Source organism: Podarcis erhardii (assembly GCF_964252035.2).
Source record: "Podarcis erhardii genome assembly, chromosome: 3".
Classification (NCBI taxonomy): domain Eukaryota; kingdom Metazoa; phylum Chordata; class Lepidosauria; order Squamata; family Lacertidae; genus Podarcis; species Podarcis erhardii.
The window spans coordinates 109,258,707-109,330,795 of record NC_138507.1 but is presented as its reverse complement, the minus strand read 5'-3'; positions in this window follow the sequence as shown (position 1 = coordinate 109,330,795).

The window sequence follows — 72,089 nt, the reverse complement described above, 5'->3', positions numbered from 1 at the left end:
ATTTATACCCCCAAAGCACAAACATACATCCAGGACAAGAGCATTATGGCGAAACGTTCATTTGTGAGTAATAGGCAGGTTTATGTGACGTGCCGATAACACAAAGAGGAAGAAGAGCCTCTGATGAAAATTTAACAGCTACATATCTGCCAAAAGTGGATAATTTTAAAGCACCCAAGAGCACTTTGAGAGCATGCATTATTCAAGGAGCACACTCTTTTATTATCATCATATTCACACGGGGGTGGACTGCATGGCTGGGGTGCTCTGCATATAAACAGCATGTGCCCAAGTCCACCGGTCCGGCTAGCAATGCTAATATTGTGCAATAAAACCCCTGCTGTAATGGAGACGGATATACCTTCCTAATACCTTGCTGCTTTCAACCTGCCATTCGGAAGGAGTGACAGCTTCGGACAAGGGGGGCGTGTTGTGCAAATGGTAGTTGCATTTGTCAAAGCCCCTTTTTCAATTATTTTCTGATGGGAGGGGGAGTGCGGGGGGGGGGAAGGAAGAGAGCAGGTATCTTTATTTTTTTTATGCATCTCGCATTGCAGATTTCAATTGAATGTCGGAAGCACAAATTGACCAGGCAGACGTGTTGATCTATTGGAGGGGAGATTCAAAACCCACAGCAGGACAAGACCTTTACTTGGAACAACCATAAGACTTAGGGAAGAATTCGGACTTGTGTTCTTATTGTTCTATGAGTGTAAGCGTTTTTGTTTGCCAGATGGAATAAGCCACACACACATACTATTATGGGGTTTTTCCTGACATCCTGGGCAAATTTGGGGTAGGAGGGGGGGAGAAGGGGGGAAACCCATTGCACAAGTGGAAGGCCTTGCTCAAGGCTTCCGCTGATGACAACCCATCATATAATAATCCTACCCATGGTACCTCGCAGAGTTGTTGTTCGTTTCATTGAGCTACTATACTTGGATGCTGCTGCACAGACCCGTACAAATGGCAAGAATCGGTACTATATTTGGGGCTCCCTCTAAACATCTTCTCCAAAGCATAGTCAAACAGCACAGGGCATGTGGGCCCAAACCACTGTTTGCAAGCCACTAACAGCGACTTCACCTCATTGGATCACTGACGTGATGGCGAAGGAGCTTGAATAACTAAGAGAAGCTATGAGCTATGCTGTTCAGGGCCACCCAAGATGGACAGGTCATAGTGGAGAGTTTTGACGAAACATGATTCACCTGGAGCAGGAACCGGCAAGCCACTCCAGTATCCCTGCCAAGAAAACTCCATGATGGGCAAAGACATTTTTTGAATTATGGTGCTGGAGGAGACTCTTGAGAGTCCCATGGACTGCAAGTAGATCAAACCTCTTCATTCTTCAGGAAATCAGCCCTGAGTGCTCACTGGAAGGACAGATCCTGAAGCTGAGGCTCCAATACTTTGGCCACCTCATGAGAAGAGAAGTCTCCCTGGAAAAGACCCTGATTTTGGGGAAGATGGAGGGCACGAGGAGAAGGGGATGACAGAGGATGTGATGGCTGGAGAGTGCTCTCAAAGCTACCAACATGAGTTTGACAAACTGCGGGAGGCAGTGGAAGACAGGAGTGCCTGGAGTGCTCTGGTCCATGGGGTCACGAAGAGTTGGACACGACTAAACAACTAAACAACAACAGTGACTTTCCGCAGCTCCTTCTGCACTGTGAGAGCAAGTCCTTTGCTTAGACCTGTCCTGATCCCCACTTTGTGGGGTGTTTCATTCTGGTCTTTTTAATTCAGGGAGCTGTGATTCCTCCAAGTCACACAGCCTCCGCTTTCTGTCGCTGTCCTTGGAAAGAGAAAGAGAGGCTCATAATAAAACGAGTATTTTCCTATAGCTCACAATGAAGGCGGCGACTCTTCTTGGCAAAAATGTTCTGCCTTTGCAAGCATCACATAAAGGCTTGATTGCAAAGACACAGCTTGGCAGTTTTTTGGATTTTTTTTTTTTGTCAGCAAACATTTTTGCGAGACAGAATTAAGAAGCATGCATACTGGAGCCCAAACACTTTCCTACAGAGGTGAAACAGTCCCAAGTTGTTCAAGGGGGTGGAGGGAGAAAACAATCACAGATTTCTGCCTGAAGACAGAACAAGCTGGCCCTTGTTCATTTATTTAAACATTTGCCAACCAGCTTTACACACACACACAAGTCTCAAAGACAACTTACAGAAAGAGTTAAAATAATCTAATAATAATAATAATTTTATTATTTATACTCCACCCATTTGGCTGGATTGCCACAGCCAGTCTATTGTAACCCCTTACTCTATCAAGGAATAAAACAAAAGCGAGCAAAACCAATTGACAGTAAACAACAGCAAATAAACAGCCAAGCTAGATGCTAATGCTGTCAGAAGCCCAAGTGAGTAATAATGTTTTAATGGGTGCCTAAGTGAAGAGTTGTATTCAATTAACTTTTACGCAAAGTAGACCCAGTGAAATTAATGGATATAAGTTAGTCATCATGGCCATGAATTTCAATGGGTCCAAGTGTGACTAGCCTGGTCGGGACCCACTCTGAGATGTTTCAGCTGTGCACCTAAAAGACAACATGTTAATGTGGCAAACCCATGAACAGGAGCATTCAGGATCAGTTGTGCCTCCCTTTTGAAGGATCCTTGTGAAGAGATATTGATTCCACCCCTGGGAACACTGATCTCCTAACAACTCTCAGCGCCCTTAACAAACTACAGCTTCCAGATTCTTTGTGGGAAGCCATTACTGTTCAAAGAGCTGTAATAGTGCTTTAAATGTATGCTGTGAGACTTGGATATTTTTTGTCAGCAAATGTTTTTGGGATTTTTTGTGAGACAGAATTAAGAAGCATGTGAGACAGAATTAAGACCTCTGAGTATAGGGCAGTATATAAATTCGATAAATAGATAAATAATAAAATAAAATAAAATACTGGAGCCCAAACAACGGTCTCATGTGGAGAGACATACTTGGACATTGATCTGCATCCTGGTTGAGTCCGCAGTGGTGTCCAAACTTTTTCCAAAGAGGGCCAGATTTAATGAAGTGAAGGGCCGTGGGGGCCGACCCAAGTTGTTGACCTTTTTTTTTTTAAGGATTGAAGTTGTTGAGGATTGAAGTTGTTTATTTATGATTAAAGTTGTTAAGGTTTTTTTTTAGGATTTTACCCCAGGAAATAAACTTAGGCCCCAGAAACGGACTTTGGACGTGCTTTGGACTTTGCTCATTCCCATTGACTGCAACATCATTAGACCCTAGGGCCGGCACGCCTATGAGGTAGACTGAAGCAGCTGCCTCAGGCACCGTCACTACTTGTGCCCTGCCCACCACTGCCACTGGGGTCATGCTACGGCTTCCAGAGAGATCTTGCTAGAGTTCTGTGAGATCTCAAGATCATGCAAGATCTCCAGTAAGTGAGGCTTTGTTAGGATGGGGCAGCACCTTCTCGTTTCACCTCAGGCAGTGAAATGAGATGGGCCACCCCTGGGAGACCCCTTGTTCCTTCACAAAGTCGCGATACTCAAGAGTAGTTTAGCAACTAATCCCTCTTTCCTGAGGCAACGCTCTCACCGAATCCACAGGAAGCGCTGTAGTGACTGAGCTGATCTCCGATGCAGGATCTCCCCACCCCAGGGACGCATTATTGTTGCAACTTTGCTAACTTTCTCTTGAGGGAGAAACAACACCGAGATGATGAGCAGAGTTGTCGCCATGACAGCGAACACTCTCCATCAGAAATTGGAGCCAAGGAGAGAAAAACCCACTGAGTCGTACGGCACTCCGCACTGTAGCTCCTGCTGTGCCCCTGACACTTACGAGCCTATTTATAAAAAGAAATAACCATAGACAAAGCACAGACAGAGCATGCCATGTTTTAGAAAGAGAATGAGGTAACAGGGAACGATCCTCGTGGTTTCTTTCTCATAGGAGAAAGCAGAGATCCTGGCTGGAACTGCACTGAATATTCTCCTGATTCGTCCCTTGTTTTGATTTTTAGAGGGGTTGCAAAATCTGGCTTTTAAGGAGAAAATAAATATTTCTCCCAGAAACACCTTAATGGTGAAAATATTTCAATTTATTTTTTCTAGTCCTTTTTCCTACCTTTGTTTCTCCTAGTAGCTGCTCCCCAGAGTGGCTGTGGATGGGCAGGGTATAAATAATAAATTATTATTAATTTATTATTATTATTATTATTATTATTATTATTATTATTATTATTATTATGCTTCTACACAAAGGGGGCCATTGTGGTGATCTTCAAGTGTTCTGGACTACAGTTCCCATCAGCATTAGTCGTATGGCCAATTGTCAGGGGCAATGGGAGTTGTAGTCCACAACATCTGGAAGGCATTATGTTGGTTACCCGTGTACTAGATCTTCCTGGATTAGTTGCGGAAGCGATCTCTAACAATCAGGGATCATATAATGAATTGAACCACACAACACTATCAGATTTGGTTAAGAGAAGATGTCAGGAAGGACAAGCGATGCTTAGTGAAAATTAGAGCAATGCTTCCTCAGTCAGTCACATGAGTAATTCCAGCCAATTCTGAAAAATACGCCATTAAGGCGATAATTCCTGACACTAATAAGATGTAGGGTATATCCATGTTGATGGCAGAGCCATCTTTTGGCTCTGCCCTTCTCCAGCTTGAATAGTTAATTAAACATTCGGTCTGTGAGCACTTAGAAAAGGATGCTGTGATTCCCAAGACTCAACATGGGTTTCTCAAAAACAAGTCATGCCAGATGATTTTTTTCAGTAGAATCAGAAGCTTGGTGGATTGGGGGAATGCTGTGGACGTAGTGTATCTTGGTTTCAGTAAGGTTTCTGACAAAGTCCCTCATGGTATTCCCGCAAAGAAGCTGGTAAAATGTGAGTTGAAAAAGGTAACTGTTAGGTGGATTTGCAGCTGGTTAACTGACCAAGCCTAAAGGGGCTCACTAATGGTTCCTCGTCATCCTGGGGAAAAGCGACAAGTGGGGTTCTGTCCTGGGTCTGTTGTTGTTCCATGTCTTTATAAAGGACTTGTAGAAAGGAATTGAAGGGATGTTCATCACTGTGGCGACCACCCAGGCCCCCCGGACGTTTCACCGTCTATTGATCCCTGTGCCACCAATTTATTTCTCACTGCCACCCCCCAGGCCCTACCTGGTACAATACTGAGTCCAGTCAGGGTTAAATTGGAACATAAACTTCTGTTTATTTATTCCAGTTTAACAAGCGTATGGTTTCATAAACAGTATCGGTCAATTACATTCATGGGGTGCCTATCCAGACCTATAACTTTCGCTACCTGCTCTCACTCACTAAACCACCTCTCAGATATTTACTTGTCTGCCTGTCCCCTAACTGTTCCTGACTCAGCCTATTTCCCTAAACTAACTCAACCTACCCACAAACTCTATCCCAATTCACTCCCACTCCAACCAACCTCCCAACGAACTCCTCCCTTCGCCCCTCCCAGAGCTGGTTTTATAGTCCCACTGACTCCACCCCTGGGTTCTGATTGGGTAACCTGTTTAACTACTTCACCTCCAGCACTCTCTCATATGTTAACGTCACAATCACCTCCATGGGACTGCTACACCTGAGAAGACATGCACAGGCTCGCTTTGTAAAAGTGGGTCCTATGGTGCAAGTTGAAATTAGTGGGAGATGCCAGGTCTGGAAAAAACTGAGGACCTCCAGGCTTGTGCAAATTTGCCCCGCTATAGTCCACTTATTTTTAAGAACAGTCAGAGAGGCCTACATTGTGCGCAGGGCAGAAGGGGTGGCAGCCTCTGTGGTCTCTAATCCAGGCGCTGATTAATTGATCTAATTTCTACTACCCTGCCTCTCAAAGTGCTTGAGGTGGGTTCATAAAAACATAATCAAAGTACCACACCGTAAACATCTGAATGCAATCGCAATAAAAGCCAGCCTAATTCAATCTGGGAAGGGCAGCCGCAGCTATAGCCAATAAAGCCCCTGCAGCAACGTCGGCTCAGCCTGTATATTCTTGGAAATAAAAAGGTCTTCCATCGGCAGAGGGAGAACATAAACACATCGATCCAGGCCAACAGCAGCTTAACTTTGACAACGTTGCGGCATCAAATCCTCTCCAAGACCCATTCATGGGAGTGCTCAGAGACAGGAGCCTTTCAAGGATGGGAATGATTGGCCCCATCTGCACTATGGATTCAAAGCAGCATCAGGCCACTTTAAACAGTCATGACTTCCCCCAAAGCATCCTGGGAACTGTAGTTTGTTAAGGGTGCTCAGAGTAGTTAGAGGTAAAGGGACCCCTGACCATTAGGTCCAGTCATGGCCGACTCTGGGGTTGCGGTGCTCATCTCGCTTTATTGGCCGAGGGAGCCAGCGTACAGGGTCATGTGGCCAGCATGACTAAGCCACTTCTGGCGAACCAGAGCAGCGCACGGAAACGCCGTTTACCTTCCCGCCAGAGTATTTATCTACTTGCACTTTGACGTGTTTTCGAACTGCTAGGTTGGCAGGAGCAGGGACCGAGCAATGGGAGCTCACCCCGTCGCGGGGATTCGAACTGCCGACCTTCTGATCAGCAAGCCCTAGGCTCTGTGGTTTAACCCACAGCGCCACCTGCGTCCCATTGAGAGTAGTTAGGAGACAACTATTCCCCTCCCTTTGCAGTTGAACATGAGGAGACACTTCTTGTCACTATGAACAGCTTGAGAACAGAACCAATTACCTAGAGGTGGTTTCTCCCTTGCTAGAGGTCATGAAGGAGAAACTGGGCAGCCATCTCTTGAAGATAATAATAATAATTTTAATAATAATAATAATTTATTATTTATACCCCAGTCACTCTGAGCGGCTTCCAACAGACACTAAAATACAGTAACCTATTAAACATTAAAAGCTTCCCTAAACAGGGCTGCCTTTAGATGTCTTCTAAAAGTTTGACTTCCGGGTTGGCGCCTCCGGCAATGGCTGAGCTCCTCCGATCGGGAGGAACTTACTCCGTGAAAAACAGGGTCTGACCGCCACAGCGAAGGCGGAGACCCATTGAAATCACAAGCGGGAGAAGCTTGTGAACCTGGGATTCGGCTGGCACCTTTTGCGCCTCCCCTACTCGCGGGGAAACCCTGTTTTGGGGATCCGGAGTGACGTGGGGTGAGTGGCGCGGTGCTTTGAATCGACTGCTTCTTTCACGGAGTGAAGCCGCATTGCTGTTGCTGGAGAGCGCTGACTTTTTCCTGTGGATAATTGGATTTTAAACAACTACCCGTGAGTAGAACGGAAAATTGGATCTTTAAATACCTTAATTTGGTGCCGAAGCGGGAAGGTCATAAACAGGAAGTCCGCCATCCACTTTTGTAAATAGACTGAAGCAAAGACGTTACAAGCTAAAGTCTTTGAAAGCTTTTGACAAAGGATTAAATCTCCATCGGTTAAAAATACAAACCCCCCCTTGGAAGCAGGTGAAGAGGGGGGAAATTTTGAACTTAGTAAGCCTGCAGGAGTGAGGGGAAAATCAAATTACCACAGCTCCGAACCTGGGAACGGGCTGCCAGATGACGTTTGGGGAAAGTTTATTGACAGAACGAATTTGACAGCTAGCTAAAATAAGAGTAAGATACTGTTTCCATTGTCCTCTTCTGCATTTAAAATGGAGGGAAAAGTAACTGAAAATTGAAACTATGTTTATTGCTTGAGTTGTGCTTGAAAGAACTGATACAAGTGGAGACTGTTTCCCTCTAGAGGGAGCCTTTGAAATTGTTATAGGAGTGTAACTGGGAGGTCTCCAGCTGCAAGATAAGGATTCTGAGAACCAGAGATTGACCTTGGACCATTCAAAATGTTGATAGGAGAAGTTATTGTGACTGCATTATGTAAGATAAACTATTTGCTGGAAGAGCTTCATAAAAAGACGGATGACATGACTTTTAAAATTGATAATTTGGAACAGAAAGTGACTAATTTGAGACAAAAAGCGAGCACCAACACAGAAATAATTCAGGACCTGGCACAGGAACCTACTTTGGCAGAACAAATGGTGGAGGAAAAGGAGAAAGTCGTTGTTTTTGAACCTAAAATAACACAAGCGGGATCCTTAGTTTTACAGAAGCAAATTGAGGACTATAAATTGAGGCCTTTTATGATTGAATCTAGAAAAAGCCAGATTTTGAGGATTGGATCCCGGCTTGGACTGAAGAAGGAAAGTCGGAAAGATCCCCCTATCCAGGGATTAATTGACTTTTGGGACATGGACTTGGATTTGGAGGAGATTGAAGTTTTGGGGGCCTTTGGATTTGGAGGATTCTTGAAATATGTCCTGAAACACTGTATAGACCCTGAGGAGAGTCAGAACTTACAGGGTTAAGTAGTTCTGAGTGACGTCTCTCATTCTGAGGCGTGGCTATGTCCACATAGGGGAGTGTTTCTCTGTGTGTTCTTTCTTCTTTCGCTTTACCGAGGAAGCGGAGAGATGTCAGCCAGCTCACCGGGCTGATTTAATGATGTTATTCTATGCAATAAAGACTTTAGAGATAAGAGCAAAGCCTGCTTTCGCAGTCTGATTTATTCCCACACAAGCAGCAGCTTTCTTGCTGTGCAAGCTCTGCTACTGGTGCTCAGGCAGCTCGAAGAGGTTTTTACCGGCGCGGACAGCAGAGTGTCACAGCTAAGAAGAGTGCCGGGCGCCATCTTGGACAGCTTCAACTATGGAAATTTGGCTGAACTGTCCAGAAGGAATAAAAGTATTGTTAGGATGGAGTTCTCTCGAGATTTGCTCTCTAGCATTAAAGAATATGAAGAAGATCTGCAGAAGGGACCTGGAAAAGAGTTAAGAGCCTCGGACATAAGATCTCCAGGTTGATGGACTATATGGAATTGACGGAAAGGACTGGCAGAATCCGAAACCAGGGAGAGGAGTTGATGGAAGAAGATTGGAAAATTTAAAGTTTATATATAGAAATAATTAATGAGTGATAGAAAAATGCTGGATTGGTATTTTATGGATTTAGCAGAAATGTTATAAGGAGTTAAGCATATATAAGTATTTTAGTTTTAATGTTAAAATAAGGTTTAAAAAATGTTATTTATAATATGATAGAGAATAGAGAAAGATGGAAAGGATTTGCTGAAATAACTAGTAGAAGTGGAATACAAAAAGGGAGTTGAGAGGAGGTAGAGGAAACAAGGGAATGAAAGAAAGAGTATCGAAAAGGGGGGATGTATTGTTATTATTATTTTTTAAATAGTTTTTGTTTTGTTTTATTTAGGGTTAGGGTTAGGGAGTGGGTTTGGTTTAGTTTAGTTTAATGTGTTTAGTTTAATGGGTTTAGGTTGTGTTTTGTATTGTTTGTATATTGTATAGTATTGTCTTTTTTTCCTCTTTTGTTCTTTTCTTCTGTCTTTTTTCCTTTTAAAAGTAATAAATATTATTTTGGGGGGGGGAAATAGATGTCTTCTAAAAGTTTGGTAGTTCTTTTTCTCTTTGACATCTGGTGGGAGGGCATTCCACAGGGCGGGTGCCACCACCGAGAAGGCCCTCTGCCTGGTTCCCTGTAAGATGCCCCCCACTCTAGATTTCCATCAGGGATTGACCTCAAGACCTCCCTTCAACCCTGTGGTTCATTGATTCCATGATTTTTGAGGTGGGTGGGTGAAACCACATCTTTTTAATGACTTAAATGATCTCACTGAAATAACTCCACTGGAGGGGTTGTCATACACAGTATAAATAGTGAAAAAATTGTTTCGAAAGAGAGAGAGCTGCATTGTGTACTAATCAAAGGGGGAAATCACTGTGAAACACTTCATTGTCCTTAAATCCATGAACTAAACAAAATATATAAAAATGCAATGAGATGGTGGAGCTATGGTCACTATGAAGTTAATTTTAACCATCTGCTCCATGAAATCTGTGTAATTACATCTCGCCATATCCCGTCTAATCCTTTCGGTGTTTCATTTGGCTGTTGAAGTGATACTCTGAGCTATGTCAATTCTATTAATCTAGAATTTCCTAGCAGCAGCTAAATATCAGTTGCTAGCAGATGCCATTGTTCTAAGGCAGGGGTCAGCAAACTTTTTCAGCAGGGCGCCAGTCCACTGTCCCTCAGACCTTGTGGGAGGCCGGACTATTTTTTTTGGAGGGGGGGGGGAATGAACGAATTCCTATGCCCCACAAATAACCCAGAGATGCATTTTAAATAAAAGCACACATTCTACTCATGTAAAAACACGCTGATTCCCGGACCATCTGCGGGCCAGATTTAGAAGGCGATTGGGCTGGATCTGGCCCCTGGGCCTTAGTTTGCCTACTCATGTTCTAAAGCACCTGTAGCAAGACTGAAATTGAAAAATTCGCTGTGTGCGAGTAAGAGAGGGCAAGCAAAATGCGGAAATTGCTACTAGCTGTAGTGTCAGGCTGCAGAGGAACCAACCCCCACGGGCAGGTTGCCAGGAATGGATAAAGCAAGGAAAAGTCCTTACCATCTACTTTATATTCAATATTTACAGAGAGAGGCTTGGGAATGCAGCATCTTGGAATAATGGCGTCCCGATTAAATCTCCCTTCCCCTTCTTTCCCACTTCCTCATCCATCATCATCTGAGCCCTTTGGTCTCCTCCTTTTAAAGCTCGCCGGGTTCTGGGAGATGGTGGGTCTGGAATGCTTTCTAGTGATAACATTGTCTGCCAGCTGCTCCAGCACTGCCTTCTCCTCCTCTCCCATTATTTCCCAACTTCTCCCCTCATCGTCCTCTCGGCTGTGACCTCCCTCAAACCCCTGTTGTGATTCGGAACTGACATCTTCATCTCTGGAAGGGTCAGGCTGGGGAGGGAGTCTCCACCCTTCTGCCCACCCCCTGACATGTAGCTACTGACCCTGGTGCTATGTTCCATCTCCACTGCCAGAGGCAATATGCTTCTGAATACCAGCAGGCTCAGACAGAGGGGGAGGCCATATGGGTCACTTGGCCCGGGCCTACAATTCCAAAGGGGGCCTCGGTCAGCATATTGACAATCGCAGGGGATGCACAGTGGCCTCCAATGAGAGAAGTTTCAATAAGTTTCAAACGAATTAAGTCTTTCTTTCAATCAACAATGCCTCAAGAATGCCTAAATGGTTTAGCAATGATAAACATAACCACGATAAGGCGAAGTTGCTTGATTTTTCCTGCGTAATGCAGGAATTCGCAGAAAAGAAAGCTAGGAAAGCATTTTTAAATGTAAATACTTAAAATAATCCTTTTCACTGTGTATTTTTAAAAAGCACTATTGTATATCTTTATTTTCCATTTTGTCTTTATATGCAGATACGGTTCAAGCCTTGAAATAAAATTATTTGTCAGCATAACTTTTGTGAAAATTATTTATATACTTATTTATAAGACTTCAGTTATCCCCAGGGTAAAAAAAGGGGGGCACATTATCTCCCTAGCCCGGGCCTCTGCCTGACACTGCAAGGCCCTGAATACCAGCTCCTGGAAACTGCAGAAGGGGAGAGAGTCGTTGCGCTCAGGTCTTCCTTGCATCTTTTCCATAGGCATTTGGTTGGCCACTGTGAGAACAGCCTGCTGGACAAGCTGGGCCTGTTGCCTCACCCAGCAGACTCTTCTTAAGTTCTTATGTTAAAGCTCTGGCTGACTATGGAGTCTGATTAATTATGGCAGATCAAAAACTGAGTGGAAAAATGCACATTATTGCGGTTATTATAATACAGTGGTGCCCCGCAAGACAAACGCCTCGCAAGACGGAAAACCCGCTAGACGAAAGGGTTTTCCGTTTTGGAGGCGCTTCGCTAAACGAATTTCCCTATGGGCTTGCTTCGCAAGACGAAATGTCTTGCGAGTTCCTGCGGGTTTTGCCCCCTTTTCCTAAGCCGCTAAGCCGCTTATCAGCTGATCGCTAAAAGCCGCTAAACCGCTAATAGCGCTAATCCGCTAAGCTGTCAATGGGCTTGCTTTGCAAGACGAAAAAACCACTATACGAAGAGCCTCACGGAACGGATTAATTTCGTCTTGCGAGGCACCACTGTAAAGTATTTCACGTTTGAATTTGTTCTCATTTGACTTACAGAAATTAACTGGGGGAAAGATGAAAGCCGCAAAAAATCATTTACACAGGGGGTAAATCTGAGTGATTGAAATGGGAACGACTTCTAAGGACACAAAAGCAACCGGGCTGGATCAGGCCAAAGGCCTAAGTCATGCAGCTTCCTGTTTCCCAAGTGGTTAAATCTTGGCAGCACCGGATTTAGGGTGGCGAGGGCAGAATTCCGACACTGGGCTGAGGGGGTGCAAAATTGAGAAGATCCCAAAAAAAACCCTGTCTTTTCTGTTGGGGATAATTCAGATTGAAATCCCCAGGTGTCAGAAAAGGTTATTTATGTATGCAACAACTGCGCCTGTGTTTTATTAGCCCAAAAAATGGAAAACGAGAGAGGTCCCAACCAAAGAAGAATGGCAATTTAAGTTGACAGAATATGCACAACTCGCAGACTTAACATATAGAATAAGAGAACAAGAAGAACATACATTTAAAGAAGATTGGGAAATGTTTATTGAATATATGGGAAATAATTGTGTACAGCTGAAAACACTGGGAGCATTAAGATAAATTTCAACAGGGCAAGTGAGTTTTCATGGATGCAATAATGGAATACTGAATAGTATAGTTTCTGTAAAATATGCAGGGATTTATGATATGTAAAATGAACCATGGGAAGAGAAGAAGAGAAGGGAAGTCATTGATATCTTAAGGATGTAAAATGCGTATTTGAAATTGTAAAGCAGAAAAGTTAATAAAAAATTATATACAATAAATTAATAAAAAATTATATACAAAATTGAAAATAAAAAGTTATATACAAAATAATAATGCATTTTTAATCTTTTGTTGGAAGCCACCCAGAGTGGCTGGGGAAACCCAGCCAGATGGGCAGGGTGAAAATAAATTATTATTATTATTATTATTATTATTATTATTATTATTATTATTATGTGTATGGAGCTGATGGGGACAATTCTCCAATTTACATGTTCACAGTTGAGATAACATGGGAGGTGGAATCAGGACTGTACCTTCTGACTGCAAGCACAGACCTGATTCCACCCTCCAACCATCAATCCCACCCATATTCAGAATACATGAATAGGGCTCTAGTGGGAGAGAAGCTGCTCATTTTAAACCAGAGGGGCAAAAACATTTACCAAACTCAAATGCTGGATTTCGCAGAGCTGCTGGTGGAAAGACTTGCAAATATCTCCATCCGCAGCCGTCTCCTACAAAACCCCATATTTTAAACTGACATCTTCATTTTCTAGGAAAAGTTCCATGCAGGCTCCCCATGAGAGTTTTTAAACTGCAGAATTTTTTTTTATATAAAAAAACAACTTGTGAGATGAAGCTGCCCTTTGAAATGCTTCCTAGGCAGCGGCGCCTGTGCTGCTTCAGCGATAACATCTTTTTACACGCCTGCTGTGTTGGAGGGGAAATCGACCCCCCTCGAACAGAAAAAGACATTATCTTTGTGATTAGGTGCAAAGTGCTTACTGGAAGAGGAAACAATGTCTTGCCTTCAGTTGACGTCTTTTCCTAGGGGGACTTGTTTAGCTGGTTTAAGGCACATATCTTATTTGTCACTCAATTTTTAAAAAATTGCATTCGGAACGCTCATCCACCTAATGCGGATAAAGTCTTTAAAATGCAACTCCCTGCACAAGCTACAGTTTGTGAGTGTTGCAGGTATATCATTCCTGCATCAGAAGACACTACTGTAGGTGAAGGAAGAAACAAAACAAAGGCACCGGTCTCAAGGAATGACTTAAGGAGAACCTGACTCCAACTCCCATCAGCACCAGTCATCATGGCCAATAATCGGGGTGATGGGAGTTGTAGTTTAGCAACATCTGGAGGGTCACAGGTGCTTTGCAAAGACATTTTGCCTATTATAATGCATTTTGTATGCTATTTTCACCATTATATGCATTTCTATGCACGCTTTACCCCAGTATATGCATTTCTGTACATGTTACTTGGCAGCAGAACTGCAACGAAAAATTTGGAGAAGTGTGAGTTCCAAAGGACGGCTGTGTTTTGGTTTGCGTCTTGTTTTGGAACATGTGAATTGAGTAGATTCGCCTTTAAATGTGAATAAACTGAATGGAATTTGTAACCTAACCAGAGTTTCTACTCCTTGAAAGCTACTCATCTGGAGAATGTTGTGGCAATAATATGGCATTGCAAAGAGCAACACAGTATCTGACGCAGAATGGCCGGCGCAAAAGGGGTGGACATCCATCCCGAGAATATAAGCATCTATCAGAGCAAATTGCCAGGCACGTCAAGCTGTCACATGAGATCTCCGTGACTGGCCGGTGTGAAATACAAAGTGATGGTCAGCTATTGCCTTCCACTCTACTGCCAAATGGCTCAGAGTCTTGTACGTCGGACCTCCAGGCTTCTTCTGTAGCTTAATGTGACCTGACAGGCCAGCCCTACCACAGCATGCCCCATAAAACCCTGGAAGCTGCATCTCAGTTTTGGAAGCACTAATATCAATTATTATCCTTTCTTTTATGTAAGGCCCTTGAGTGCCTCACAGTCCTCACTGCACTTATAATGTTCCCGGGTCTGATTGAGGCATTCTGAAATCCTGGCTGAGATGAATAGATTTCCCATAAGCATTAGAGAACCCTTTCTCCCAAAAGAGTGAACATTGGTGAGTTGGAAAGCTCAAGAACTGAAGGCAAAAATGTGGACTTCTTTTTTTCCTATAGTTTTTATTAAATTTTCTGTTTTACATTTTAGAATATTCATTTAAACATCCTTAAAATATAAGTGACTTCTCTTCTTCGCTTTCCATAGTTCATTTTACAAAACATATATCCCTGCATATTTTATATGAACTAAACCATTCAGTATTCCATTATTACATCCATCGAAACTTATTTACACTCTTGACTTTATCTTAATGCTGTCAACATTTTCAAGTGTACACAATTTCGCCCCATATATTCAATAGACATTTTCCTATCCTCTCTAAACGTATGTTCTTCTTGTTCTCTTATTCGATATGTTAAGTCTACCCAGTTGTGATTCCCAGCAGCTGGCACTCAAAAGCATACTACCTTTAACAGTAGAAGGAAGAACATAGCCACCAGGGTTGGTTGCCAATGATAGCCTTCTCCTCCGCAAATTTGACTAATCCTCTCTTAAAACTACCAACATTGGGGGGGGGTCACCTCTGCCTCTCGCGGGAGAAAATTCCTTAGTTTATGGGGAAATGGGTGCAACTCAGATTGCAGAGGGACGTGAGTGACCCTCCTTGGGTCCTCTTGCCTGGCTTGTAATGTGTCCTCAAACTCTGGCTATGTCTCTTCCTTGCCTGGATGGAGGGTACAGAGGGTTCCGTGAGTGTGTTTGCAAAATAGCCTACTGTACAAAGGTTTCTCCACCCACTTTTGCAGCTGGGATGCAGGTGGCGCTGTGGGTTAAACCACAGAACCTAGGGCTTGCCGATCAGAAGGTCAGTGGTTCGAATCCCCGCGATGGGCTGAGCTCCCGTTGCTCGGTCCCAGCTCCTGCCAACCTAGCAGTTCGAAAGAACGTCAAAGTGCAAGTAGATAAATAGGTACCACTTCGGCGGGAAGGTAAACGGCGTTTCTGTGTGCTGCTCTGGTTCTCCAGAAGCGGCTTAGTCATGCTGGCCACATGACCCAGAAGCTGTACGCTGGCTCCCTCGGCCAATAAAGCGAGATGAGCGCCGCAACCCCAGAGTCGTCCGCGACTGGACCTAATGGTCAGGGGTCCCTTTACCTTTACAGCTTGCAGAAAGGTTTGTGCAGGGGGTTGAAGCAGATAAGGACCTCCAGATTCCCAGACTGCTGCCCCTGTACCTTTGACATCTGTGCTGACCTCCCTACCCTTTAAAGTTCATCCTGTTCACAAGCTGCTCCTCCTCCTCCTCAGTCTTCTCTCTCCGATCTCAAGATGGTCATATAAAATGACATTTGCCTGGCATATAATATAGGCAGCTGGCTATAAAACTATTTTGTTTTCTCATGTTTTAATCAGTGCATTACGGTTGGGTTTTTTTAGCTGCTTTGAAACTGTAATGGTTCTAGGGGTTGCTCGTGCGTAAGTCGTTGCCACACCTGGCTGAGTTACCTGGGTGAACCCTATTCTGTCCGGACAGCCACTTACCCGTGGCTGTCTCAATCGCTGGCAGAATCCGTCAGTGGGCGTTTCTTGAACTTCTTCCAGCAAAGAAGCTCTTTGACGCCTAGTCTCCGCCTACTCTCCCTGCGTGGAAGCCTTCTGCGCAGGGAGGGTGTGGGCAGCGGAGGACCCGTGCTCTCCCCGCTGGTCTCCAGCGAGGAGTCATGGAGCCACCTCGCCGATTCCCCCATCTGCCCCCCTTCTCCACTGGTGCTACGCTGATTTCCTTCCCCAAAAGATGGGCTGCTTCTCTCCCTCCCAGGACGCTCTCCGTAATCCCTCTGGAGCCCTCCCTCTCCCTCTGGCTCCGATGGCAGTTCCCTGACAGGAACTTCTATTATTACACTATATATTGCTTTGTGCTGTATTTTCTGTTCTATTGCATTTGCATGTAGCTATTTTACTGCATTTTAAATAAGGGTGCTAAATTAATTTTTTTGTTTTTTTAAAAAAAGATGGTCACCTTGGAGTTATCCTCTGCAAACAAAGGAGCAAGCATGGCTGCCTTTTGTCCTCTCTGGATTAGTTAGTTAGAACTAGAAACTTGCAAGTTGTGTACTCCATATAATAAACAACTTTTTTTTTTTTTTTTGGTCTACTAATATCACTGTGCATGCAATTGCAAGAGGTAAAGCCTGCTCTCTAACCAAATTCACAAGCCAATGTCCAGTGTTTTAGCTCTGCACTGTCTGCCCTGAGTTTCCCAATATTCAGCTACATTGGATTTGCAGTCGTGGGGCAGAGGGACGAGGACCCAGACCCTGCTTGTGGCAAGCGAGTGGGAAAGAAAGGGCATTCTTTATCCGAAGCTACAGGGAGCCGCCATAGGCAGAAATTAAAGAGCAACCAGTAGGCAATGGGGAATGGTGTTCACTGGCCCTGCGATGAGACAGATCATCCTGAATGGCTTGTGCTTGCTAATCCTGGCATTTTCATCCTGACAGCAAGAAAAATGACTCTCCTAAGGGGGCTGGAAGATTTCCCAAGTCTGAAAGACTTCTTAAAGATTTTAAAAAGTGCAAATTGCATCATCATGACACTCTCTTGCCCTCCCTGTCTGGCTACAAAAGGACCGTACCTTTTATTTTCTCCTTCACGCGAACACACACACTCAATGTTTGATTTTTTTTTCCTACACATCCACTTGAGTGAGCAAGGAAGGAGCCTCATTATATGAGCAGTGGGGGCTCCATTGCTATTATTGAGGGGCAAGGGGGATAAATACAGAATGAGCAAAACACATTAGAGCTGGGACAAAAGTAGGGGGCGGGAGAGACAGGGACTTCAGCACTCTTGTAAGGTATTTGCTATGCACTTTTATCTGACAGTTTTGCAGTTTCTTAAAGCGGCGCACCTTCCAGCGGAATGGGTTCAATTATTTCCATTTTGTGTTATGCTTGTCATTTATCTCGTTAGGTGGGGATGAAGGCTACAAGTTCAGCCCACATTTTCCAGAAAGAGGGGCAGAAGAAAGCGCTCGCCTGCCTTCTTCCAAACCCAAAGGATGGAAATTACTCGGATGGATTCTCTCCCTCCACTCTGAGGATGAGGAAGGCTCGGGAGAAGTGAGGGAAGGGACTCGGGGTGACCTTACAGGGACGAGGGAAGCACAGTTTGAAATCCAGCCCCCAACTAATTTCTTCATTTCCATTTATGAATCACTTCCTATAAAACATACTCAAAGTGACCCCATTAATGGTTCCTTTTCTTTTTTCCAATTTTTTTATTAGGTAATTCAACAAAACATATTATCTTAAAACATATCATCCTTAATTTTTTTCCTCATTTTCCCCCTCCCCCCCCATAAACAACAACCCCCCCCACCCCCAACTTCCCTCAGTTCCAGTCTCTGGTTTCTCCACAAATGCCATTCTCTGCATGTTATGGAATTGTAGAAGTCCTTAAATTATCTAACTAATTATTATCAATAAAAAAAATTGTGAGTGTTTATTCAAAGCCTGCCAAGGAGTCCATTTCACTTTTGTTGCGTCTTTAGGTACTTTGTAAAAGGTTCCCATTCCTCTTTAAAGTCACAGCTATCCTTGTCCCATAGTTTATGTGTCAATTTTGCCAGTTCTGCATAGTCCATCAGTTTCTCTTGCCATCAGTTTCTCTTGCCATACACTAATGGTTCCTTTTCATCCTAGAAAAAAAGTGACAAGTGCGGTGTTGCAGGGTTCTGTCCTGAGCCCGTTGCTGTTCAACATCTTAATAAATGACTTGCTAATAAAGAGTTAACTGTGATTTACTGCTAACACATATGCAAACCCCTAGCCCTCTCTATTTTGCCTCTTTTATTTGCCATACTTTTGACACAAGCCAGGGAACGGTTGATGTGAAAGAGAAGAAAATCCCAAGAAAGCAGGGAGGGAGGGAGACCTTAAGCCTACCTTTTTTCAAAAAAATTGTGACATCCTAGGTGACATCATGCTGGGTCATAAGGAAAGGGTTAAATGAGTGTGAAGTGATTGGCCAGTGGGAACCCAAGGGGAGGAGTTGGAGTTGTTGGGAAGTCAGTTGGGAGTTGGAGAAGAAAGAGGGAGGATAAGTCTGTGGGTTGGTCGAGTTTTGTTGTGAGAGAGAGAGAGAGAAACTGTTAGGAGGAGTCAGATAGACAGTTGGGATAATCAGTTAGAAGTTATTAGAAAGGTATGGGCCAGTATAGAAACTAAGGATAAGAAACTGACAAGAAAAATTATCTGAAACAATAAACTTGTTCATGCTTATAAAATAAACTTGATTATTTGTTTTTAATGTTAACAACTGTCTGGACTCAGTGTGTACCCGAGAGAAACGGGTTGGTGGCAGCGGGGAAGTGATCATAGTGGTGGCACAGGGATCAATAGACCGTCAAACGTCCGGGGACCCTGTGTGATCGCCACACCTACCTTTTTTAAAAAAAAAAATTGTTGGTGGGGAGAGGTAAACCAGAATCCATGGACTAGCTACATTTTTCACCAATGCTGCCATGGATGTATTTTTCTGTAACTTGGGATTCTCTGTGAACTGCAGCAAATTGCTCACGTGCAAGCCAAGGAAACATTTCCTTCCACTCCGGTAGTTTAGACCGGAAGGAGGCCACTTTCAAAAGGATTTCTCAACCTCTGTTCCCGCTGTGCTGCTTGGCTCACCGCAGCAACACTCCAGAGGAGAGCAGGTGAAAGATTCTGTGCCCTTTCCACAGTCTTCCTGCTTACAGCCCATATGTAATCTGCTCACACCTCTAGCAAACTGCAATAACTCTTTCTGTGCGCCACACGGCTGTCATCTCTTCCACCAACGAAGCTCGCTGTGTGGACATCAGAAATTCATGGTTCCCAAAGCATCTCTTTCTCTTCCCAATAGCCTCAAATGTGCTAGCCGCAACCTTCAGAGATCTTCACCATAAAGTGAAATATGCCTCTTGCATTGGGGGAGCTAAAGTGAAATTTTCACTTTCATCTCCCTTCCCAGTCCGATGACCATATAGGCCAGAGTTGGCCAAAGTAGTGCCCTTCCAAGGTGGTGGACTATGACTCCCTCATAACCCCTGACCTTTGGACATGTTGGATTGGGCTGATGGGGGTTGTAGTCCAAAAGAGCAGGAGGGAAACACAGATGACATGAGTCGAAATATTATATATATATATATATATATATATATGCAGGTTTTGGTGTCCTCGGGTGTCTTCCCGTGTAAAAGTTGGGGTGTCTAGGCGACGTTTCGACGAGGTCTCACTCGTCATCTTCAGGCTGGTGCTTTCGGCTTCTTGTGAAAGCACCAGCCTGAAGATGACGAGTGAGACCTCGTCGAAACGTCGCCTAGACACCCCAACTTTTACACGGGAAGACACCCGAGGACACCAAAACCTGCATTCCTGTACCCGTGAAAATCTACGAAAGCATATATATATATATATATATATATATATATATATATATATAATGTCTAGTAGCACCTTAGAGACCAACTAAGTTTGTTCTTGGTATAAGCTTTCATGCACACTTCTTTAGATACACAGCTACCTACCTGAATCTAGAACTGGTGACATGGTTAGGAAGCTGCTGAAGAACCAGGTCTGCCTCCTCAGAATTTTTTTATTATGGTCACAGACCAGTTTCGGGTCACTTACAATATGAGGAAAATCATAAAACACAACAGGGATACATTGAATTGCAATTGGGTATAAGAGAAACAATTCAGATATAGCGGCAGTTAAAAAAATATATTAAATCTTGGTCACTAAAATATAACCTAAAATTATCATTTAAAACCTTAATCATTTTGGTAGTACAGCTTGTTCCCTACGTTTTATGGCAGTCACACAGAATTTGCCCACGCTTAGCATAATCTCTAGATCCTTGTCCTCTACCAGGAGTTTTAGACATTAAAGTTCGGACCCATTTGGAGATTTTTGTATAACAAGAGTGATAAATACTGAGTGTATATCCCCGTAGAAATGGCAGCATAACAAGACATGAGAGACAGTTTCTACCTCCATCAAGCCACAGGGGCAGACTCGTTCCATGTATGATTTACCCTCAAATCTGCCCTTCAATAAAGGCAGATGGCAGCACGTTGAATCTAGCGAGGGTAAATGACCGTCTGTATTTGGGTATTTGTAATTTTGACAAATAATTTGCTGGGGTAAATGCTCTCCCAATATCTTTTATTGCTGGGTGTTTATTCATCTCACTCATGTGGCATTGCAGTTCCACATCCCAAATTCGTTGGCAGATTATTGTTCTAGCTTTCTCATAACTTACAGCTATCAGGGCCTGTGTGGAAAACTCCAAGCCTCTTAGCTTTTCATGCATTGTAGCTTTCCATTTGGATTAGTACCAGTAGGGTTAAGAGTTCTCTTCACTGTCTTCTTCTGCAGCTCAGGGTTCACAGTGGAAGTGGTAGCAATTACCAGAGCCCCTTCAAAGCCAGGTGGATCAGAACCATGGACAGCTCCCCATAGCCCAGATCAGAATCACGGTGCAGTGGAACCTTGGTTCTTGAACTTAATCTGTTCCCAGAGTCCGTTCGACTCCCCAAACCATTCAAAAACCAAGGTGCGGCTTCCGATTGGCTGCAGCAGCTTCCTGCAGTCAAGTGGAAGCCACATTGGACGTTTGCCTTCCAAAAAACATTCGAAAACCGAACACTTACTTCCGGGTTTTCAGTGTTTGGGAGCCAAAACGTACAAGTACTAAGGTGTTCAAGAACCAAGGTACGACTGTACTGTGGAAGGAGATTTAAACCTTCCCCAATTAAAACACATACACCTGCCATTTCCCCTGCCTGTTTAGACTAAATATTTGCAGGGGGGGGGGAGCTTTAATCAGGAATCTGACACAGAAGAAAGGGTTAGCCTCCCCTTTCTCCAGCACCATGGCCCCAATCAGAATTAGAGGGGCTCTGCGTGCTGCAATTCCTAGAGTTTCCTGGGAAGAGGTATTGATTGTTAAACCACTCTGGGAACTGTAGAAGAACAGAGGCTTCCTAGCAACTCTCAGCTCCATTTATAAACTACAGCTCCCAAAATTCTTGGGGAGGGGTGTCCATCTCAAGGGATGCCATAGTGCTTCAAAGGCATGGCGTGAATGTTTCCCAGTTGACTGGATGAATAAATATGAGAATGGAAAAGCAGGCTTGTTTACAAACATGGCACATTAAACCAAGAGAAATAGCCCCTTTTGGCCAGGCAACTTCCTTGTCAAGGTGTGTATATAGATATATAGATGGCTGGGATGTTATCCAAAGCGTCGTCCCCAGAAGGCAGAATATTGCTTGCTGCACAAACTTGGTGTTCAGTAATTGAAACCTCTGTTCCTGCTGACTGCGCCAAAACATAGCCCCGGCTGAAACCTTAAAAACCCTCGAATAGATTCTATCTGGAAAGAGCAGCTTTCATAACATCTCTCTGCGGCGAGCAGACGGCCAATTTCCTAAGGGTGCGTAATCCCTCACGACTGGTTCCTGAAGCGAGGGGATGTTTTCAGAATGTGGAGGTGCGTCTCAGTGTTCTTAATCTCCTAACCAAGCTGCACGACTTTTAACCCGCCGTGATAAAAATACACCCATTTAGATCTGGCTCTTTAAAAAGAAGAGGGGTGGGTGGGTTTTAATTGTGCAGGAGAACAGCAATTTTCTCAGTTTGCAGTTAATCAAAAAGGATCCTTTCCACAAAAAGGATCCTTTCCATAAAAAGGATCCTTTCCACAGGCTCTGTTTGTGATGCTTCACACATACCCAGACTGAGTTTTGTATAATTTAGCTTTCTTAATCTTTCACGCTGACATAGATTCCCCCCCCCCCAATGTTTTTAAGGCCTTCAAAGCTTCCTATAAGGTGACCTTGGAGTCCATGCTAGGTTTTTCAGCTGTGGAAATTGGCCTCCGGCCATCCTACGCCATCCTATGATTCGGTCAGATTTCACAAACTAAGTATGATCAGAGTGGGTCAGTACTTTGATGACAGGCATTGAAAAAGACGTAGACGCTGCCAGGAGATTTCAAGATGAGAGCCGCAATCATGAAACTCTTTCCTGCCTCACACACCCAAGCAGAACTTAATGTGATAATCTTCTATGTGAAATCATGAGCTGTGTAGGCATTATCTGTTAGGAAAATGCCTCTGAGCATCTGCAGAGGACAGCTTGCCTCTGTAATGAATTGCCACAGTCATTCCTCAGGAATAAGGATTGTTGCTTCCAGGCAGATTTAAGTTCAAGACCACCACCTTTCGTTTTATATATTACTGTATTTGCTGACTCTCCAAAGCTGTCTGCAAAACAGGGTCAGAGAATAGTCTAATCCTGCTGACTCGGGCTCTAGTACAAAACATCTGGAGGGCACCAGGTTGAGGAAGTCTGATCTAAATGCACATTGCACTGCTATGGCATTGTTAAAGCAAAGGCGGTTTCCGCTGTGCTGGTTCTCAGAGGTCTATATAAGCTGCTCAGAGATTTTCCAAGGAAGAACAATGTGCCAGGTAATAAACAGAGAGGTCAGCAAAGCTCCACTGAGCCAGGTTTGGATATGAGCTTCAGAAGCTTGTAAGAGCTCATCTCAGTTGGGAAGTGAGCTTTTAAAGCCCCCCAGTTCTTCCACAGCTCAGTTCAAAATCTAAGCCAGAGAAGAATTCCTGGCTTCCGTCGCACAAGCCCTTCCCTACCAGCCCTCAGCTTCACCCAAAGCCTCCTGGCTGGGGCCTAGTCCCTGAGTATGCAATATACAGAGATGGCCACTAACTTGGTTGGCTTTAAAAAATGATTAGCCAAATTCATGGTGGATACTGCTATCAGTAGTTACTATCCATGATGGCTATGTGCTACCTCTGAATATCAGTTTCTGGGAATCACAAGCGGGGAGAGTGCTATTGTACTCAAGTCCTGCTCATGGGCTTTCCATAAGCATCTGCTTGGGCACTAGACTAGACAAACCTTTGGCCTGATTCTATAGGACTCCTCTGATGTCCCTGCTTCCCCTTAGTTGTAAAATATTGTCAGCACAGCAGTGGTGCATGAAGGCAAGATGCAAGGAGTTTTTTCCCTTCCTTTGCACCCCCCACCCAGAGTGCTTCTGCATATTGCATCAGGGAAGGGACATGCCTTCCTGTCTTTTCCTCTTCTTCTCTTCCTGTGCGCTGCCACTATTCACATTCAAGGGGTAATTGAAGCGAAGTGGAGGGATGAGTGAGAGTGTTTTTCTGAGCCCTCGGATTGGCTCCAAAAATGATCTGAGCTCTCCCAGTTAGTCCAAGAAGAACTTGCCCATCTCTTTTAATAAAGAAGTATCCCATCAAAAACGCCACCAAGGTCATCCATTAATTGAATATAGACTTACTGGTGCTGCCTTAAAGCACAGGCTGCAGTTGGTTTTGCGCACAGCAATCAAGGCACAGAAGCACATTGCACACAAGTTCAAAACATTGTTGTTGTTATTGTTGTTGCTGTTAAATAAATAATTTTCTATACCATACTTCATCTAAAGGGTGGTTTAAAATATAAAACCACCAAAATACCATACCATAATAACTAACGAAAGCAATAACACACACACACAGGAAGGACAAGGGCAAGAAATTGTGGAGAGGCACCTTGTACAAAGCTGTTGATTTCAGCCCCAAAGCCAAGGACCAGATTGCACAAAATGCCTGGAGATCCTAGGTATGTTTGTTTTCCTTCATGCAACTGCAGTAGGGCAAGAACTAGGCAACATTAAAGGTAAAGGTAAAGGGACCCCTGACCATTAGGTCCAGTTGTGGCAGACTCTGGGGTTGCGCCGTTCATCTCACTTTATTGGCTGAGGGAGCCGGCGTACAGCTTCCGGGTCATATGGCCACCATGACTAAGCCGCTTCTGGCAAACCAAAGCAGCGCACGGAAACGCCATTTACCTTCCTGCCGGAGCGGTACCTATTTATGTACTTGCACTTTGACGTGCTTTCAAACTGCTAGGTTGGCAGGAGCAGGGACCGAACAACGGGAGCTCACCCCGTCACGGGGATTCCTCACCATAACTAACTTTAAGCTTTGAAAATGACATTAGAACCTCCGTTTGCAGATGCGCTCCTTCCCATTTAATATCCTTCAGCCCCACACTTGATAACCCAGCAGAAGATGGGCAACGGAGTTGTGTGTGGTTTGTTTTCCCTTCCCCGCTAATGCTGTCGCAGCTATGAAATGCAGAGCCTAGCAAATTTATGGCTAGCTTCCTCTTTTTATAATGGTAGTTACACAAGTTTCTAAAGAATGTTGCCGGAGTAATATGGATGAGTGGAGCATGGTGTCTCTCCTAAGATGTCCTGCTTGACTTTCAAATTGTGCCCAGCACCTATCTCTGTCTGTCAGCACTGAGCAACAAATGTCAACTGTATTTTTATGAGCTCAGCTATGCCTCTTCCCCCCCACTCCCCTGCCCAACACTTGCTGCTTCTCCTTCTGACAAAATGATTATATAGTTCTATTTTATGCACTTCAGCTGTGGGCTCAGCCACTCAAAAATAGCTACACATGTTTATTTGAAAGCAGACAGGGTAGATATTAAGAAAATAAAGTTTTACAACTCAGCTGGGCTAGATTCATGATAGATCATCGCATGATGTTGGCGTTGATGGCCAGGCTGAAAGAAATAAGTCATATTCCATAGGGTGTCAGGTTCAGGGCTCTTCAACATTCTCATGAATGAAGCAGTGGAAAATCACTCATCTATCTTATATATATTTAAACAAAAGAAAAAGAAATAAGTCAATAGAGAAATGGGCTCTCTTTGCAGAAAGACCAGCAGTACAGTTCTGGGATCTTACAGTTCAGTGCCCCTTCCAGAGCTGATTCTTAGAATAAATGGAAGCCCAGTCTGCTTAATGTTGAAGACAGATTTGTCGAGGTCCTTGCAAAGCTAATGTTGGAAGGACAGATCCTGAAGTAGTGGCTCCAATACTTTGGCCACCTCATGAGAAGAGAAGACTGCCTGGAAAAGACCCTGAATTTGGGAAAGATTGAGGGCACAAGAAGGGGACGACATAGGACGAGATTGTTGGACAGTGTTCTCGAAGCTACCAGCATGAGTTTGACCAAACTGTGTGAGACAGTGGAAGACAGGGGTGCCTGGCGTGCTCTGGTCCATGGGGTCATGAAGAGTCAGACATGACTAAACAACAACAACAACAGGGGTGGGCAAGGGTGCTCACATTTAAAGGGGAACCTGACTAACTTGCAGCTTCGAAAATAATTTGAGAACCAAAACACAGCAGAACTTCGAGATTTGCATTTCTCCATGCTTTGCAATGCACTTTCCCAGCTGAATAATGTGTACAAAAATGCATATGCATCAAGTGTGAATCCAAGTGTATTGCCACCATCCTGCCCTAGTCCAATCCAAGAGTGAAGCAGCAAAACAAGTGTCAAGAGGGCAGCTGCATGTCACCACACATGCTGCTATTGCTGAGGCACCAAACCAGCAGCCCTCCAGATGATGCTGAACTTGAATGCAGGACCTGAGCCCAAGAGCACTCTCCCCACTTGTGATCCCCACCCACAGGCGTTCAGATCCGCTGCTTTGTTAGGGTGAGCTGGTTTGGGGGTCCAGTCACCATTTAAGCTGCCTGCTAGTTTTCATCCCAATACTCAAAGCTAAGCAGAATCCTTGTTTAGTGCTCCTTCAAACAAAACACCCAGCGCAGGTGCTTTTGCAAACACATCCACTTAGAGAGCAGCCCATTGCTTTTGTTTTCCCATCACAGCACCCTTATATATTCAGCCTGGGCAGGATGCATCATAAAATGTGACATTTTACACCAGCAGTTAGTAAATTTTACAGAGGCTTACAGCCTATAAATTACCCCAGCTTGTTCCTTTGCTGATTTTATTACTGCAAACTCAACCACGGATAAACTCTGTGCCAATTTCCTGGGGATTTATCTTTTTTTAATACAAACTGAAGAAAATTCCTTCAAATATGCCCTCTCCTAACTAACAGCAATGCTAGTCTGGCAACTTTTAACTTTTGTTTGATGCTCCATGGGACTCTTCTTACCCCCATATTTGATTATTAGGGCACTTCCAGATGATTTGCTTGATGGGATGTTAGATGATGTTGCATCAAAGCAAGCTATCCCACTTTCCATTGCATTTTCCCCTTGCCTTATTGCAAAAAGTTAAATCTTCTAGGGAAGTGAGTTTGTTGTGCAAGTCTCCAAATCACCTATACTTGCACAACCTGGTATGTAACAAAATCTGATCCAAGAAGAGCAACGTTCTAGAAAACCTTCTAGGTTGTTTGCTGATTCTGTTAACTGCTAATCCCTAACCTATTTTTCTGTGCCCCTGTCTTCCACTTGCTTTGCCAGCATGGAAAGGGGACTGGTTTTTCACACAAGAAGCCTCGATCGCCAATATATGCAGCAATCCTTTGGACCTTTTTGTGGCAGTGGTTGTTAGCTAAAAGCTATTTGAATATTCAAATAGAAACGAATGCAATTTTAGTATCAACTCTGCATGGGAGAATATATTCCAAGCCACGCTGGCATGTACATAACCTACATAGGGGAAACCAACACACTTGTTCATACATTACACCAAACACTCCCCTTTGATGAAAGGTTGCAGACTTGGGGACTTTTTACTTTAGAGGAAAGGAGAGTAAGAGGTGTCATGATAGAAATCTTTAAAAATAATAATGCATTGCATGATGAAAGTGGACGGAGAAAAAGTTTTCTTCCTCTCTCACAAGGCCAGAACTCATGAGCATCCAATGAGGCTGACTGTTGGAAGATCTGGGACAGATAAAAGAAAGCGCTTCTTCCCACAGAGCACAGTGAAGACTATGGAACTCACTGCCACAGGATGCTTTAAATTTCTCTGGCTTTGAAAGAGGGTCAGACAAGTTGGCGGGGATTAAGGTGATCAATGAGTACTAGCCATTATTATTATGTTGCACCTGCGTGGTCAGAGGCCAAAATGCTTCTGAATTCCAGCTGTTGGAAACCAAAAGAGGGGAGAGTGCTCTTGGGCTCAGGTCCTGCTTGAAGAGCTGTGGTCTAAACCACTGAGCCTCTTGGGCTTGCTGATCAGAAAGTCGGCGGTTCGAATCCCCACAAGGGGGTGAGCTCCTGTTGCTCTGTCCCAGTTCCTGCCAACCTAACAGTTCAAAAGCACACCAGTGCAAGCAGATTAATAGGTACCACTGTGGTGGGAAGGTAAATGGCATTTCTGTGAGCTCTGGCTTCCATCACGGTGTCCCGTTGCGCCAGAAGCAGTTTAGTCATGCTGGCCACATGACCTGGGAAAGCTGTCTGTGGACAAATGCTGGCTCCCTCGGCCTCAAAGTGAGTTGAGCGCTGCAACCCCATAGTCGCCTTTGACTGGACTTAACGGTCCAGAGGTCCTTTACGTGCTTAAAGGTTTGCCAAAGACATCTGGGTGGCCACTATGAGAACAGCAGAGGTGGATTTAGGGGAGCATAGCTGGTTTGCCTGAACTGGGCACCGAGCCGTACAGGGCGCCCCTGAAATTTGAAAGCCCAAGGTCCACCAGTGAGAACAGGAATGCTGGACTAAACAAGCAAATGTCCTGATCCTGAAGGACTCTTCTTATGTTCTTATCAACCAACAGAGTGCATATGTTTCTCTGTTTCCCTTGCCTCCCTTTCCCTCTCTTTCCTGTGATGCCTCCCTTGCGTCAGTTCCTAAATTGTAGGGCCCTTGAGGGCAGAGAGCCATCATCTCAGTCTTTGGGAAGCACCATGTACATTGAAAGCACCATATGAACAGCAGCAGGAGGAGAAACAATAAGGTTGTCCATAACTTCAAGTTTTCCCAGAGCTCAGTTTGAAAACTACTTCTTTAGATGTCCCATGGATGAAGAGAACTGTACAAAAATTAGGCTCTTTGGGGTTGGAGGAGTGGGAAGAAAAGGAGAATGGTTTAGCTGAGCTATTTCTTAAGGCACAGAGCAAGGGATATTTTAGGAGGGGAGTTCTCTGGTCTATGAATTAGGGATTTCTCAAACACAACATCTGCAGCTTAATTTCCCTAATAAGGAGACGGTGCTTTTCATAGTTCACGGTGAAGGAGGAGAGAGAGGTAATAAGATCAGGTGAGATAGCAAACTTCTGAAATCATTACCTATTCTGTATTCCACGGACAATTTTTAGTTTAATTAGGCTTTTATGACACCATTGTCATTTTAGTAATGGCTAATTACAAGTGGTAATTACATAATTATGCATTTATGGTGTAAATGTGTGATTATGTGGATTTGCAGTGAATTTGCAATTATACTTAATTATGTTGTTTGCTTCAGTCTAAACTAACCCGTTGCCCCCTCCTCCAGAAAATAGACAAGATCCTATAATCGTGCTGTGCACATCCCCGGTCTCTGAGTGGCACTGTGCAAGATCTGAGGGGTCCCAGTGCAAACCTCACGCATGCTTCCCTCGCCACAAAGGTCTTTGGAGGCACGTGGAGGTTTTGTGATGTTTGGCTTCATTTACACATTTACACATGGATTTACACAGGTTGACCATGCTATAGATCAGAGCGACCCAACTTTTCATGCCAAGTGGGCCTCAAGAGTGCTTCCACACACCACCATGTCGCGGGGGGGGGGGTGCGCAGAGGAGTGACGCCCACCATTGTTCTGCCTTCCCAAAGCCAGCTCAGCAGGGCTCCAGGCTTTGGGAAGGAGGCACGAGGCTCTGGCAGGGTCCTAGAGCCCTCCCATCTCCTTCCAAAAGCTGGGCAAGAGCTAACTAGGCTTTGGGAAGGAGGCGAGAGGACTCTTTCTTCCTGGGTGGGAAGAAAGAGGGAATGGAGTTGAGCGCAAGGAGTCTTGATTTTAATTTTTTAAAAAAGCTTTATGCATCTGTCTAATCTTGTCCCTTTCTAAAATTTATTTATTGGTGTCTGCTTTTCTTTTTGTAAAACTATGTACCAAAGAATAGAATACAGTGGTACCTCTGGTTACGTACTTAAATCGTTCTGGAGGTCCGTGGCAGTTTATTTCCTGGGGTAATGTCCTAAAAAACACCTCAGCAACTTTGGTCAGCCTTTTCACTGTCTGTCTCTTTCCCAGCTGGCAACAATCCTGAGCCTCTCCGCAGTGCCTGCAAATTGGACCCTCCTGCAGATAGGACAACATCAGCATACAAACAAAGTTACACTGTAGCCCAGTATAAGCTGAATTAAGAAACATGTTCGTCACCAAACAGGGGTCATATTTTAATGTGAAGCCTCCCTGTTGTGAGGCAAGCACTACCTTTTGTCTCAGTTCAGTGGCCCGCAACAAGAAATCTTGAGCATTGTCTCTTAATTCCCTGAGAAGCGTTAGACAGGCTGACATACAGCTCTGTGGAAGCCTTCTCTTGATTATAAACTCTTAAAAATCCTCCTTCATTTAGGCAGGGTTATTGTGCAATTTCCTTCCATGGAGCTCTTCAAACTAGCTGGAGGGTCAATTGCTTTAACTACCCCTTTCGCGCCTTCCATCTCTGAATAACCACATTGAAGTCCTGCTTCAATCTGATTCAGCAGTCTGGGAAAACCCAGTCCTTCCTTTTAATTCAGGGCCCCAAGCTGTCCAGACACTTTAAACTCTCTCCTAAACTGACTTACCGGGAAAGGTATGCTTAGCTGCTAACACTTTTGCCACATATTCCCATAGATTTACTAGCTATGCTACTTTGAGTGTATTCAAACATGTGTTTATTGCTGCTCATATGTGCAAGGTGTTCTTTTGGTAGAGTCTGCATGACATTGCTGGTATCAAAATTCTCCCAATTCCTTCAAATCTACCCATTTGAGGGGAAAATCTGAAAAGTTTTATGAAAGGCAAATTTCCCATTTGCAATATCTTTATCTTAAGCTCTTGACGGAAAGCACCTTGTCTCTTAGACTGTATAACACAGTCCTTGATCTCTTTAGCCAAAGCCCTCTTTGAAGAGCATTCCTCCAGATTTGCTTGCACAAAGCTTGCACACAGCTTAGACTAGGCTTGCTTCCAGGCTACCTGTTTATTGAGCATTCATCTAGATTACTTTGCACAAAGTCAGCCAGAATCCTCCTTTCGCATTCATTCTGATCTGCTTGCAGGGGGAGTTGGTAACTTTGCATCCAACAAATGTTTCCTCACACTTTCTAGTGCATTTTCCCATCATGTTCCATGATGTGAAAAATCACCTTTAACTGTGGAACCTGAATTTGCCAGTATGCGATTAAATCCCACCTCAGACTAGCAATGGTTTGGGCAAGTCCCATGTCCAGTCTTCACGGAGCATTTCCTCTCAGGGGCGGAGGAAGGGGGGCGGTCCGCTCCGGGTGTCATCACTGGGGGGGTTGACATTTGGTGTGCCACCTGCCCGCAACTCCCAAGCCTACCCCGAGCTGTCGGGGGAAGGGGCAGAGCTGCGCCTTGGCCTTCCCCGCTTCCCCCTTCATTTTGACAGTTTGGGGGAGGCTTGGGAGTCACGGGCAGGCAGTGGGCCATTGCCCCCCAGTCCCAGGCTGCTTCCTGGGGTGGGAAGCCTCCCCCAAGCTGTCAAAAGGAAGGGGGAAGGAAGGAAGGCTGCTGGCAAAGTGGCGCAGCTCCCTCCCCCCCCCCCCCAGAAGCAGCCCGCCATAGATGGCTCACTCTGCCCCCATGGGCATCTCACCCCCTGGGACGCTCAGCCCGCCCCCATGGCCACACCCCGGGTGCACAGCATGTGCAGCGTTCCGGGTGCCGGAGCAGCTAGCTCTGCCTCTGTTTCCTCTTATTTGTTGGCAGGGATATGACAACAAGCATTCATCCTGATTTCATTCTGATTTCCTTGTGCAATGTTTCTACAACTTCCTGTTCACCCTACACTCATCAATTGTTAAATGTAATTGGTTTAATTCACACTGAAAATGGGAATGCCTGTATACTGGTGAATAGGTTTTAACATGGGGCTTTTCCATGGGGCTACATTAAAAGCAGGGACGCGGGTGGCACTGTTGGTTAAACCACAGAGCCTAGAGCTTGCCGATCAGAAGGTTGGCTGTTCGAATTCTTGTGACAGGGTGAGCTCCCGTTGCTCAGTCCCTGCTCCTGCCAACGTAGCAGTTCGAAAGCACGTCAAAGTGCAAGTAGATAAATAGGTACCACTCTGGGGGGAAGGTAAACGGCATTTCCGCGAGCTGCTCTGGTTTGCCAGAAGCGGCTTAGTCATGTTGGCCACATGACCGGAAGCTGTACGCCGGCTCCTTTGGCCAATAAAGCGAGATGAGCGCTGCAACCCCAGAGTCGGCCAGGACTGGACCTAATGGTCAGGGGTCCCTTTACCTTTACCTTAAAAGCAAAAAGAGCTGCCTCTGAGCTTTGACTATTGTTGTTTCCTGCTAGCTAACCCGTGAGTGAGTAACCTTAGATCAGGTGACAAAGGTATTTGGTTCCAAATCTCCACTTTGAAGGGAGTTACCTTTTAGTCTTCTCTCTCAAGACTCTGTGGAGTGAAGATGCAAATAGAGATCTCAAGGAAAACAGCTCCAGGAGAAATGGATGCTGTTACAGAGAGAGAGGCCTTTGCTTCTAGGTCTGTTTGGATTATTTCATATTTTCTAAGATGCTGAGTCTGTGCTGGACAGCACAAGTTACTGTGGGGATTTTTTTATGTAGCATCTGATGTTTCTGTTTTGTTTTGAAGAGTTTTGCATGTAAAAAATTGAATAATACTTTAATGGATCTGGACAATAATGTCATCCAAGAGGAGTCGGTTCTTATGCTTCCAGTCGCTTCAAACTACTCAAAATATTAATATCTGAAATAGCAATGCCTTTCCTTCTCATTTTCCTAATCAAAAAAAAGGTCATTTAAAAAAGTGGATTTGTTCCATCAGGGCTCAGAGTACTTTAATCCACTTTCATTGTGCGAGCCTTAATTTCCAGCATGTGCTTGAATCTCCCACAAATTACAGCAGGGCTGACAACGGAACAGACCTTTCTACAAGCCTACAGTCTCCTCTAGATGGGCTGTTTATTGAGCATTCATTCTGATGTGCCTGTCCGCTCTTTATTGCATATCCCTTATGATTTCTTTGCTGAGACCTTATAGAATGATGAGCATTCTGATTTGCTTGTGCAGTGTGTATATGACTTCCCGCTAACCATTCATGCACCCCACCTCTTTCCTAACCATCGATGGTCTGCTGTTCTTAAAAGTAGATCTGTTGTGCCAGCGTAACCCACTGAGGTGTATCACTTTAACAAGGTTGCACGTGCTCAGTGGGCGAGTTGATGCAGGGAGCAACTACCGTTATGAGCAACTAGCTTATATTAACTCAGAATGGTTGGGGTGGTGCCTGTTGTCTCCTTTCAGTAGGCCTTGAAGGCCTTGAAGCAGATGGGTGTTATTTTTGTACATGTTCTTGAAATGATGTGTGAGGATGCTCAGAATCAGAATTTTCTGTCTAGTTGTGGTGTTTCTATGTTATAAGGGCCTGTAATTATTTCTCTGGGATGAGGGTGGCGCTGTGGGTTAAACCACAGAGCCTAGGACTTGCCAATCAGAAGGTCAGCAGTTCGAATCCCCACGACAGGGTGAGCTCCCGTTGCTCGTTCCCTGCTCCTGCCAACCTAGCAGTTCAAAAGCACGTCAAAGTGCAAGTAGATAAATAGGTACTGCTCTGGTGGGAAGGTAAACGGCATTTCCATGCGCTGCTCTGGTTTGCCAGAAGCGGCTTAGTCATGCTGGCCACATGACCCGGAAGCTGTATGCCAGCTCCCTCGGCCAGTAAAGCGAGATGAGCACCACAACCCCAGAGTCGGCCACGACTGGACCTAATGGTCAGGGGTCCCTTTACCTTTACCTTTACCTTTACCTTTACCTTTACCTTTAATTATTTCTCTGGTGCTTGTTTGAAGAGCACAGTGGAATCTAAGATAGCAGAGAAGATCCAGCAACATAGGTTCAGACAACTGTGGTGGGAAATGTTTATGAATTATTATTATTTTTCAGCCACTTTCAAATATCTGAATGGCTTGTTTTCTCCTGCTGCAGAAAGTAGGAACCAAACCAGTGGAGTGAAATGACAAGAAGGGAGATTCCAACTAAACGACAGAAAATACTTTCTGATGAGAAGAGCTGTTCAACGGTGCAACAAACTGCATTGGAAGTTGGTGAACTCTCCTTCACTGGAGGTTTTCCAGCAGAGGGTGGATGACCATCTGCCAGGGATTCTTTAGGTGTGCTTCCTGCATTGTAGGGGCTGGACTAAATGACCCTTAGGGTCCCTTCCAACCCTACAGTTCTATAATTCTATGATCCAGCAAGACCCAGCTTAAGTGAGAGAGAGATTGTGCAGAAGCAGCAAATAATTTTGCAAGGGACTGCCCTCATAAGTTACTCTTTTATTTTGTTTTTTCTGATAGTGATTTAATTTGCATTGGGTGTGAAAATCCTTGTATATGCAATTTAGATTCATCACTGTTAGTGGTCTGCATTCAAGAATTATACTTTATTTGTCTCCGTCGCTGCCTTTGCTGTGAGCCCCTTCAGAGACCCTTAATAAAGATCTTTGGTACACAAAACAACATCAAGAATTGTGCCAAAAATAGTTACACCAGGTCAGGGTCTTTCAATCTACTTTAACTGCATAAACCTAAAGTCCCAGGATGTGCTGAAATGCAAAATACTGTCATTCTAGAGGTGCCCTCTCTCTGCTATCTGCCTCCACCTTGACTGCGAATGTAACTAAGACAGCACATAACTATGCATGCCTACTCAGAAGTCAGTTCCACTGATTTCCATGGGGTTTACTCTCAGTTAAGTGCCTATCATTTTAAAACAAAAAACCAAGATCGTATGCCATCCGCCAAGCAAACCGCCATGTTTAAATGAAGGAACTAGCCCGCCTGACAATTTGACTAAGTAATTTGACTCTGGACTTAATAGTCTTTTGAGGACCCCACCACCACCACCACTATTGTGAGAATAAAATAAAACTCATTATGGTCACATCCACAAACATAAAACCTAAAGCAAATGTAAAGCACCCCTGGACAGTTAAGTCCAGTCAAAGGCGACTATGGGCTGCGGTGCTCATGTCGCTTTCAGGCCGAGGGAGCCAGCGTCTGTCCACAGACAGCTTTTGCAGGTCATGTGGCCAGCATGACTACACCGCTTCTGGCGCAACGGAACACGATGATGGAAACCAGAGCACACAGAAACACTGTTTACCTTCCCACTGCAGTGGTACCGATTTATCTACTTGCACTGGCATGCTTTTGAACTACTAGGTTGGCAGAAGCTGGGACAGAGCAACAGGAACTCATCCCGTCACAGGGATTCGAATTGCCAACCATTTGATTTGCAAGCCCAAGAGGCTCAGAGGTTTAGACCACAGCACCACCCACATCCCTCACATCAACAACATACAGTTAAACCACATTGTTGGAGGCGAGTTTTCCCTGGCAGCAGATGACAGAACCACGAGACTAGTGTAAAATACTCAAACAAGAGTTTTATTACAACTATACAAACAACAAACACAAAGCATGTGAGTGTTCTCTTTCTGCAGGCAGTTGCAAACTGCAATTTCTTCTCCAGCTGTGCCTAATTAGCCGGAAAACCACACCCAGAACTCATAGAAAACGTCCTTAAAGTTATGTGCACCCTTTTCTTGTTTCTTGACAAATGATACCAAAGAATCCTAAGTTTGCTAAGGGTATTGGGAGTTGTAGCTCTGTGAAGAGTAAGCTCCAGGTCCCAGGATTCTTTGGGGCAAGCCATGTTGAAATTCTGTGAAACCCATCAAAAGTGGCAAGGACCAGTTAAGGGGTAACCTAACATTTACTGTTAAGAGTGTGAAACAGCTCTAGATAAGGTACAAGGAGGGCTCTGCACATACAGTGGTACCTCACGTTAAGTACTTAATTCGTTCCGGAGGTCCGTACTTAACCTGAAACTGTTCTTAACCTGAAGTACCACTTTAGCTAATGGGGCCTCACGCTGCTGCTGCACTGCCGCCGCCCGATTTCTGTTCTCATCCTGAAGCAAAGTTCTTAACCTGAAGCACTATTTCTGGGTTAGCGGAGTCTGAAGCGTATGTAACCCAAGGTTCCACTGTATAGGGGGGGGAATGGGTAAAGTAAGTGTTCCAAGGGCTGTGATTGGATGGCAGATGATGATGTGGCAGAAGCTGGTTGGACAAAGGATGAAACAACCAAGGGGACGTATTTTTCCTGCATCATTTATATTCTAATGGAGAGCTTTCTCACACTCTTTGGCCTCTGCCCCCTAACACATTACAGTGGTGCCTCGGGTTAAGTACTTAATTCGTTCTGGAGGTCCGTTCTTAACCTGAAACTATTCTTAACCTGAAGCACCACTTTAGTTAATGGGGCCTCCCACTGCCACTGCACCGCAGGAGCACGATTTCTGTTCTCATCCTGAAGCAAAGTTCTTAACCTGAGGTACTATTTCTGCATTAGCGGAGTCTGTAACCTGAAGCATCTGTAACCTGAAGCGTATGTAACCTAAGGTACCACTGTAAGGTCCGTTCTTAACCTGAAAGTATTCTTAACCTGAAGCACCACTTTAGCTAATAGGGCCTCCTGCTGCCGTCGCACCGCCAGAGCACGATTTCTGTTCTCATCCTGAAGCAAAGTTCTTAACCCGAGGTAATATTTCTGGGTTAGTGGAGTCTGTAACCTGAAGCGTATGTAACCTGAAGCGTATGTAACCTGAGGTACCACTGTACTAAATAACGCCTGGCCAGTGGAGAACCTGGTGTGAGCCACTGTATTGAACCCCCCAAGGGAATTCCCCCCCCCCCCCGAAAATTAAACTGTTAAATGGTGCAGTTGTGACCCTAGTCCGAGTTCCTGATCTTAGTGGCCTATTGGGGTGCCCCTAAGCAGGAGCTGAGTGCCACAGAGATATCCCCCCTTATTATTCCAAAAAAACACACCTAATATACAGAAACTGGTGTGAGTGTCTCTGCTACTGTTTGACTCCAGCCTCCCAGCATAACTTTTTTCTGGAGCGAACAATACTTTCCCTTCCCCTCCTGACTGTATTAAAGATGGATAATGTCATGCATAAATGTAATTCAACTTCTTTACTAATTAGTGCCCTATTTTTCTGTCAGATACTTATCGTGTCCCCGGGGAGGACTTCAATCACAGAAGTACCCAGTGCTTTTGGTGCGCTTTTCGGTAATTAAATATCTTCTTACATATTTATATACATTTTCTTCCTGTGGCGTTGGGACACAGCGGCTGGTGGGAGAAAGCAGGGAAGATGGAGCATCCCTGGGTAACTGATGGAACATTTGAGACACAAAGGGTGGCAGAGAGATCCTTATCAGTGTGATGAGAGAGAGAGAGAGAGAGAGAGAGAGAGAGAGAGAGAGAGAGAGAGAGAGAGAGAGAGATGCAATTAAATATATTACATTCCAAAAGACTTTTGCTCCCTCCCAGATGAAAAGGGAAGAACTATTAATAAAACAATGCCATGTGCTCAAAGGCAATGTCATCCCATGTTAAATGAAGAGAGACTTTGAGTGTGTTTCGCTGCCTCTGGGTACACAGTTTCAAGTCCCATTAAGGCTAATAATGCAGTGACGGAATAACACACAAGTTGCCTGTTCCACCCAATTCATAAAGAAGGCAACCTCATGGTGGGTGCATTTGCCAGAGGTGATGAGATCCTTTTCACCACCGACCACGTTTACCGTCAAAGAATATATTCAGGTGTCCCCCTCAGGGCGAAACCCCACAAGACAAGCAGCAGGCCTGTGTCTTTAAATGCAGATTTCTAGCAAACACCACTAGAATTTTTTCCCCAAAGCCCAATAGAATGCCTTTTTAATGCTATTTTCGCTGATTTCTGCATGTTGTCTCCTAATATATGCGTTTTTGAGCCCTTCACTTCATTTCAAAGTGGCTGTGTGTTCAGTTCACTCATAGTTTGGGAAAGTGCAAATTTGGCGGGTTCATCGTTAAATGCAAACAGAATTCCTTTTAAGCTGGTGCCAAAGGAATGGTATTCATGAACCAAATGATAATGCCCAACACATTTCAAGAAGTGGAACCCTGCACGCATTGATTTGTTAAATAAAAATAAAAATAGGTCACTAAGAATGTTTAAGAACATCATCACCATTCTATACATAAATACTCATAAGGAAACTGTCAGAGTACAAAATAGATACAACAGGGAATTTATGGGCAATGCATCATTGTACAGATTAACTGCAAACTCGGGTAGCAAGTGAAGGTGGTTATATAACCTAAATGTGGATAATGAGAAACAAGAGGTAGATATTGGCATGCTCAAGGGAACCTCAACATTTGCAGAAGCAGTGTTTTTTTCTGGAGGTACGCAGTCCTGACACCTCTCCCCCCCCCCCCCAAAAAAAAGTTACAAGCATGGCACTTACTGTAATAACTTCATGGTGAGTAGTGTAACCTTTTTTAAAAAGGGGAGGGAGGCAAATCTAAGACTCAGGAAAGGGAACTCATCGAAAACAGTTCATTGAGGCACGAGCACGCTCAGTGACTATGGCATACTGGCTGACTGGGGAAGGTGGAAGAGGCAAAGAAAACTGTTGGAATGGAGTATTCTGACAGAGGGTCTCACTGGATCACACACCAAGCAGTCGTGACCTGTTAACTGTAATGTGCAGAACTTGCAACATGCTGTTCCAGCTTCTACTTGTAACTGTGCGGGATTGAACACTTTCGCTGGCTCAGGTGACATTAGTGCCTAGGGACGCCTTTTAACAGCTCCAGGTGCTTTGCCAGCTCCAGTCCCTTTTGGACAGAAGTGACATAGTCACTGGTCGCCCTTGAAAATGACTCAGAAACTTCAGTTGGACCCAAATGCAGCTGCCACATTCTTGGCCGGGGTTTCCTTTAGATCGGTATTTTTGAGGAACCACCTCATTTCTGTGGTTGTTAGTTGCTTTAAACTGCATTGAACATTTTGTTGAAATTGTTGTAAACACACACACACACACACACCTGGGACCTTGGGAGCAAGTGCAGGTAAACAACAACAAATAACCCAATGTATCTTAGGGAATGGTGGTGGTTTTCTTAATGCAACCTACTTTTATATCTGTATCTGGATAGATTCTGGGTCCATTTGATACCATATTTACATGAATCTAATATGCCATCAAATCAAAAGCACACCTCAAATTTCAAAATCTTGAAACCATGAAAGCATTTGCTGGTGTATATAAATGTGCCATCAAATCTTATGCACACCCTAATTTTTATGATGTCATTTGGCCAAAAAAGCTGCACATTAAATTCAAGTAAATACTTGCAGTCAACTATTACAATGAGATTTTGACTCCCAAAAGCTCAACAACTTTTGTGTCCTGAATCTTTCAGAAATATGGCATCCCTAACTTTGCAGGACCTCCTGGGCAATTTAACTATGAATATACACTCCCCTTTGGCACCTTATCAGATTCACCTCTCTTCTTCCTTCCTTAACCATTTCTGGCTGCTGGACCTGCATTTGCTATGATGTGCACTTTGGCCTTAATATGAAACAACCGAGCCTGAGTCGAAGCCGATTCTCTGCTGGAGAGGAAGAAGGAAGGGATCTAAATAATACTCTCCAGAACAAGCCTTTCTGTGATGCTGCTGACGCAGATTATTTCCAGGTCAGCCAAAGACAAAGTGTTTCTTACTGTTAGGATATTTCCGTTCGACCTTAAAAAGGGAGCAGGTTGTTGTGTCACAGCCTGCGTATTTCCTGTTCAAAGGAAGTTTATGCTTTTGTATATGCTTTCGTTTTCTCTCTGTGCCTGAGACATTGAAGCAGGCAGTCATGTTTTTTTTTGTTTGTTCTGACCAACGCTGAATAAAGTTGTAAATAATGCTCTCCTGAGTGCATCTTTCACTGTATGAACTCTGCTGATACAGCGTGCACGAGCCCTGGAATGTGGCAAGCTATTTCTGAAGCTCGTGTCGCTAATTGACTGATACTGTATTTACGGGAGATCGATGGATCATCCGGAGGCGACGTGGAGGCATGATGATGGCCTTTGTCTCCCTGGCAGTATCCCAACAACAGGTTATGGGCCCAGATTCACAGCACTTACAGGAGAGTAAGACTGCGAAAAACTGTGAGAGGTATGTGGGCAAAAGCGAGGCTTTTCTGTTGCCGTGGCAGAGAGTCTTTGAACTCCGGCTGGCTAATTGGCCTGGGAGCCGCGCCAGAGGCTTCGTGATTTATGGGTGCCAAGATAAGGAGTCTCTGAAGTGAATAAGACTCACGGCTTAAGTAAAAACCTGGGATGGAGTTTTTACAAGCTTCTGAAGGTGCTCAGTGCCCAAAGCTAAATGGCCACAACTATCACACCTGGGCAGTGTGGTGTGAGAGCTTGCTGCAACAGTTTGGAGGGTGGCATACTGTGTGTGAAGCCCCTCCAGTTCCTCTGACAGATAGATGGAGGGCCCAAGATTCAAGGGCCATAGACGTAATTGTCTTGTCCGTCTCTCTGGAGGAAATTGCTCCGCTGGCTGGCAACACGACAGCACGTCAGATGTGGAATGCTTTGAAAGTAGCCCATCTGCCAGTTATCCCAGCCCAGAGTTTGACTGCATCGGAGGTCCTGGCTGTTTCCCAGAATGAGAGTGTTTGCAGGGATGCCGAGGGCACCGGTTGCAAGCTGCAGGGGGAGCTGACTGTGATGTCATCCCAGGCAGCATTCCAGCCTCCAGGGGGAGCCAAGGAGTCGGCAGCTGAGAGCTCTGTTTCTCATGAGAACCAAGGTCATCGTCTGCAGAGGCCGGAAGGCCAGAAGTAAACAGAGACAGTTGCCTGCAGATGGCCCGAAGCAGAAGGGGGGTGGAAAGCCCACGCCAGTGAAAAACAAGGCTTTGTTTGCTTGCACAGCTTCACCAAAGGCTAAAGGCAAGTTTGATGGCCAGGAGCAGGGGGGCAAGCAGCAAGAGCCCAAGCCAGGGAAAAACAAGGCTTTGTTTGCTGGCACTGCTTCTCCAAAAGCTAAAGGCAAGTTTGATGGCCAGGAGCATGGGGGCAAGCAGCAAAAGCACACGCCGGTGGAAAACAAGGTTTTGCTTGCTGGAAAAGCTGCTCCAAAGGCCAAGGCCAGATTTGTTATTGACTCGGGAGCCACACGGCATTTGGCCAAAGATAAACATCTTTTTATCTCCTTCACACCTCAAGATGGTGAGATCCACCAGGCTGACGGAAAGACGTTGCGAATTGCAAGAGTTGGGACTGTGAAACTGGCAAGTCTGCACGCAACCATCAAAGATGTACTTTATGTTCCAGGTTCTGCAGACAATTTGCTCAGTGTCCCACAGCTGACTGGGCGTGGCTTTGAGATTTCCTTCAAGAGGAGCGTCTGTGTCATCAGGAAAGGCAAAGAGGACATTTTGCATGCCAAGTTTATAGATGGCTTATTCTGTATAACTTATTATGACAATGCTGTTGCTGTGTCTAATGCTGAATCTTGTTGTGTTGCTCAAACTAACAAAGTTCTTCATGCAGGATGTATTCATGAGGCGCATCGAAGATTTGGACACGTCTTGGCAGGCACTGGCCAAGATGCCTGGATTGGTTCAGGGTTTGAACATCAAGCCCTGTAAATATCACATGAAATGTGTATCTTGTGCAGAGAACAAGGTGTAGGTTGCTCCAAAAGGCAAGGAGTCTAGCAGGCAGGCTTCCAAACCCTACCAGCTAGTCCACGCAGACCTGGTTGGTCCACTTGCACCCTTTGTGGGTGGAGCAAGGTACTTCATGGTTCTAATTGATTCTTTTTCCAGGTACATTCATGTGTTTATGCTCGAGCAGAAATCACAAGCGTTTCCTAGGTTCAAGGCATTCTGTGCTTGGTTAGAGAATGCTCACAGTAAACGTATCAGCTGTTGTTTACTGATCGAGGCAGGGAATTCACTTCTCAGCAGTTTGAAGCTTTCCTGTCTGAGAAGGGAATCCAGCATGACCTCTCAACGCCTAGATCTCCATGGATGAATGGACTTGCGGAGCGAGCAAATCAGACTTTGCTTCAAGGCCTAAAAACCTTGTTGCATGATGCCAATCTCCCTGAGAAGTTTTGGGGGGAGGCTCTGAACACGTTTGTTTATACTTTTAACAGGAAACTGTCGTCACCTATTGGTTGTACTCCCTATGAGAAGATGTTTGCTAAGAAACCTTACGTCAAGCACATGAGAATTTTTGGTTCTGACATGTGGGTACACACCCCACAGAGCAACAAGCTTCGGAAGCGTGGGGCACATGGTTTGTTCATGGGGTACGAAAAAGGTGCATACAGGGTATGGATGACTGACTCTAAGTCCATGAAGTTCACAAAGAGTGTTGAGTACAATCCTAAGTGGGGGGAAAATGTGGGAATTTTCCAGAGTTACCCAGAGGAAGAGGAAGATGTGAAAAAGGCAGATGGTGTTGAGGTAGAAGAGGAAGCTGAGGATGAGGATGACGATGATGATCAGAGTTCGGATTCCAGCTCAGTGGGGGGCGCTGCTGGTGGTGTCAGCGACAGTGATGACACAGCAGACTACAAGAGTGCAAAGGCCTCAGTCAGACCATCTGATGCGTCTGACAATGAACTGGAAGAACCACTGTTCACTATTGGTCACTTTTCTCCTAAGAAGGAGGAGATGAGTGAAGAAGACTTGTGTCTAGTTCGCAGATCTGAAAGGGCCACGAAAGGCAAACCTCCAAAGAGATTTGCTGATGAGTTTGCTAAGACAGCAACTGCTGTTCTTAGTAGCTCAAAGAAGGTGTGGGAACCTTCAAGCTTCAAAGAGGTTCAGGAGTTAACCTCTAAAGATGCTGAGCCATGGTTTAATGCCATGAAGGCTGAAGTTGATTCCTTGAACAGGAACCAAACTTGGGAGCTGGTACCAGTAGTCCCAGGAATGAGACTGATTGGCAGCAAATGGGTCTTCAAGGCCAAGACAGACCAGAATGGCAAGGTTGTCAGACACAAAGCCAGATTGGTTGCCAGAGGTTTTTCACAGGTACCAGGACAGGATTACCACAAGACCTACTCACCCACCGTCAAGTATGAGAGCATTCGGCTGATGCTCAAGATTGCTGCAGAGGAGAAACTGCATGTTTCCCATCATGACATTAATACAGCTTCTTTGTACAGGGTTTTGGGGGAGGAGCTGTATATGCTTCCACCTGATGGAACGCAGATACAGAAGGGAATGGTCTGTAAACTTCGGAAATCCTTATATAGTCTCAAGCAGAGTGCCAGGTGTTGGAACACAAAACTCACTGAGACATTGCTTTCTCTTGGTTTTCACCAAGGCAAAGCTGATCCATGTGTGTTTGTCAAGGAGGAGGGGCAAAACAAACTGTATTGTTTATGTTTTGTTGATGATCTTCTGATGTTTTGGAAGAATCAGGCTTTGTACCAAAGCACCCTAGCTCAGCTGAAGGAGCACTTTGACATGAAGGATCTTGGTGAGGTATCTAGCTATCTTTCTCTGCAGGTGGAGAGGGACCAAGCAGGTAATTTTCTGGTACACCAAACACAGAAAATTGCTGATGTATTAACCAGGTTGAATTTGGTTGATGCAAACCCAGCAGACACACCGATGGTGACAGGTTACCAGGTAGATAGTACTGCTGAAGCGTTTTCTGACACTACACTGTACAGATGCATTCTAGGCAAGTTGAATTTCATTGCTAGATGCTCAAGACCTGACATAGCTGTAAGCACTAACCTGCTTAGCAGACGTGCCAATAATCGTACTGTTCAGGATTGGAAAGCTCTGAAGCGCATAGCCCGCTATTTGAAAGGGACTTTGCACTACAGGCTGAGGTTCACCAGTCAGAAGACTGGAGGTCTTGAAATCTTTGCAGATGCTAGTTTTGGAAGTGACACCATGGATGGTACAAGCACTTCTGGAGTATGCTACATGTACAACCACTGTCTGTTTGACTGGCTGTGCAAGAAGCAGACGACAGTAAGCCTAAGTTCCTGTGAAGCAGAACTCAATGCTCTGTCATTTTCACTCATAGATTGTGAATGGTTGATGCAACTGTTTAAGGACATCAGAGTTTCTGTGAAATGTCCTATACAAGTGTATCAAGACAATAGATCCTGTCTGGCTTTGCTGAACTCAGAGAGTTGCAAGCAAAGAACCAAGTACTTGCAGATTAAGCTACATCGTGCAAGAGAGTGTATTCAGAAAGGACTCATTCGGGTTTGTATTGTTTTTTCCCTTTCTTGTTGTTTTTTTCTTTTTGTCTCTTTTCTTCTCTTTCCTTTTTGTAAGTTTTAAAAGTAATAAATATTATTTTTAAAAAAACAGAAAGGACTCATTCAGGTGTCCTACATGGCAGGAAATGAAATTCCTGCTGATCTGTTGTCTAAGGTTGTTAACAGAGAACAACTTAAGGTTTATGTACAGAGGTTGCAATTGGGTTGAACCACAGGTACTACAGGTTACACGGAAAGGGGGAGGGTGTTAGGATATTTCTGTTCCACCTTAAAAAGGGAGCAGGTTGTTGTGTCACAGCCTGCGTATTTCCTGTTCACAGGAAGTTTATGCTTTTGTATATGCTTTCGTTTTCTCTCTGTGCCTGAGACATTGAAGCAGGCAGTCATGTTTTTTTCTTTATTCTGACCAACGCTGAATAAAGTTGTAAATAATGCTCTCCTGAGTGCATCTTTCGCTGTGCGAACTCTGCTGATGGAGCGTGCACGAGCCCTGGAATGTGGCAAGCTATTTCTGAAGCTCGTGTCGCTAATTGACTGATACTGTATCTACGGGAGATCGATGGATCGTCTGGAGGCGACGTGGAGGCATGATGATGGCCTTTGTCTCCCTGGCAGTATCCCAACACTTACGACGTTCCGTGGGAATATTTCTCTGTTCCCCAACAGCCTGCCTCACACTCTCTTACATCTTACGGTTTCTTTTAGCAACAATTTTATCAGAAGACTCGGCAGTTAACTGGTTTGAAAGAAGACGGTGGATTCTCTTCTCAAGAAGGCACATGGGTACTCTTATTGTTGCTACAGAGAGCTCCCCACATCAGGGACAGAGCACTGCCTAGAATTTCCCTCATTCGTTTCAGCCGAGGGGCACATCTGCCTGCAGGAAAGGAATGGAGGAAGCTGCCTCCTTGGCTGATTTTTCTGAGTGCCATATATTGTCAGGAGCGGGTGCCAAGAGCAGGTCAGCAATAAATCACACAGCATCAGTGAGTTAACTCTTTATTCAAGGAAACAAGGTTGACTCAGGAGGCCAGGCTAGCGAGCACCACAATTCGTCCTGGTAAATCTTGCCCCTATGAAGCAGTTGTGGGGACTGAAGGTCCCGGCCTTCCCACAACTGTCTAAGCCTCCTCCTCTCCTGGATCCTTCCCGAGCAATCTGAGACTCCATCACTGTGCTTTCCTGCTTCCTCTTCATACGTCTTCTGGTTCTGGGAGATCAGGGAGTAGAGTTGGTGCTCCCAGCAGGAGGGGGAGGCTCCAGAGCTTCTTCACCAGCCTGACTCATCTCTGCCTCTTGGCCTCCCTCATCTCCTGCTTCAGCTTCTGATTCTGGACTGCTGTCTGCCACAGATTCTTCCTGCTCACTAAACCCTGTTACCTCCTCAGTTTTTGACACCTCCTTCTCCCAGTCTGTTCCCTCTTCTCCTGCTGACTACTCATCTCCGTCCCACCACCAATCTCCCGGCTCCGAGCTGTCTTCCCTTGGGGGTTCCCCAGCTGGTGCCTCCCACCACTCCTTGACATCCAGCCAGTCCGTGATATCTATGCATTCCAGCACAGGTGGAGCTCTTGGTCAGAATGGAAGTCTTTGGTGTTTTGATTGATGGTGGGTTAACTGTTATGTATCCAGTGGTCTGTGTTTGCCTGAGGTTGAGTCTGGAATAAGAATTCTGAGCCCCTGTGTTCTGATTCAATACATGATATCCAATCACAGAACATTTCAGGATTTAGGCCTCTGCCACTGGCCCTTGAACTCTGAGTCGTGATTCACAGTTTGGAAATTTAGACAGCCAATCACATTGGAAGTGGGAGTGGCCCAGGCCTTCAGAAATGTATATAAGCAGTTGCTTTGCCCCTGTTGTCCAGTTCTGTTAGTTCAATAAAGGATCTTGCTGTTATCACTGTGTCTTGCCTCGTGGGAACCCACCTAGACTTCACTAACCATGAAGGATCCATGATGGCCACCAACTCTGGATGGCTTTAAAGGAAGGTTAGATGAATTCATGGAGGATAAGGCTATCTATGGCCACATGTTCTGCCTCTACCATTGGAGATGGTAAGACTCAGAATACCAGTTTGGGGGAACCACAAGTGGGGAGAGTGCTGTTGTGCTCAGGGGCTGGGATCCAGCAAAGTCATTCAACTAATGACTTATGCTTGTGCAATGGGTTTTTCCCCTGGATGAAACACACACACAAACTGGGGTTGGGGTGTTGGGAGAACCCCAAATGGGGGGGGATGTCATTCCATCCTGCAAGTCAGAATGCTTAGTGCAACATTGAATTCTTCCCAGGTCCTACTTGTGGGCTTCCCATAGTGAGAACAGTGGGTGGCATTCAACAAAGTAGACCTAATGAAATTAATGGACCTAACATACTTGTGTTTGGTAATTTCTGTGGGTTTACTCTGAGTAAAACTTTGTTCCTTACACTCTTAACTGTAGAGGTTTACTATCATCCATTTGGGTTTTTTTAGAGAAAAATGGAACACTTCCCCTTGAGATGAGCAAAGAATTTTCTAAAAAGGGGCGGTGGAATTACTGGTTTTCTCCCATGACCTGGGTGCTGGTGGTAGTTTTTTTTATTTAAAAAATCTTTAGAAATGCTTCTCTTTCCTAATGAAGAAATTTCAGCAGCCCTAATTAAATCTCCAATAGAATTAATAGAGTGGGAGGAGCATAGCAAAATTTATTTTCTAGCAGGCATGCTCTAATTAAGCATGAGTTTAAAGCATTTTTTAATCAAAGGGAACCCAAAGAAATGAGGTCAACAGAAGGGAATATGAAAGGCTCAAATTCTGATTTAATTTACAACAGGCTAAATCACCATAGCCTGAATACTGAATAGCTTCTGAACGGATTGTATGATCTTGCTTTTAGGGTGTTCTTTCAGGGTGTAATTAAGTGTTTGAAAGAACAAGTTGCTGCCACTAGAGATGGTTGCCCTGTTCTCTCTGCACCTCCACCCACAGCTAGGGAGGCCACTTAACACATCGCCCCCAACACCTCCTGAAAAGAAGAGATGCATCACTACAACGGAAGACAAAGCAGGACACCGTTTTGCATGATCTTTGTTATCACGCGGTTGCCAGGTTATGACACCTGTTTGCCCAGGCGCTTGAAGAGTTTTCACCTATTTCCTTTCAAGTTTAAAAAAACTCTTCTGCTATTGCCATTGTTGTTTTAGACGTCTTGCTCATCAAGAGGATGTGTTTTGAAATTTTCAGTTGCAGATTGTGAAGTTGGTTTATTTTAGGAATTGTACCCTGCCCCAGTATCTTATGGATGAAGAGCAGGTTATGTCCACACTGATGCAGTGGCGTAGCGTGTGTTGGCAGTGCCCGGGGCAAGGCAAGGATTGTACCCCCTAATCTCCTTGTGAGCCTTGTGCGGGAGACAACAGGCCGACTTTGCTGCACCCCTATGGCAGCTGCTCCTCACTGAAGTTGCCTACCAGTCATCATGTTCACCCTCTCATCTCCGTGAGCTCCCGGTGGGGATGGCGGTTAGTACTCTTTGGCAAGCTTGGTGGCATCTCAGCAATGTCTGAGCCACAACTGCAGCAGGCCTAGGAGGAGGGTGGCAGAGAGCAGGCTGTGGCACCAAGCACAGCCCTTCCCCAGGTGGTTCTCCTTGGCTGTGCAGCACGAAGGCAGACACCAGCGGGTCCCAGGTGGGTGGGCAGTGTCAGGAGTTCAGCCTACACTTGAGTAGGACCCTGGCAGAGACACATGCCTGACTGGCATGTTCTCTCCCTCCTGGTCGATCATTCGGGAGCTTCATAAGCTTTCTTCAGCCCAAACATCACAGCGACCGATGCCGACCGACACTGGCACACTTAGGGATCTGCAGAGTTTGCGCATCATGCGTGTGACAGAACTCAGCATTTTGGCTAATCTACTTTATTTACATATAAACACATACGGAGCACTGCAACATGGCTCCCTCTCTCTCTAGCATCAGACAGCAAAGAGAAAAAGAACAAAGGACAATAGTCCCACTCACAGAACATAGTAACACAAACATCCTGTCTCCGTCACTTCCCACTTTGTGGAGTCAAAACACATACCGTCATGTGAAAGACAACAATCCTATGACTGCAATCATGGAGCAGGAATTCTAACAGGCAGCTCTCCTCTCTGTGCTCCCACTGCAGAGCCCACACCTCACCCAAGGAAGGGGGGGAGGGAAGCACCGGGAAAGGACCGGCATGAGCCCAGAAAAGTCCAGGTTCCGGCCGGCAGGAATTCTGTCAAGGAACAAGCAGGTCTGGAAGACAGCAGCCATGAAGCTGACTGGGTGTCCTTGGGCCAGCCACTGTCTCTCAGCCTAACCTTCCTCATAGGGTTGTTGTGAGAAAAGGTGTGTGCTATAAATGTAGTAACTTGTGAATGAAAAGGCTCTTCATCAGCAGATGTAGGTATTCCTATGGTTTGATACTTCAGCTAGGTGGTGCATTCTGTTTTCTGTTTGTGAGAGAGACAGAGAGACACTTTGTATTTTGTTTCATTTTCCTACCTTCATTAAGCTGCCTTTCTAACCATTTCTTCAACATCTGTCGTTTGGCTATGCAGGGCCGCCCTCTCGGCTCACCCCAGAGAGAAAGGGAGCCATTCTGCATCTTCTGATCTTAAATAATGTTTCATTCCCCAGCGGGTGAATGTCGAAAGTGGTGGTGCTATTCTTTAAAAGCTCGTCTGTAAATGCTGGTGAGGGTTAACTACAAATCAAACTTCACCGCCTCTGTCTGAATGAGAGAAGGATACAGAAAAAAGAAAGGGGGACAGATTAACTACAAAAGCAGAAGGGATGGCAAAGGCATCTGTTTAGAACTGGTCAGAAAACTTCGTTCTGGATAGGTATGGGGGAGAAATGAGCTCCAGTTCACATCTGAAGCCAAACTTGCCAGATTTGCAGTCCCCCCCCCAAAAAAAAAATGCAAACTGAAACACAGTCATTCTTCAAAATCCACATATTTCTTAATTTGGCAATGTAGTTCTCCAGCCAAGCATTGTGTACAAATATGCAGATAATAGGGTGGAGTGTGCATTAAAACTTGCGTCTTCGTGAAAATTTGCATTACAAAAGGGGGAAATGCTGCTTGTTAGAAGAGCTTGTTAGAAGAGATTTGAACTCAAATGCAGGTGAATTTTCATGGAATGTGGATAATTGAATTCAAGATTGGAAAATTGAGAAGCTGGGAGACCCAAAACTGACAGATCCATCCATCTCCCAATTGGGATATGTTGTTGTTTAGTCGTGTCCAACTCTTCATGAGCCCATGGACCAGAGCATGCCAGGGATATAATGAAATTAAATCTTGCTGAATAATTGAAGCAGGTTTCATTATTAATCGCCCATGTACTGACACCCAAGCCCTCTATTACTCCTCTGTAGAGTTTTCTTCACCTAGTTTGAACAAACATGAGCACCTTCCTGGGAACTTCTCTTGCCCACAAAATGAATAATAGCCTTGCAAGAATATGCTCTTGCCATCACTCTCCTCATCCTCATTTCTGCAGCCAACTTTAAAGATGGCGAGTGTCTATACCATCCTTCCCCAGTTCATCCTCCTTGTGGGAAAACACAACAGGATGTCCCCGATCACTTCTATGTGGATCATTTGAGTTGGTCCCCCACTTCCTTGGACTCCCTCAGGAGGTTGTGGACTCTCTTTCCCTGGAGGCCTTTAATCAGAGGTTGGATGGCCATCGGTCATGGATGCTTGAGTTGAGATTCCTGCATTGCAGGGGGTTGGACTAGATGACTGTCAAGATCCCAAAGGTCCATCCATCCCGGCAATGTGTTCTCACCCTAGCCAACCAGATGCGCATTGGGAGCCCTGGAGCAGAACCCAAGTGCAACAGCACAGTCTCCAAACATGGATGCTGTATTGTTTTTAACACTTGATTGGGAGCCACCAAAGTGGCTGGGGAAGCTCAGCCAGATGGGTGGGGTATAAATAATATATTATTATTATTATTATTATTATTATTATTATTATTATTATTATTATTATTACTGCCACCAACTGTGGGAAGAGAACCACTGTAGCCTAATCCTCCATGAATTTGTCTAACCCTCTTTTAAAGCTGCCCAGTTTGGTGGCCATTCACCCCATCTTAAGGTAGGGAATTTAGCAACGCACTGGGCGAAGAAGAGCTTTCTTTGGTCTGTCTTGATTCTTCCAGCCATCAGCTTCGTTCACATGCCCCTGAAATTATAACCACCTTCTCCAAAAGATGCACAATATGATACACCTCCATCCTGTTGCCTCTTACTCACCTTTCCTCTAAATTAAAAGTCCCCAAGGATCACAGCCTTTCTTTATAGGGGAGAGATGGTCTTCTTCCCCTAGCTTAGACCCCATCCCATGGGCCTGACATTTCACACAATACAATGCTCTCCCTCAAGAAAGTTCACCTGGCGCCTTCATTATACACTCTTTTTAATCAGGCCTTTGGTTGATTTGATTGACATCCTATGCCCTTTAAAAAAAATCAAATCAGAGAGTCAGTTATTGGGCTGTTGTTTTTATTTTGCTTATTTATTTCATGGTTTTCCCTTTTGATTTTATTCTATGAACCACCCTGAGACCCTGAGACCTCTGGGTATTGTTGCTGTTGTTGTTTAGTTGTGTCCGACTCTTCGTGACCCCATGGACCAGAGCACGCCAGGCACTCCTGTCTTTCACTGCCTCCCGCAGTTTGGTCAAACTCATGCTGGTAGCTTCGAGAACACTATCCAACCAACTCGTCCTCTGTCGTCCCCTTCTCCTTGTGCCCTCAATCTTTCCCAGCATCAGGGTCTTTTCCAGGGAGTCTTCTCTTCTCATGAGGTGGCCAAAGTATTGGAGCCTCAGCTTCAGGATCTGTCCTTCCAGTGAGCACTCAGGGCTGATTTCCTTCAGAATGGATAGGTTTGATCTTCTTGCAGTCCATGGGACTCTCAAGAGTCTCCTCCAGCACTCTGGGTATAGGGAGGTATAAAAATTCAAATAATAATAATAATACACACCTGCACATGCCATGGCAGACACCAGATGTCTACATTTTGCCAAGGCTAGCAGGTCACCCTAATAGCTACCAGGAAGCTGCCTGTAGGCTCTTCTGAATCTTAACTCCAATCAGCAAGAACTTCCTTTGAGATTTATGTGAATCGCTTCCTGCTGAGAGGCGGAGGTTTTGCAGAGGGTTGTGTGGAGTTTAGCAGGAAGATTTGAAAGGACTGATTTACTCTGATTTTCTTGTTTACCAGCTGGCCACTGCTATAATTTATACCTCTTGTTGTCGTTTCTCGTCCAGCCGCAGCCTAGAAGCCAAGGCAGCAGCAAGATCTTTTCCTATTTTGAAACATCAGCACCACCAAATGGCTTTCTCGTGCTTTGAGCTCTTTCTCTCTCCTTAATTCGGCATCTTAGGGAGCAGCCTCCCAGAGGTTTCATGGATAAAACTATCAGAAATTGCATCCAAAGAACTTTGCGCAGGGAAAGAAAGCTGTGCCTTAACTTCCATTAAGTCCAGCGTGTAGACTCAATACGTAATTGGTGACTAATGAATAGCAAACAAGACAAGCGTGAGTGGGATGCAAATTGCCACCCAAAATGACAGCTATGTTTTTGCATTTCTTTTCTTTTTTTCCTTTTTTTTTTTTTTTTTTGCAGGGGGGGAACAATAAGCCGGGGGGGGGGAAATATGGCGGTGCAGTATTTTGGCAGAAGGCATTGCTTGCTTGCTGGGACCCTGACTAGAAGAACTTCATAATAAAAGGGAGCGGAAAGGGGGAAAGATTTTGGCAATCCCACCCGCCATAGCACCCAATGTGGTTTGACTATACATTGTTTTGGCTTTAGATGGACTCACGGAATGTAACCCCTATGTAAGTTGCAGGCTTACTGTGCAGAAAAGTCCTCAAAGGCATTTACCAAAAGAGTTTTTAGAAAATAAAGATCAGTTTTAACTGCAGCAGACATTTAAACCCCAAAAGAGTAGCCTTAAAATCAATGTCAGGTTAAGAAATGATTATAAGATAAGGAGATTAATAACAGTTTTGATGCCAGCCCCGCTAGGGAGGTGATTTCGTCACCAGGTGCTGCCACCAAAAAGGCCCTGGATTGCATTCCTGCCAACCAAATTGCTTTGGGTGGGTGTGTAGACCGGGTGAGAAAGAAAATGGCAGTTCCAAGGTGATCCAGGGAGTCTTGTGTACGAATGAGTATGTGAATGGATTCTATGGAATATATCATATGTTTTATATGTTCAAAAATATAGTAAAGGTTCGCTATCTATGCTAGCATTTGATTGAAGTTGGAGTGAGACTGGGTTGAGAGCATTTGATTGAAGTTGGAGTGAGACTAAGAGCACATATTGATATAGGAATGTATTAGATAATATGTAAAGAAATATACAGTGGTACCTCGGGTTAAATACTTAATTAGTTCTGGAGGTCCGTTCTTAACCTGAAACTGTTCTTAACCTGAAGCACCACTTTAGCTAATGGGGCCTCCTGCTGCTGCCGCGCCGCCGGAGCACAATTTCTGTTCTCATCCTGAAGCAAAGTTCTTAACCTGAAGCACTATTTCTGGGTTAGCGGAGTCTGTAACCTGAAGCATATGTAACCTGAGGTACCACTGTACAATAATAAGAGTACACTCATTTGTAAAAAAGGAATATACAACGGGAAAGACAAGAAATCTAGTGTGTTGGTATGTATATGATTTGGGGGGGGGTGTTTTTGTTTTTTCTCTTTGTTCTTTCTTTTTTTTGTTTCATTTTCTTTCTAGGTATATAAAATTTGTATATAATTTTTGTATACATGTTGGAGATTATATTATAGTAAGTACTGTAATGTAATATGACAAAGTTTGCTGGTGTAATATAAGAATGTTAACAAATAAATAAAATGCAAATTCCAAAAATAAATAAATAGTATGTGAATGGATTCTGACATATGCTGGCACTGCCCACTTGACTCTGCAGCTAGCTGAGATGACACACAGCTGAGGAGTTGGATCCAGAAATGTTGGTAGATAAGGACGCTGAGAGTGTCCTCCTAGGGATAAAAGGTTGGCGTCTGAGAACATCCTGGTTAGGTCTCAACAAGGAGGAAAGAAACCAGGATAAGAACACAAAAAGGGCCTGCTGGATCAGGCCAATGGCCCATCTAGTCCAACATCCTGTTCTCACAATGGCCAACGAGATGCCTCAAGCAGGACCCAAGCTCAGGAACACTCTCTGCTCCTACAGTTTCCAACAGCTGGAATTCAAGAGCATTTCAGCCTCCAGCCATGGAGGTGGAGCAGAGCTATCATGACCAGTAGCCACCGATAGTCTTACCCTCCCGGAATTTGTCTAATCCTCTTTTAAGGTAAAGGTAAAGGGACCCCTGACCATTAGGTCCAGTCGTGACCGACTCTGGGGTTGCGGCGCTCATCTCGCTTTATTGGCCGAGGGAGCCGGCGTACAGCTTCCGGGTCATGTGGCCAGCAGGACCAAGCCACTTCCGGCGAACCAAATGCTGTTTACCTCCCCACCGGAGCGGTACCTACTTATCTACTTGCACTTTGACGTGCTTTCGAACTCCTAGATTGGCAGGAGCTGAGACTGAGCAATGGGAGCTCACCCCGTTGCGGGGATTCGAACCGCCAACCTTCTGATCGGCAAGCCCTAGGCTCTGTAGTTTAGACCACAGTGCCACCCGCGTCCCAGAATCCTCTTTTAAAGCCATCCAAATTGGTGGCCATCAACTGCCTCCTGCAGCAGTGAGTTCCGCAGTTTAACAACGCAGCAAATAACTACTTTCTTTTATCTGTCCCGAATCTTCCAACATTCCTTGGATGTCCACAAGGGGGGACTTTTCTCTGCCCATTTGCCCCTATTACAATGCATAAAGGGGAAACTGCCTTATAGTGCTCTGTGTTGCTCAGTATTGTCCACATTGGTGGGCAGCAGCTCTCGAATCGCAGCCCTACCTGTAGATGCCAGGGATTGAACAATGAACCTTCTGCATGCAGTGTCCATCTCCTTTGCCAAAACCACCACTGAAGTTCTGGAATATGCGGAATGCATTCCCCCCCACCCCACTCCGATCGTGACAGCTTCAGCCTGGATTGGGTCAGATCCAGCTGCTTGTCCTCTCTAGAGCAAAACCCCAAAAGCTCTGGGTGTCTGGATCCTGATCTCCATGTTTTACAGATTCCCAGCCCAGGCACAATGTAAAGGAGAGCTCTTGAGAGAACAAGCAGCTAATCAGGTTACTGACCTTACAGCCGCTGCTGTCATTATTTTTTAGAAGGATGTGAGATTTCTTTGCCAGACACTGGTCTTAGGAGGATGAGAGAGAGAGAGAGAGAGAGAATGCTAACAAATAAACTAACCTTTCCCTTAGGAAAGACCTGCTATTAACATCCCATTTTTATTCTTCTGTTGTATCTGAAACCTCACTTTCTCTCCTCTAACTGTCCACTATTATTATGATTATTTTTAAAAACAGACTTTCTGTGCCTGTGGTTTCTTAGGAAAGGGACAGCTTTCGCAGGTCGTTAATTAAAAAATCCACCCTTTAGCTGAAATATTGTGTATCATCATGTTCCTCGTTCTTCAAGGACGAAAATGTTTTGGGGGTTTTGTTTGTTTTTTAGAAAAGGAATGGCAAGCTGAGGGAGAGATAACGACAGGGCAAGAAGCAGAAGGCACGGAGGCTTATAACACAAGAGATACCAGTATTATACACCAATTTGAATTTTTATATACACACACACAAATAAGCCTGAGAATTGCTTCAGGGAGAAAAATATAATAAAGGCATATTTAGTATAAAAACCAGATTGCAGTCAAATCCTTCAGAGCTGGAACAGGCCTTCTCCAACCTGGGGCCCACTTCAAATGCTGCACTAGCTGGGGTTGATAAGGACACAGGAAGTTGCCTTAAACGGCTCAGGACCGCAATACCTCAAGGACTGCTTTTCCCCCATATAAACCACCCTGGACTTTGCATTCATCATATGGGGCCCTTCTTCATGTGCCTCCCCCACAAGAGGTCCAGAGGGTAGCAACACAAGAAGAGGTCTTTTCTGTAGTGGCTCCATTTGTGGAATGTTCTCCCCAGGGAGGTTCACCTGACACCTTCATTATAAGAAGAGAAGAGTTTGGATTTGATATCCCGCTTTATCACTACTCTAAGGAGTCTCAAAGCGACTAACATTCTCCTTTTCCTTCCTTCCCCACAACAAACTGTGAGGTGAGTGAGGCTGAGAGACTTCAGAGAAGTGTGACTGGCCCAAGGTCACCCAGCAGCTGCATGTGGAGGAGCGAACCCGGTTCACCAGATTATGAGTCCACCGCTCTTAACCACTACACCACACCTTTGGGTGCTAGGAACAAATGTTCCCCTTTAGCCAGGCCTTTGGCCAATTGACAACCGATCTGTGGGTATAGGGTGGTATGCAATTTTTAACAACAACAACAACAACAGCCTTGTAGATCAGGCCAGTGGTCCATCTAGTCCAGCATTCTTTTCTCACAGCAGCCAACCATACTGCCGCCAAAAACGGAGGTGAACCACAGCCATTGTGGCTGGTAGCCATTGTTGGTACATTCTCCATTAATTCGTCAGCACCTTCTGGGATTGAAGTTGTTCAAGTTGATCATTATTGAGGGGAAGTGTGTGGAACAGGTGTCGGTGTTTCGATTTCTGGGAATGGAGTTGAGAGATGACCTAACCTGGGGAGAAAACAGTAAAGACCTGATGAAGACAGCACAGCAGAGGTTATATTTTCTGAGAATCCTCTGGAAAAATAATCTCTCAAAGGACTTGTTGATGGCATTTTACCATTGTACTGTTGAGAGTGTATTAATTTACGGTCTGTGTGTGTGGTTTGGGAGCTGTACGGTCAGGGAGAAAACAATGCTGTCCAGGGTTGTAAAGACTGCGGAGACAATAATTCGGTGCACTCTTCCCACCTTGGTTGACCACAAACTTGACATGAGCCAACAGTGTGACGCGGCAGCTAAAAAAGCCAATGCAATTCTGGGCTGCATCAATAGGAGTATTGCATCTAGATCAAGGGAAGTAATAGTGCCACTGTATTCTGCTCTGGTCAGACCTCACCTGGAGTACTGTGTCCAGTTCTGGGCACCACAGTTCAAGAAGGACACTGACAAACTGGAACGTGTCCAGAGGAGGGCAACCAAAATGGTCAAAGGCCTGGAAACGATGCCTTATGAAGAACGGCTAAGGGAGCTGGGCATGCTTAGCCTGGAGAAGAGGAGGTTAAGGGGTGATATGATAGCCATGTTCAAATATATAAAAGGATGTCACATAGAGGAGGGAGAAAGGTTGTTTTCTGCTGCTCCAGAGAAGCGGACACGGAGCAATGGTTCCAAACTACAAGAAAGAAGATTCCACCTAAACATTAGGAAGAACTTCCTGACAGTGAGAGCTGTTCGACAGTGGAATTTGCTGCCAAGGAGTGTGGTGGAGTCTCCTTCTTTGGAGGTCTTTAAGCAGAGGCTTGACAACCATATGTCAGGAGTGCTCTGATGGTGTTTCCTGCTTGGCAGGGGGTTGGACTCGATGGCCCTTGTGGTCTCTTCCAACTCTATGATTCTATGATTCTATGATTCTATGGATCAAATCTATGCTTCCAGGTGTCGTAAGAAAGCTGCAGAGATAGTGCAGGATAGTGTGCACCCAGGATATGATCTCTTTCAGCTTCTGGAAGAAGGTACAGGGTTATAAAGACTAGGACTAGGCGCCTGAGAAACAATTTCTATCCAAATGTGATTTGGGTTTTAAATGCAGTGTAAGGTAGCCTCTGTGGGAGTATACAGTGGTACCTCAGGTTAAGTACTTAATTAGTTCCAGAGGTCCGTTCTTAACCTGAAACTGTTCTTAACCTGAAGCACCACTTTAGCTAATGGGGCCTCCTGCTGCTGCCATGCCACTGGAGCACGATTTCTGTTCTTATCCTGAAGCAAAGTTCTTAACCTAAGGTACTATTTCTGGGTTAGCGGAGTCTGTAACCTGAAGCGCATGTAACCCGAGGTACCACTGTATTGTATTTAATTATGGGGTATTGGAGTTTTTAGGGGGTCAACCAGGCTGGGATAGCTGGGATAGCAGGCTTGTTGATTTTTGAATGTCTGATGTAGATTTTTTCAATTTCGTTGTTCTTTATGGGACAATGACAATAAAGATGTATCGTATCATTCAGCTAAGGTCAGGCTCCTGTGGGGACAACATCCTACTAGCTGGGGAGCTCATGCTTGCAGCTCTCCCAGATCCTAAAGTGCTGAACCTCTCCATAATATCTGGAATTGGATATCTATCCAGGGTTGTAAAGACTGCAGAGAGAATTATTGGGTGCACTCTTCCCACCTTAGATCAAATCTATGCTGCCAGGTGCCATAAGAAAGCGGCAGAGATAGCACATGATAGTACGCACCCCGGAAATGATCTCTTTCAGCTTCTGGAAGAAGGTATAGGGTTATAAAGGCCAGGACTCGCCGCCTGAAAAACAGTTTCTACGCTAATATAATTCTGGTTCTAAACGCAGCATAAGGGGTCTCTGTAGTATAGTGGATTTTAAAATAGGGTTTTAGAGTTTTTTGGGGGGTTTTGAATGTTTTATGTAGTTTTATGTAGTTTTTATGTAGTTTTATGTAGTTTTTATGTAGTTTTATGTAGTTTTTATGTAGTTTTATGTAGTTTTGTGGTAGTTTTGTGTAGTTTTTATGTAGTTTTTCAATTTCATTGTTCCGCAAGGGACAATGACAATAAAGATATCGTATTGTATCGTATCGTATCGTATCGTATCGTATCGTATCGTATCGTATCGTATCGTATCGTATCGTATCGTATCATATCATATCATATCATATCATATCTGCTTTCTACTGACCAGTGCTGGACAATGACAGCTCCGGATGAGCCTCATTTAAGCCTTACTCGGCTGGCTCCCATTCAGGCAGGAAGGCTGAGTGGTCCAGGAGTGCTCCCTCAATATCAGGGTCTTGGAGTCAACTCAAAACATTTGGCTGCCCTCAGATTCGACATACAGAAGCTGGCCATACTGGCAGCTGAATCTCACTTCAGCACCAGCAATGGGATAGTGACTTTTGTCATGCTTGAGGACAAAAGGTTCTTGGGCAGCTCAGGACAGACATTACAGCCAGGAACAAGTAAGCTTTTCCACTGCTGGGGGGCTGGCTCAGGAGGTCAGGAACAGCCAGAGGAGCCAAGGGAAACCTGTACCGCGTACCCCAGGATCTGCCACCTGAGGCAGCCACCTCACTTTATAGAATCATAAAGGTAAAGGTAAAGGGACCCCTGACCATTAGGTCCAGTCGTGACCGACTCTGGGGTTGCGGTGCTCATCTCGCTTTATTGGCCAAGGGAGCCGGCGTACAGCTTCCAGGTCACGTGGCCAGCACAACTAAGCCGCTTCTGGAGAACCAGAGCAGCGTACGGAAACGCCGTTTACCTTCCTGCCGGAGTGGTACCTATTTATCTACTTGCACTTTGACGTGCTTTCGAACTGCTAGGTTGGCAGGAGCAGGGACCGAACAACGGGTGCTCACCCCATCACAGAGATTCAAACTGGCGACCTTCTGATCGGCAAGTCCTAGGCTCTGTGGTTTAACCCACAGTGCCACCCGAGTCCCTATAGAACCATAGGATCATAGAATTGTAGAGTTGCAAGGGACCCTGCTGTCCTATATAGGAATCGAACCTGCAACCTTTGCATTATCAGCACCATGCTCTAACCATCCATGCCTTTTTCCCTGACGGGACTCGAGGCAGCTTACAGAGAAAAACAGGAATCGCTAAAAACATTGGGGGTATGGGAAACAACCATTAAAAAACAACTAAACTGCAATCGATTTAAAACTATATAAACGCGTAAAACCCTTTTTTGTAAACCATACCAAAAAATACAATAAAAGCAGCACGGTGCCAGCCCTTTCATTAAAGCAGTTCCTAAAAAGCCTGTTGGGATGAGAAAGTATTCATCTGCATGGAGGGAGCCAGTCTAGCTTCTCCAGGGAAGGAGTTTCAGATAAGCAATTAAAAAAAATAATTGGGACTGGAGCCCAATTATTAACTCCCTGCTGCAGTTCTGATCATCTTGATAACTTTAGGTAGGACCCCTGACAGTGGAGATGGAGCAAGCTACTGAGTCCAGTAGCCATTGATAATATGAAGAATCAGGTGATCTCCTCTTTTAACCATCATGTGTAAATTTGTATAAAGGAACCACACAGCAGAATATATAAAATGATATAATCCGTTCCTGAATTTCTTATCCTTTTTTCCTCCCCCCCCCCCCTCCAAGCCTTGGAGTCAGCTTGGCCTAAGAATCCCATCTGCTTGATTCCCCCTTTCAGCTCACTTATCGTAAGACATTTTTTAATGCTCTAACCCAACTGGTAAAGATTGTGAGTTTTATCCAACCATTGAACCGAATGAAGTAATAAGGTATCAGTGCTGTGCATAATCTTTCTTGTACCAAATGAGGGAGAGGAGGGGCCCAGCCCCGTTTTAATGTGAATAGGGACTAAATGTAGAGAAGGGGAAATGAAAGCAGCAAAATTAAACCCTGCGGCTTTTCCGACATTAACTACAGCAGATACAGATGTGCTTTTTCTACCTGTTCATTATCATTTATCCAACAAATGCATAATCTTATTGCACCCACACACCCTTGGACACACTTTTTTTTTTTTCAGAAGACTATGGAAGTAGGGAAGCGTCGTAACTTCTACCAAGGATTTCCAAATAATTTAAATTTGCGATTCCTGCTCTCAAATCAGCAGAAAATTTGTAAACTGAGCTGCTGGAAACAAAAGCATTTTGACTGCCGTCCACAACAGAAGACTCCTTCATAAGCTCCTCCAAAGAGGAGATGCCACAGTTGAGAATCAAAGCTGGTGTTTAGCAGGGGAAAGGTGTAATAAAAAAATTAAGGTCTTATATATATCATAAATGTTCATAAATGTACCAACCAAGCACAAACATAGATATGTGGACCACATGTTTGGAGAAGCACAGGAAGACCGTCCTGAAACCATTTTGACTCCCAAACTGAACAAATATTTTCTCTGCAAGGAGGGAGGGCAGGAATTGGGTAATCACCATTTCAAAGGAATGGGCAGACTACTAGGAAAGGCAATCAGATAAGGCATTATCAGATAACCCGGCAGACAGGAAAAACAACATTCAAATTTCTGTTGTAGACCACCTTTTCTGTGATGTAGATATGATGTTTGTGGGGGGTGGTCTTGGGTTACACCCCTTCTGTGATGTATGTATGATGTATGGAGGGGTGGTCTGGAGCTCCAGGGCAGGGAATTTAAAATGTCTATATAAGGGCAGGCACACCTAGGTTCTGGGTCCTCCTCCTTTCCTGCGTGTGAGGGGAGCATCCTGTTGCAACAGCTTTAATAAAGATCAGGCTTACTAGCTGCTTTGCTTCTCAATATTCTCTGGTTGGCCTCTACCCTATTGGTATTTTCTCCTACCAATAGGGAACCCACGTAAGACTCTATATGGGCTTTTGGATACCCCATAAGGGAAAAAGGGCAGATTTTGTTTACAACAGAGGTTCTGGGTTCAGTCCTTGCAATCTTCAGGTGAATGATCTCACGAAAGTAGACTGAGGAATACAACAGCAGCATGAATGTTGCATGGGTCTAGAGTGGATTTGATTTCAGTCTCGGTGTTGGATTGCCAGTGTTTTATGTCAGGCCTCTGTCCCCAGAGGATTTCTGAGATTTGTCATTCTTGAGAATATGAGAGAGTGGTTGAAACATACCCTCCAACATACTGCAGAGGAAAACTGGGATTTGCATCTTGGGGGGGGGGCACACTTTCATAGGAGCCAGGTGACTCGCACAAGAGCATGGCCCCTCAATAATAATAATAATAATAAATTTTATTTATATCCCGCCCTCCCCAGCTGAAGCCGGGCTCAGAGCAGCTAACAACAGTAAAACGATAAAACATTCTAAAATCATTTCATTCTAAAATTAATTCCAATCAAATTAAATGGGTGTCCTTCTCAAAGAGAAGACAATACTTTCACCCCAGTATGGCTCCCCTTCATCACATACACAGCTGAACAAGAGAACGACAAGAATCCACCAACGGCATATGAATCAATATGGCTAACCTGATTCAAAAACACCCACCCATCCCACTCACACACAAAAACAAAGTTCACCACAGCCAATCACAAACAAGCAACCGCACCCCAGGCCAACCACAATTTCTCTCACCACCAAAGGAACATAAGAGAATAGCAAAGAGAACCTGCAGAAACGACGCTGACACAAAAACCCACACATACATTAAGCAAAATAGAAATATCGCCACCCGACCCCAACCCCACCCACGATGGCCCCCTCCACCTCTTCTCCCCTTTTTTCTTCCTAATGTAACCCTAATGTCTCAACAAATGAAACTGACCTATGGAAAATGTAACCTGAAAAAAGAGACATTGCGCATAGCTTTGTAAACCAAGAAAATTTTAATAAAATATTTTTTTTAAAAAAAGGGTGTCCTTCTGGGCCATACACTTGTGGGAGCCTGAGAGCACAGCTCCCAAAAACTGGCGTTGAGGGGGGGCTCTCTTGCAGGAGGCAAGACAGGAGATCCTGGGATCCAAACAGAAGCTGGGATAGCTTCTCTAATTCCGGTGTGTCCCACTTAAAGCAGGACAGTCGAGCAAAATGAAGGTGTTAAGGGGTTGGTACCGATGTGTTAGCAAATGTGGATACTGAGTAAGCATACCTATTATGGCGTTTGAAGGATGCGGGTGGTGCTGTGGTCTAACTCACAGAGCCTCTTGGGCTTGCCAATCACAGTGTCCCATTGTGCCAGAAGTGGTTTAGCCATGCTGGCCACATGACCCGGAAAGCTGTCTGTGGATGAGCGCCGCAAACCTATAGTCACCTTTGACTGGACTTTACTGTCCAGGGATCCTTTACCTTTATTTTTTTACCTTTATGGGGTTTAATCTTTTATATGGATGTTGATGTTTTCCATACTGTACTTAATTTTTCTAGTCTTCCATATTCTGTTTTGCTTTCTGTCACTAAACCGCTTTGTGTGTGTTTTCTGATGAAAAGCAGAGTATAAATGCTTGAACTAAATCAATACCTCCCACCTCAATTAGTTCTTTCGCTCTCACTCACTAAGAAAGGGTCTCTGTTCTCCTCTGCCACCTGCAATCACTGGTCCAGGGTTGAGGAACCTGATGTTCACCAGATGTTACTGGACTACAAATCCCATCACCCTTGGCCACTGGCCATGCTGGCTGGGGATGTTGGAAGTTGGAGTCCAACAACATCCAGGAGAAAGAAAACTCTGGTCCTAAACCTCCATTGCCTGCAGTGCTTTGTGGGATATATTCAGGAGAAGAAAAGGTTGAGGAGTAAACCCTACACACATCTGGAGTGGAGTCACTAAGATAGTGGGATGGTGCTTTGTACTCCTCCTTCCTGCAACTCCTGCAGCCAAGCTGGTGCCAAACATATTGTTCTTCTTTCCTTCAGACCACATCAAGCGGCTCTTATTGTTTGGGCAGCCCAGGACCTCCATACACACTGCCCAGGCTTGTGCCCAGGGAGGTCACGTCAGTGCTGCTAACACAGCAATTTGGTTCCACCTGCAAAGGCACACTCCATTGTCTCTTGAGAAAGATGGACACCAAAAAGTTTCGGCTCTCTATTGTGCATCCTGTCCTTCCATTGTGGAGAACGCAATCCTTTTTTTTTTTTTTTTTTACTTTTTACTTTGTTTTGTAAATGCAAGAAAATTATTAGATGGCCTTTTATTAAATCTAATACATTTCTTGATTTGTTTTAGTGTCTTCTCATTTCCCCTGTTATTGTTTTAAATTCACTGGGGATCGCTTTAAACTAATCTGCTCATCATATTGCGGAGAAGCCCTCATCAATAAGCACCAAAGGGATGATTAAAATATCACTCCATGTAAAACAAATGAAGTCAAAATTACTGTGGGGAGTAAATTGCCCTCGCAGAGACATAATGTCAATGCCTTCATTTAGGCAAGATTTGTTATTGAAAAACAAAACTCTCTTGGAGTCCTAAGCAGGTAGTGGCTAGAATAATTACCATGATTAAAGAAAAAAAAGATAAATGGCTGCTTCTCATCATATATATTCCCCTCTTCAAATCCCTCCACTGGTCTTTACCTTAAAGCAGGCATCCCCAACCTGCGGCCCTCCAGATGTTTTGGCCTACAACTCCCATGATCCCTAGCTAACAGGACCAGTGGTCAGGGATGATGGGAATTGTAGTCCAAAATATTTGGCGGGTCGAAGGTTGGGGATGCCTGTGTTAAAGCTAGTGCGGAATCTGCAGTTAGATGATCAAGGGTCTGGAAACTAAGTCTTATGAAGAACGGTTGAGGGACCTGGGTATGTTTAGCCTGGAGAAGAGAAGATGGTGATATGATAGCCATCTTCAAATACCTGAAGAGATGTCACATTAAGCAAGGTTGTCTCCTGCTGCTTGACAATGTGATGCACACCTTGTGTGTCTTTTCTTGAGTTACCTAGTTGTTTTGCTGCCTTCCTGTTGTGATGCAAACTGCGGGTTGCATCCAGCCTTAGTCTCTGAGCAGTAAGGCAACACTGCAAGTGTTTGCACCTACTTCATGTTGCTGTTTCCTTGGAAACTCAATGGAAGGCCACAGCTCAAGAATATGGCACATTCTTTGCATGCAAAAGTCCCTGGTTCTATCTCTGGCATCTGCAGGTAGAGCTGGAAGGGACTTGTTTCTGTTAGGGCAGCTTTCTGTGCTTCTTGTATGAAGGTCACTGGAGACTGTGGAGTCCTTGTGATGTATGGTTTTATTTACACATATACACAAGCTGAGCAAAAGACAGGAGGGCTCACACAACATGAATACGCAGGCAGATTTTGCTTCCCCATTGAGGTTTACTAGGGGATCCTCAAAGTTTTGACAATGGAGCACAGAAGGCGAGTTTGAGTTGAACTTTGCTTCAGGATGAGAACAGAAATCGTGCTCCGGTGGCACAGTGGCAACAGCAGGAGGCCCTATTAGCTAAAGTGGTGCTTCAGGTTAAGAACAGTTTCAGGTTAAGAACGGACCTCCGGAACAAATTAAGTTCTTAACCCAAGGTACCACTGTATATTGTTCTTTTACTGATGACAATACCTCCACCTGGGCAGGGGAAAGGCCTGCTCCTTTTAGTCCACCTTCTCTATGCATCTCCAGCTAGTAGTACGTATATATGGCGACTTCCTGTATTCCTTGTAAGAAGACATGCAAAGAGGCACTTAACAAATTTGGCTGGAGCCGTTAACAACTAGGGACTCAGCCGTACAACTACAAATACAATGGAACCTTGGTTGTCGAACATAATCCATTCCGGAAGACTGTTCGACTTCCAAAACATTTGACAACTGAGGCGCAAATGGCTGTCGGCAATTTCAATGGTGAAAATTGAGAAACGTGCCTTGGAAGCCATTCGATTCAGTGGCTCGTTCGAAAACTTCCATTCGACTTCCAAGGCACATTCAAAAATGGAAGCAATTGCTTCTGGGTTTTCTAACTAATGGGGCCTCGTGCTGCCGCTGCCATCGGAGCACAATTTCTGTTCTCATCCTGAAGCAAAGTTCTTAACCTGAAGCACTATTTCTGGTTTAGCAGAGTGTGTAACCTGAAGCATATGTAACCTGAAGCATATGTAACCCGAGGTACCACTGTATAAAGTTTTAAGTGTGCTCTAGGTGCATTATATTATAGGGACACGGGTGGCGCTGTAGATTAAACCACAGAGCCTAGGACTTGCCGATCAGAAGGTTGGCAGTTCGAATCCCTGCAACGGGGTGAGCTCCCGTTGCTCAATCCCTGATCCTGCCAACCTAGCAGTTCGAAAGCACGTCAAAGTGCAAGTAGATAAATAGGTACCACTCCGGCAGGAAGGTAAACGATGTTTCCGTTTGCTCTGGTTCGCCGTAAGCGGCTTAGTCATGCTGGCCACATGACCCAGAAGCTGTACACCGGCTCCCTTGGCCAATAAAGCGAGATGAGTGCCGCAACCCCAGAGTCGTCTGCGACTGGACCTAATGGTCAGGGGTCCCTTTACCTTTAAGTGTATTATAAAACATTTTTTAAAAAAAACATTTTACAGCGTGTTTTTTAAGTGTAGATTCAGCCTAAGAGACTATTAGTTTGATTGCTTTAGTGGTCTTTTTCTACAGAATCCTAACTTACAAATATAAAGCTACAAGCTTGAGGGGGGGTGGACCCCCAAGATGACATCCATCCTAACCCCACCCAATTGTATAACAATACATTACAACTTCCCCAGTAGAAAGAAAGCATTGATACCTGCAGTTAGGAAGGGGGAGTTGTGAAGATTTCCCTTCATAGATAACGGGAGATGCAACTTAAATGGGGTCTTCTGCCCCTGCTTGTCATTGCATCTGAAACTGCTGTGTATTGGGAGCCGATCCAGCTGCAGACATCTTTAGGGCTGCACAAAATGCATAAATCCCAGGTGGGCCCTGTAATAATTAAGCAGTGAGATGCACTGGACCAAACAGAGCAGTTGATTAACAGGTGCCAGATCTGCCTCGCATCCTCCCGCCACCAGCACGCTTGAAGGGAGCATCAATCAAAGCAGGGTATCATGCAGCCTAGGGAGATTATGAAATTGGTGTTTAGAGTATTAAAATACTAGCGTGAGATACATATTTGCTGCTACTGATACAAATGTCGATCTACACCCCCGCTGCGGTAATTCTTCACCATTTGGGTTTCATGGATGAAGTAGTCATTCTCTCATATATATATATATATATATATATATATATATATATATATATATCCCAAACTTTTATTTTTGAAGACTACTCATCGTTTTATCTCCCTGCCTCGGCCCCTTCCACAGCAGGTTGCTATGGTTACCCATTTCCCTTCTGCTCTAATACGCCAGGTGTAGTATAACCCTGGGCATCTCAGGTGCTAAGCATCATGTGCTCAGCACCTGGTGAGGCCAGAAAAGTATTCCAGCACATAGATCCCATATGGAGCGCACATTGCACTCGGGCTCCTTTTTCATTTGTATATCCTCTCTCCTCGGCATTTATCGGTACTATATATATATTCCTCTCCGCGTAGAGGCTGCTGCAGCTTCCAGCGTCTTCTCTGCACAAGCAAAACTTATCCATTATCGCCGTTATTGTAATCAGCATCGTTGTGGGTTTTGGAAGAGATATACAGGTCCCCGCCCCAAGGAAGTTACAGTCCATTTTACTGCCCAGAGCAGCGAGCAAGGTCATACCTGCACCATATCTTTAAAACACATTTCAATTCACCTTAAAAGCACAAGGTTCCTCACCACCAAAGAAGGAAGCTTGTTAGAGGTGCTGGGAACTGTAGCTCTGGGAGGGAATGAACTGCAGTTCCCAGGATCCTTTACAGGAAGCCCTGCATGTTAAATGTGTTTTTAATTTGTTTTGTGGACATGATCCAAGTTGCTTCCCGGAACTATCCACTTGGAAGGGGGACCACTGGTATAATTTGATGGTTCTGAAGTAGGACCTCCAGCGTGCATTGAGCTATATGGACACACTGAGAGAAGGACTGTGTCGTCCCCTCAGTTTCAACAAGAGGGGAGGTGAGAAGAAGAGAAGGGAATCTCAGAGTGATGCTCAGCTATACTTACTCAGAGTAGACATTGCTGAGAATAGGTTGGGAATAGGTAAAAAGGTAAAGGACCCCTGGACGGTTAAGTCCAGTCAAAGGCGACTATGGTGTTGCGGCGCTCATCTCGCTTTCAAGCCAAGGGAGCCGGCATTTGTCCACAGATATGTGGCCAGCATGACTAAACCACTTCTGGCACAACGGGACACCGTGACGGAAGCAAGAGCTCACGGAAATGCTGTTTACCTTCCTGCTGCAGTGGTACCTATTTATCTACTTGCACTGGTGTGCTCTTGAACTGCTAGCTTGGCAGAAGCTGGGACAGAGCAACAGGAGCTCACCCCGTCACAGGGATTCAAACCACCGACCTTCTGATCGGCAAGCCCAAGAGGCTCAGTGGTTTAGAGCACAGCGCCACCCACATCCCTATGCTGGGAATATGGGCTTGGAAGAGCACATCTTTCTTTGAGACTGTCTTGCCATGTTATGCCTAAAATCCTCCTGACACAGCACATAAGAAAGGTATTGAAGCTCCGCTCCTGGTGGGTGTAAATTGCCCTTAACTCACTTCCATAAAGCAGCGTGCTCAACACATAAGCCTGGTACACTTTCATCTTCGTATTGGTATTTGAGTCAAGTAGCAACTCAGTTATTGTTTCCATTGACCCAACCATTCCAAGAGGGTTGGTCTAACCTCCCACAGAGAGACCATTGAGATGAATGTTTGTACCTACCAGCCATAACAGTTCCCAGTAAACCACAAGGCTGATTTATGGAAAGCGGACATTTTATCATTCAGTACATCTTATCATTATCACCTTAGCTGTGGATAGGGGGAGAAAGTCCGTTAATCAAAACTACCTAATTTACAATTTGCAAAACAATAAAAGAACACATCCTTCTTAAATTGTGGTGCCCAGAATTGGACACAGTATTCCAAGTGTGGTCTGACCAAGGCAGAAAAGAGTGGTACTATTCTGCCCTCAAGGGACAAAAATCGAAAAGAAATCAGTATTCCTTCTCCCCACCAAAAAACAAACGAAACCCCACCCTTTACCTTTAGTCCTTTTTGCTTTATGAATAGAATTTCAGAGGTCTCCTATTTTGGGTAGTTAAAAAAGCTTCCAGCAGAGGATGATTAGCATGGTAACGGATTACATCATCTGTAGCAGAGAATGCAATAAATCTTTCTCATGGCAACAGAAGGAGTCATGACCCCCAGTTGTCCAAGGACTGGTTAAGTGTTCGTATCCTCACAAGGGGGAAGAAAAATTAAAATGGGGGGGGGGAATAAGGAGGGAAGTCTCTTGCTGAGTCACTTTGGAAAGTGTTAAACAACTTTTCTCTTGTAGGTCAAATCGACCTGGCGCTGTTCTGCTCATTCCCTCCGGTTAGACTGCAATAATTACAGGTACGCTCCTCTTTCATCTTGAACGCTAAGAAAATCACACTTGGTAATAATAGCCACGTCTTCAGTTCCAAATAATCACACTTGCTAATCGCTGACCTTCAGCCATTCACAGGCCCATTTCATTAGATCTAAATCGACTGATCTTCCCTTCATGCGAAGTGAAAACAAGCAGCTCGGCAGCCTGGATTTCCCACCCCAAACCCTCCATTTCTCTGAAATACTTTCATCGCTCTGCCATTTACTGTTGATTTGGAGCTAATCAGCTCTAAAAATCAATTTCCCCAAATGAGCCCATTAATTATATGCTGCGTCATGGACCGGGAACACAGACGAGCGCAACTGAAGCCATCAGACCATACAATCCTTCCTCTCCAATCCTGGTCTCTGTCCCATGTTTCTGAAGTGTACAATTGCTCTTGCCTCACCATGTTCCCCACCAGGCAATTTATCTGGTCAGGTGGTCACAGTGGTGGCACAAGTAGGCAGAGCAGCAGGTGTAAATTTTATCTTGATACAGTAGGCTGGTTTGCAGGTTTTGGTGTCCTCGGGTGTCTTCCCGTGTAAAAGTTGGGGTGTCTAGGCGACGTTTCGACGAGGTCTCACTCGTCATCTTCAGGCTGGTTTGTATATACGATCACACATCCTTCTCTTTTCTCCAAACAGGCAAGCGAGAGACATGGCGCAAGTTCAGGGACACACTCAAGCCTGGCAAACATATTCATGGTGGGTGCGAAGCACAATTGGCAAGGGCGCATGGCCTGGGGAGAAAGGGGTATGGTTTGGGGAGAGAGCCAAGAAAGTCTGGAAGGCTGCACTCAACTCCCCAGGCCTGAGATTTCCCATCCCTGCCCACTGTCAGGGCTGGAGTCAGCATGAAAGATTTCAGGGCTTCGTTGTCAGTGAAGTTAACTCTTTATTCAAGGCAACGGCATACAACTCAGCAAAACTTTCCATCAGGTCTTGTCCCTATAGAGCAGTTGCAAGGATTTGAAGGTCCCTGCCTTCCACCCTCTCTGAGGCTCCTCCTCTTTCGGATATTCCCTGTAACCTCAGTTCTCGCAGTGAGGGAACCACTAGAAGGCCCTTGGAACTGGACCTCAGTGTCCGGCCTGAACGATGGGGGTGGGGACACTCCTTCAGGTATACTGGGCCGAAGCTGTTTAGGGCTTTAAAGGTCAGCACCAACACTTTGAATTGTGCTCAGAAACGTACCAGGAGCCAATGTAGGTCTTTCAGGACCCGTGGTCTTGGTGGCCACTCCCAGTCACCAGTCTAGCTGCCGCATTCTGAATTAATGGGAATTTCTGGGTCACCTTCAAAGGTAGCCCCACGTAGAGCACATTGCAGTAGTCCAAGCAGGAGATAATTAGAGCATGCACCACTCTGGCGAGACAGTCTGTGGGCAGGTAGGGTCTCAGCCTGTGTCCCAGGGTGGAGCTGGTAGACAGCTGCCCTGGACACAGAATTTACCTGCGCCTCCATGGACAGCTGGAGTCCAAAATGACTCCCAGGCTGTGCCCCTAGTCCTTCAGGGGCACAATTACCCCATTCAGCACCAGGGAGTCCTCCACACCAGCCCACCCCCTGTCTCCCAAGAACAGTACTACTGTCTTGTCAGGATTCAACCTCAATCTGTTCTACCGCCATCCGTCCTCCAGACACTCACACAGGGTCTGTGTGTTCTTGGAGACCAGGGGGAGGGGAGTTTGTCGCAGCAGGAGAGGGGGACTCCCTGGATTCCTCAGCAGCCTCTTGACCTCCCTCTTCTGCTTCCACCTCAGAGTCTGAACTGCTCCCTGTCACCGGCTCTTCCTGCTCACTAAGCCCTGTTGCCCCTTCAGCATCCAGCCCCTCTTCCCAATCTTCTCCCTCTGATCTCTCTTCAATGTCCCACCACCAAACCCCTGGCTCTGAGCTTTCCTCCTCTGGGGTTTCCCTTGGGAGTTCCCTGGCTGGTGCCTCCAACCACTCCTCTTCGTCCAGCCAGTCCTTGGCATCTAGGACCTCAGGGGCCTTGGCATTTGCCCAGCTGTGACGAGTTCCAGTGCCTGGCCTGAGCAGGGCTCCACTTAATGTTCTTTTGTTCATCAGGCAGCCCACTAGACATACGCCAGGTGAACAAAAGACTCAGCCCTGAACTAGACAGCCACTTAAGCAGAGATTCAGCATGACGGTTAAACATGCTCTCGAGTGATTTGCAGAGATACTGCCTTAATCAGAGAGTCCAGGAAACTTTTGTTATAATAGACTATTTGCCAAGGAAGATTGCTGTCCTAGGTATTTAAGGCAAGAGCCTTTTGAGCAGTAACAGATTTATGAATCGTATTGTGTTTTTCCCCCTACCTGGGTTTACTTTAAGCCAGTTTTCAATTCACAGCCCGAGGAGCCAGAAGAAATTTAGATATTAATATTGCTTTTCCCCCCATTACCACCCCATGGCCCTTAACGCTGTCTAAAAGCAGACTAATTTGATTTTGTGCTGGTTTTCAAATGCTACATTTCTGCCACTGGGAAATGGCTTTTACTAGGGGATAATGTTACCTTGGACTTCCAATATTCACTTTGCTTGACCTTTCAGTCTGAGATATTAAAAATAAAATTGAGTTATTATCTCTATTTATTAGACGACTGGAAGCAGAAATCCTTTTGTTCTCTCAATTCCTCCACTTTTCCTCACACCATTTGCAAAGCTGTTCAGAAAAGGATAAGGCTGAATTAAGAGGTGTGAGGCAATTTTATTGGGATAATCTTATAGTCCAGTATTATCCTCATATTATAGATAGCTGGCAGGGCGGGGGGGGGGAGCTGAGGCATATAATTGTAGCCAGTGGCGTAGCGTGGGGGTGCAGGGGGGGCCGGCCGCACCGGTCGCAACATCTGGGGGTTAGGGTTAGGAGGCGCAAATCCACGGGTTAGGGGGTGCAAATCCACGGGTTAGGGGGCGCAAATTACTTGCCTTGCCCCGGGTGCTGACAACCCACGCTACGCCACTGATTGTAGCTTTTCTGTATGAGTTCATGGGTGAGGTGAGATTTAGACATGGGGATTCACTATTCAAAAACAGCTATAAACGAATCACTTGAACACACTCATACATGTTGCACAGATAATACTAATCTGTGATCACTTTATTTCTGTATCCAGTTTACAGTAAGTGGCATTGAATTTCAATGGAACCACACTTAAATGATAGTAGGAACTAGAATGTTCTGCAAGTAAGTTTCTGGGGGGAAACATTTTGTCAGAACACCAGCAAATAAATCAAACCTAGGGCAACAGCCATATCTATATATATGGTCTATTAAGATGTCAGAAGAGCCTTACTTGGACAGGACAAAGGCCTAACTAGTTCAGTATTTGGTTCCCATAATTCTATCCATCTGTCTAATTATTACATTGAACTCAAAGTGGCATCCATGGTTCTCTTCCTCCCCATTTTATCCTCACAACAACCATGTGACCCACTAAATGAAACATAAATGTAGTGTTGGTGGTAAGGAAAATTAGGAGAATTATTTATAAGGCGAATTCTTGGATGTCAAGGTCCAGGTTTGGGGCAAGTACTATTTGGTGAGAGATTTAACAGAGATTCACAAAACACGCAGCAAAGCAAAGCATGGAAATATAGTCTGTTAGATCTTTAAATATGCCCTTGTGGCTTCCTTCCAAAGTTTCTCTCTTCCCTCACATTTGGTAAGTTAAAAGTGGTTTACTTACAAACTCTCGAAAGGTCAGGTTCATGTGTTTTTCCATACAGCATTCAGAAAACACATGGAATAAAACTTGGCTTAGTTACAGTGGTGAAAGGCCCTAAATGATGGGTATAGGAACAAGATAAAAGCTTGTAAGAGCCATGCGGTCTGAGCTTCTCAGAAAACTAAGGGAACAATAAGCTTGATTATTTTCCTCCCTAGATGAAGGGAAGTGACCTAGCTAAGTCTGGCAGGATAGCTTACTCTATAGCATGAATTCCTTCAAGACTTAATTAGACTTGAGCATGTTGGTTGTATGAGGCCAGTTATCTCATATGCAGTACTTTCAGAGTCACCACTTGTATCGGTTTTAACAATTGTAACTTGAAGTGTAACTTTAAGAATTTGAGCTTGCTTTTCCCTCTTCCCT